General features: G+C 45.7%; 1 protein-coding gene across 1 annotated transcript; it reads right to left on the bottom strand.

Moving 5' to 3' along the window:
* Positions 1 to 10,035: 10,035 nt before the first annotated feature.
* Positions 10,036 to 34,801, bottom strand: LBH (LBH regulator of WNT signaling pathway). Its single transcript, XM_047782345.1, has 3 exons — positions 34,562 to 34,801; positions 31,881 to 31,983; positions 10,036 to 10,475 (listed from the first exon to the last, which is right to left on the bottom strand). Exons 1-3 carry the CDS (start codon positions 34,585 to 34,587, stop codon positions 10,287 to 10,289), a joined length of 318 nt encoding a protein of 105 aa, XP_047638301.1. The 5' UTR covers positions 34,588 to 34,801; the 3' UTR covers positions 10,036 to 10,286.
* Between the last annotated feature and the right edge of the window lie 37,288 nt (positions 34,802 to 72,089).

Consider the following 72,089-nt stretch of genomic DNA (forward strand, 5'->3'; position numbering starts at 1 on the left):
AATAAAATGTTCAAATCGCTTGATGGCCAGAAGCTGGGGACTCAGGCTAGCTTGAGAGCTAAAGCAGAAATCGGGTGGGTGGGGAGAGAGTACGAGCCAAAATGCGACCCAGAGAGACAGGTCCAGAGAGGGACAAAGTACAGATGGAACCAAGATGACCCAAATTCCAGGTGGTTGGATTAGTCCCAGGTAAAGAGTGAGGTTTGGCTTCCAAGTAGGGGGACCAGCTGTACTCGTTTGCCCACAGGACTCCCAGTCTTAGCACCAAAAATTGTGCATTCTGGGAAGTACCTCAGGCCAAGGCTGTGGGGACTGTTGATCACCCTGTTCCCAGGCCCTGGGCTGAGGCTGGCAGGGACATGAATCGGGTCCTGGAGAAGACCCCCCCCCCCCATCCAGAACCCCCAGGAGGGCTAGGTGGATGGGCTCTCTCCTCTTTGGCCAGAGGCAGCAATGACCACCAAGTCTGAAACGAGATAGTGGCCACCTACTTTGTGGCTGTCCTAGATATGGCTTCGGTCCAGTGTCTGCCTTCATGGCACCCAACAGGCTAGTCTGAAATTGTTTATTTGCTTTTGGGTATTTCTCTTGGCTTTGCACCCCCGCGGGGTGGGGGTTGGGTGAGGCTTCCTTGTCCCTGAAACCTCACTCCAGCTCTGCTCACAGACCCAGCACCGGGGCCTCAGGGGGCCCCTCATCTTTGGGGGCTGGAGACCCTTTTGGCGGCTTTTGGATCCTTTTGGAAGAAGTTTTAATCCTCTTCTCAGAATAATGCTTTCAATGCATAAAGTAAAATGCAAATGGGTGCAAAGACGCTCCCTGAAGCTGAGCTACTGCTATGCAAGTGTGATAAAGTCATAAATGTCCTTTATTAATGCTTTACCTAACAAAACCCAGCAGCAGGTGTGATTTGGAGGTCGCCATGGCTACAAATGGTCATTCATGATACCTGCCACAAGTGTACCGTGAAAATGAAAACACCTGTGATTCCTAGCGGCGACAGGCACAGGTGCTGCTGGCTCTACTGTGGTTTGTTGCCTACATTCTCAATAGCAGGACACGCTAAATTTCACTTTGTAGTTAATGCAAGTATGCATGTACTTTCTGTCCCATCCAAATTCACACGCACCCCTGAATTCTACCCACGTGCCCAGGTTAAAAAAAAAAAAGTGCTGCGTAAGTCAATGAAAGATCAGAAATGGGTATTGGAAACTGTAGAGTGCAGTCCCCAGGTACTATAGTTGTTGTCCGGGGCTTGTGTGTGCTTCTGGGATGGGCAGGGGAGGTTGAGAAGGCTAAGACCAGATTCTGAGCCGGCGAACTAGGAGGCAAGAAGCCAACAGAGGGGCCCAGTCTCTGTGTATCAGAGCTGGCTGCTGATCCTCCCAGGCTTTGTTATGGTAAAATAACCTTTGGCGTGACCCTCCTCTCCGCCTCCCTCCTTTCACCACTGGGTAGGGAGACTGCAGCCCGAGGGGAAGTCGGGGGGTGGGGGCAGGGGAGGGGAGGAGACTGTCTCTTCAGTCTGGAGAGAGGATTTAGGGGACTTTGGGCAAACAATGGGAGGTGCCTCAGGGTCAGACCCCACCCATAGCGAGGGCAAGAGCTGCAAGGAAGGCCTCTTCCTTATTCCGGAGAGCCGCTCCCCATCCCCCCCCCACCTTGACACAGGCCTCCTTGAAAGCCCTCCTGGGGCCCTTTAAGATGAAATCTACCTGGGAGAGGTGGTGCATTCAGATCTCAAGCTCTTAGCCTGAGCAATGTTTTATATCACAGTGTGTAAGAATACAGGGGAGCAGAGACCCTGGGGGCAAGGGGCCCCATTCCTGGCAGCAGCCCAAGTGACCTCTAGCTGGAAAAGTGCCCTCTCATTAGCCATCAGGAAATCAAGGCATAGCGCGCGCGCGGCACCAAGTAGCAGGACCCCAGCGGTAGCCTGATGACATTCCAGCCTGTTAGACAAGGCGCCCCCTGCCCTAGGCAGCAAGGCTGCAGACCCCACGGGTTATTTTTATCTAATGGCGCTACTGTCGGTTGTCTGGTGGCTGCGGTCGGTCGTGGGTTCCAGCAGCCGTGAGCTTGCAGCGAGAATTTCCTGTGCAGTTTCCTCCTCCTCCCTCAGGCGAGGGTCCCTCCCTCCAGTGCCCAGGAGGCAGTCTGAGGGCTGCCTGGAGCTTAACGTTGGCCTCGGAGGAGGCCAAGGGCATCACGACCCTCCCAACACCGGCCACCCCAGGCTCTGGCTTCCACCCTTCAGTGCCCCAGCCGGTTTCCTCTGCGAGGAAGGGTACAAAGCCTTTACTATAGCTGCCTCTCTCCCACCTCACAACTCTACAAGGTAAAAGCACTGCTTTCTAGAAAGCCAAGTTCACTTCGCTCTCAAACTGTTTTGACTGCAACTTAAGAGCAAAAAAAAATTTTCATGACCCAGTACACACATCCATACCTAAGTAGGAATGAAACAAATGTTTCAGGAAATAACACTTCATCTTCCCAGGTCTGTTGCACTGTGATTGTTCCTCCCCCTGTTCCATTCTCGTTTCGGGGTTTTTTGGTGTGTTTTTTGGGTTTTTTGTCTTTTCAAAAATTCTGATTGCAACCAGTTTCACAACTCAGTAATGATCCGTGATTCGGGTGGAAAAATACTGTTCCAGTGACATCTTTCTTGAGCTCGTTCTTTTTTCTGCATGAAGGAAGGGCACTTAAGATTTATAGAAGCCTCTGAACTAGGCACAGCCCTGATTTTAGAGCTCTATCCATTTTACAGAAAAGGAAGCTGAGAGGCAGGCAGGCTAAGTAGCTTTTCTACAAAATTGTCAGAATGGGAGCATTTACGCCATGGAAATTGGCAAAAGCCATAAATCACTTTTCCCCCCTTGAGACCCGAAGTCTACACACTTATGGGGACATCGCTGGCTCTCGCCCCCCTTTTTCTGATACCAGAGTCAGTATATTTTGAAGCCCTCTGACCTCAGCTTCCTCATCTCTAAAATGATATTAAAAATGTCTACTTCACAAGAAAAAAAATACACTTTTTGAGTACATTCTGGTAAGTATGAGGGACAATGACTGGAAAGAAACAAAAATGCAAATAATTGACTTGCCACTATGATGGCATTTGAAAGACAAGGTCCCCAAACTCCACCATCACTGCTAATTGTAGCTTGTACAGGGAAAAAAAAAAAAAAAACTATATGTAAAAAACCCATACTTTGCAAAACTACTGTAAGAATTAGAAGAAATGAGGACAAGCCTATCACCCAGTGCTCTATAAATGGTAGCCAGTACTAGAAAAGAGCAAATTCACATTTTTTCTGATTGGAAGTGGCCAAGGAAGGAGTGCAAAGGAATCCCATTTCAAAGAAGGCTCTTCCATGCAGGTAAACAGAGAGAAAGGACTATTCTAATGAATATTCGGGCACATAGACTATACTGACAAACATATGACACATCACTAATTTTCTCAAATTTCTAGAATAAGAGCTTTACCGTCTCAAATGTATCCAGTCCCAGCACAGTAGTGGTTCCTCCATCGGACAGAATCTCTACCTGGTGACACCCAGAGAAGACTCTGAGCCTTAGGACAGTGTGGGCTCCAGTGCTGGGCAGTTCTTGGCCTGCCTAGATCCCCCTCCTGTCCACTGTCACCCTGCTCTCTGAGGCCACGCAGGAAAAGTCTGTATCATCATCACCATAACAATGACTGTATTAGTTTCCTATGGTGGCCCTAACAAATCACCATCAATCTCGTGACTTCAAACAACACCAGTTTGTTATCTTACCGTTCTAGAAGTCAGAAGTCCAAAATGGATGTCCCTGGGCAATAATCAAGGTGTTGGCAGGGCTGTGTCCCTTCTGGAGGCTTCAGGGAGCACGGTTTCCTTGCCTTTTCCAGCCTGGAGAGGGACCTGCACTCCTCGACTGGTCACCCCTTCCTCCATCTCCAAAGCTCCCCGTGACCCCACACTCCCGCTTCTGCCTCCTCCTGCCCCACCCCCACCCCCCCCTTATAAGGACCCTGGAGATTAGATTGAGTTCACCTGAATAGTCCAGGCTCCCCCAAGCCAAGGTTAGCTGATTAGCAACCTTAATTCCACCTGCACCTTTATTTCCCCCTTGCCATGTAACCTAATGGAGCCACAGGTTCCTGAGATTAAGACATGAACAATTTTGAGGAGTGGGGGCTCTTATTCTGCCTACTATGACGGTTAACATTTCCAGCATTTAATATGCGCCGGGTACAGTTCTAAGTGTGCTACTTGCAACAGTGCATTTAAACCTCCCCACTACTCTGTGAGGTAGTTACTCATTTTACAGAGAAGGAAAGTGAGGCCCAGGGAGGAAAAGTAACTAGCCTAAGGTCACACAGCTGGTAAGAGACAGGGCCGAGCTACAGATCCACGGGCCTGACCTCAGAGCCCGTTCTCTTAGCCACAACCACTCATCAGTAATCAGAGGACAGAGGACAAAACAAATTCTACCTAATTTAATCCTCCTTTGACGATCCAGAAACCCCTTCAGGATGTGACAGTGCCTCAGGTCCATCAATACTGACTGCCATTTGCCGCTAGTCAGATAACTTTGGATGGGCTGACCTGTGGATTTTCAGGGCTTGGGATGCCTGATGAGCCTGCTTCCTTCACTAGAGGGCTTCTCACAATGGGCAATAGTGATTCTCAACTCAGCTCCGTAGCATTTGAGTTCAGCTACTTCTCTTTCCCTCTATTTAAGTCCCGCTGGCTTCCCAGATGTTCCTCAAAAATATCAAATCAGGAGTTCTCTCATGGCCCAGCGGGTTGAGGATCTGGCATTGTCACTGCAGCAGCTTGGGTTGCTGCTCTGGCCCATGTTCAGTTCCTGGCTTGGGAATTTCCACATGTTATGGGCATGACCAAAAAAAAAGGTCAGGTCAGTGTCTACCACAGAGCCTTTGCACTGGCTATCACTCACACCTGGAATCTTTCCTTTATGCAAAACTCAACCATCACTTCAAACAGGTCTCTGCTCAAGGATCCTCTCTTCTAAAAGGAACAAGATATCAGGCCTTGCTTAATGGGAGATGTCTCTCATTTCCCTCCAATATTTGGTGGATAGAAGGCATTAAATTTCCCTTCTTCTCCCTGCTTTCCCATCCCTCATGGTGATGAATGAAGGGGCCAGGCTAATGGAGGTGCATTTATGGGTAGGGAGGTATCTTCACCCTGAAGCTCTCTTTGACTATGCCATGCACATGGGGGATGCAGAGCAAAAAGCAGAGGTGAGAAGGCAGGAGTTAGTTCCTTACCAGACTTTCAAGAGCAAGAGAGAAAAAACCCTGACTTGTGGAGTGCCTACTGAGGGCTCAATCTTTACATCCTTATGCAAGAGCTGCTAGAAAGGAACACCAAGGATCCTGGACATTAAGAAATGGGCTCCAAATAACATATGGGGGGCAGAGCAGGACTTGAATACAAGTTAGCCTGAATAACAGAGCAAACTTCACCAGTTGCCATCAATGTTCCTCCTTTAGGGGACTGGGGAGGAGTGGAGACAGCATTGACGTGATTAGCCAACCATGAAAAAGGAATTTTTCCTAAATGAATAGTTGTTCTATTTAGAGAGTCATATGGAAACAATAGGAGACAGAGGTAAAGACCCACGTTTCCATACCTAGGGGATATTTACCTTTGGATGTACAATTCTTCTAGTACCATTTGTCAAAGACTCCTTTCTTCACTGAGTTGCCTTGCTTGGCACCTTTGTCAAAAATCAATTGACTGTATGTTTGGGACTATTTCTGGACTCTCTACTCTGTTCCATGGATCTTTGTCTATCTTGATGCCAGTACTAAACATTTTGATTACTGTAACTTTATAATAAAGTTTGAAATTAAGATTTGGGTTCTCTAACTTTGTTCTTTTTCAAAATTGTTTTGGCTATTCCAGGTCTTTTGCATTTCCATATGAATTTTAGAATCGGATTGTCAATTTCTGCCCAAAAAAGATTTACTAGGATTTTGATTGTGTGAATCTATAGATCATTTTAGAGAAAACTGACATCTTAATATCATGTCTTCAGATCCATGAACATGGTATACCTCTCTGATTATGCAGGTCTTATTTCATTTCTCTTAGTAGCATTTTGTAGATTGTATTGAACAGATTTTGTACATCTTTTGTCGGATTTATCCCTAGTTTATATATTTTTGTGATAATATAAGTGGTATTTTAAATTTTAATTTCCAATATATTACTAGCATATAGAAATATAGTCAGTTTTTGTATATTGGTCTTAGATCCTACAGCTGAACTCCCATATCAGCTCTAGTAGATTTTTTTTTTTGGTAGATTTCATAGGCTTTTTCTACATAAATGATGTCATCTATGAATAAAGATGGTTTTCAGTGAGCTGTATTCAAGGAGGATGTGTCCTAATAAACTCCACCCTCAGGCTTTTGGGGAACATAGAGGGACAATTCAGATGGTCAAGACCTGAATGTTATTGTCAGGGCATCAGATCCATAGATTGAATGGTCTCACTTAGGCTAATATTAAAATAGATTAATGAGGGGGACATTAATACTGGGGGACACCATTAATACCGGGGGACACCCTCCACGCAGATTACTTATCTATACTCTCCATGGTTAAAAACCCAGATATGGGCTGAGTGAAGGCAAAAACATCCGGTCTCAGATTCAAAAATGTCCAAAAACCCTTTCTATAAAGCACCGCCTTCTCTCACTCTGACCTCCATGAAGCGCCCCCTCACCCCCACCCCCCACCCCCGGTTGGTCTTTCATCTTGGTCTCTCCAATTCCATCTCCAGAGAGGCAGTGCCAAAATGTAAAGGATAGCATTCTAAGCCCTGCACTTATTTATTTTTTGGTCTTTTTGCCATTTCTATGGCCGCTCCTGCGGCATATGGTGGTTCCCAGGCTAGGGTCTAATTGGAGCTAATTGTGGCCTACACCAGGGCCACAGCAATGCCAGATCCTTAACCCACTGAACAAGGCCAGGGATCAAACCCACAACCTCATTGTTCCACAACGGGAACTCCTAAGCCCTGCACTTAGAATGAAATCCAAACTCTTCATCCAGCCCTCATTGCACTATGTCCTCCTCCCTATTCCCTCCAGTCAGGCTCATTCCAAGTCTGCTCTGCCAGAAGCACTCACTCCATGCACCTCACCCCCTTCTCTTGCTCCATGTTACTTTTTCAGATGCCCCTCCTGACCCTTCCGATAGACTCTCTCAGAGCACCTGCTTTTCCTGTCTTTCACTCACCACATCTGTCACTTAATTTTACACTAACGCAGTGCAGTGAGGGCAGGATCTGCTGCTACTTTGTTTACCCCAACCTCTTAACAGTGCTTGATAAGTCCAAGGTACTCAATCAATGGGTTTGAATGACTCTTGGAGCTCTCTGAGCTACATACACACCTATCCATTTATTCTTAGACTTTAAAAACTTTACAATATATCTTAAGGTGTTTCTCTTCCCTTAGAAAGGCCGTTTAAAAGCACAGCAGTGTGTTAAAATCTCCCCAGCTGATTCTGAAAAATGCTAATGCCCGGACCTCACCCCAACCCACTAAAATCCACAGGTATTTGCATTGTTTTAAAATTCCCCTGATGACTCTGAAGTGCATCCAGAGCTACTGTGAAGAAAAAGCTGCTTTCATTCAACCTGCTGATAAAAACTAAGGACAGGCTCGACCCACAAGGGCCAGCAGGTGAGATATGGAAGGACACTCCATGGGGCTCCTGCAAGGGTGGCTCCTGTGTCTTGTCCATTCCAATGGAGCAGGAAGAAAGGAAACCAGACCAGAGTGGAAAGCATTTTCAAACTTTATTTACAACTGTCACAGTGACAAAAAGTAGTTTGGAAAAAAAAAAAAAAATGCTAGTTTCTCCCTGAGCCTCAAAAAAGAACAGATAGAAGTTACAGGAGGTTCATCTTACAACAGGCATTTTTACTGAAATACTAAGGTTTTTTTTTTTTTTCCCCTCAATATGATCAGTTAGAAATACACACAAGTTACTTTAAAAAAAAAAAAAAAAGGAGGCCAGACAGGAGCTCAGCCACTTGTCCAAGAGCAGCTGGGTTCCCCCAACAGGCTCACTGCTGAGGGTCCTGACTTGAGCTGTCAGCCCCTGGTCTGCTCAGACTCCACGTGGTCGTACAAAGGGGTCTAGTGACCAGCAAAATAATAAACCACCCCCATAAACACACATATACACAAAGTCGATTTGTTATGCAGTTTACAAGCACATTCCCATCACATGGCAAGACTGGACGGATGATACTAGGGAATGGATGAGAGGGGACACAGAAACACGAGATTGTTTTCAAAGGCAAGACCCCATCCACAAAGGGAAGTGCGGGATGAGAACGGTGGCTGTGAAGGAATGAGAGGAACGAGGGAGGCTCTCTGCAGCCAAAGCAAGGGAGAGGGAGCGCGAGAGCCAGAGCAACCCCCTGGCTGTGCAGGCTGCAGGCCTCTCCCACTTGCTCAAGGAGCTGGAAGAAGTTATTGCCATCGGTGTGTGTGCGACACAAGCAGACAACACAGAGGGTGGGGGCAGGGAGGCGAGGGGCTGAGCGTCGGCTTCCCAGAGCTAAGTCCTGCTGCTGTGACAAAAGCACGCGCGCTGGTCCTCCTGCCCCAACGTTCTCCAGAGCCACACTAACCTTGAGGTATAAAACACAACTCCGCACGCAAGTCCCAACCGGGATCAACCTGGACCGACTGGAGCCCTGAGGGGAACACGGTGGGTGCCTCCGTTGGCCGAGTTCAGCCCCAGGGAGCATCCTGAGCTCACCTCTTGGCTGCACAGTCCTGCTCTGAGATAGAGATGGTTTGAAGAGTTTGTCCTGCAATCTCTGCAGCTCCAGATGGTTCTTCACCATGATAAGAAGCTCTAAGCACAAGCTAGCTTTCTCGTGCCACTGTGTCCTTGCAGGGGTCAGGTGAGAGGTGGGGAGGGGTGAGGCCCACCGCTCAATGCTCCCTCACCATGCCCTCCTCCCCCCACATCCGGGAACAAACCGAGGATCAGCTCGGAATCTCACGACACTCTTTAGTTTCAAATTCCATCCCCAGGCTGCTGCATGAGAGCCTCTCCCTGCCATCCAGTACCACCTGGGCTCTGCCAGCTCTCAGGACCTGCATTAAAGTTCATGTCCTCAACAAGAAATAGAAAAAGCCCCCTCTGCATGCCACTCAGCTCCCACCAGAAAAGCAGGCCAAGATCCCACGTGGGAGTGGGTGCTGCGGCGGGTCGGGCTGGCTGGATTCCGCAGCGGGGCTGGCAGCCACCCCGGCCTGACTGCTGTGGCCGGGACTGGGGAGGGTGGAGGTCAGGGGCAGGAAGGGCCAGCCTGGAAGAGGCTCGTGCCTCTGCTCAGAGGGAGAGCAAGTCCGGGGCGAGCAGGTGGGAAGGGATCTTGGTGTCCAAGCACCCACCTGGGTCTTCCAACACGGGCGGGAAGAGCTCTCGCTACTTCCAAAAGGGCTTGGGGGCAAACGGGATACATCAGGGGAGAACTGAAAAGTGCGGTCTCTTAAAAACCTCCAGATTACAGCGGGCACATACACCTGCCGGGGTCCGAGGGGAAGGTGATGGAAAAGGAAACAGGAGACCCTTTTCTTTCCCAGCATCACCTCCAGCTGGCTTTGCCGGCAGCCAGCGTCCACTGTTCTCCTTTATCTGCCTCCCCATTACAGCCCAACACACCTGAAATGAAAGCAAAAGCTGGCAGTGGGCAAAACTGGGGAGAGAGATGAAGACTTTGTCGTGTGAGGTCCCAGCCGCCAGAGTGCATGCATGCCGGGCAGGTACTTCCTGGCTGCGCTTCTCTGCTCAATGTTTTCTTTAAAACGCCTGTTTTCTCTTTCATCTGTTTGTTTTCTTACCCCAGTCGTCCCTTGTTAGCTTTGCACCTCCCCCATCCATCCCCCACCCCCCCAAGAGCCCCCCAGAATCCCACCGCCCCAACCTGCTGGAGTTCAGATAAAGATCTCCAAGGTGCCGCCTCCCCGCACCCCCCACCCCTGCTCTAAGCAGCTGCCTTTCTCAGAAGGCCTGGCACGGTGTCGCTGACGGCTCTGCTGCTCGACATCTCAAAAAAGGAAAAGAAAAGAAAAGAAAACCAACTCAGTGATTTGCAGGTGCAAAACGGAAGCCATCATCCGCTGTTTTCAGAACTGTTGTGGCTCACACGCTCCTTCCATCGTAGTGGGAAAGAATACAGTTCAGGTACAGATGCTGCCTGGGGTGACCCCATGGGAGCCGGCGCGGACTCTACTGCTCCTTGTTCTCCTTCGCTGTCTCTTCACAGTTGTCCTGCTCATCCTCCTGGACCAAGAACTCCTCGGGGGGCCACCGGAGCTCCCCACTCTCCACCTCCCCCTCTGTGGGCTCCACCACGATGGAGGGCAGACGATCCTTCAGTTTGCAGCAGCGGTCGAAGTCTGAGGGGTCGGGGAAAATCTGAAATAAAAGCAGAGAGAGAACCTGGTCACGTACGCGTGCAGGAAGGAGCCCCTGCTCTACACCAGGGACCATGCCGCAGCCTCAGGAGTGGGGCATCAGGCGGGAGCCAGGGAGCAAATTCTGGAGCAACAGAGGAAACCATCCCTCGGGAGACTAAGCCTGGAGCTGGAAGTTTTCGTGGCAGTGCTACTGAATGTGTGTTTGGATTTTTTGTTTTCAGATAAGAGAACTCAAAATCATGGCATCCACAGCCAGTCACATTTCCATTTGCAGCAAGCGGGTTACTCTAGCAGTCCAACGCAGGTAGCAGGTGCCAGGGCATTAAATGCCCCCTAGGATAATTATTGGTACCTGGTGCGACCCACCTACCAGGTGCTTTACATGAATAATTTGGACCCAACACAGTCATGCTGAAACATAGATGTTGCTAATACTACTTGAGAGAATTCTAGAAGATTCCTGGAGAAGGAGGTGGTCCACACCATTCAGCCTAGAAATGAGTCGTGGTGGGACGAGATTCAGACTCAGGTCTAGTTTGATTCCCAAGCCCATACCCATTACCACTGGCCTCCTAATGAGACGGGTTCTGACCTCACTGCAGCTGTAAAGTCAAGGTTAAATCAGGGTTGGGGACATGGGCCCAAACACCAGCACGCTGGGAATACAACCACAGGCTTCTTTTTCACTTGTGACCAATGCCCGGCTTCTTGACCATCCTATACCTAAAAGCTGACTTCTCTTTTCAGAGTCCCGTCCACGAGACTTTTTTTCTTTTTTCTTTTTAGGGCCTTGCCTGTGAAGTATGGAAGTTCCCAGGCGAGGGGTTGAATGAGAGCTACAGCTGCCGGCCTACACCACAGCAACGCCAGATCTGAGCAGCATCTGCGACCTAAGCGGCAGCTCACAGAAGTGCTGGACCCTTAGCCCACTAAGCAAGGCCAGGGGTCGAACCCGCATCCTCACGGACACTGTGTTGGATTCTTAACCCAATGAGCCACAATGGGAACTTCGAGACTTCTTTTTTTAAATGCCTGCTGTGGGTCCTGCCCAGAGCCGGGAGAAACCCCAAACCAGGCTATACAATTCAGGCTCTGCAGATTCCCTTTGGACATGCTGCCCTGTGACTACAGCTGACCCAATTCTTTGCCCAGCAGTTTAAGTACTTAATCCGATGGGCTGCTAGTCCCTCGTCAATCACAGCCCTCAGGGACACTCCCAAGTGCCAGAGAGAAGAGACACTGTTTGGGACACAGGGGCTCAAAGAATCACACGGCACCTTCAAGGCCATCTCTTCCAAACTCTCCATTTCATATATGAGGAGGTCAGGAAACTTGCTCAGGGTCATAACAGCTTGTTAATGAGAAAAAAGAAAGGAAAGCATAAACCTAGAGAAGGTAGAGACCCACATTTGAAGTGCTGGGGGTTCCGTATACCTGGCTCTGGCCCCCGGAGGAAGTAGAAGTATCCTCTACAAACTCAGGCCCCCCAGCTTCTAGGATGCTATGAGGGTGCCTGATCTTACGGCACCCAACCCTAAGCAGTTCTGCCCCAGTCAAGTCCCCTGCCCACGTCACAGGCCACGTGGGGCTGCTGGGAACCACGGGCCTCAACCCAACCTCCCCAATCCCTGCAGACCTGTGATTATTAACCATTTATCCAATAAAGCCCTATTGCTGGGGATTAAGTCTTAAGCCAGCTGCACAACCAGGCTTCATTAAAGACTTAACGAGGCTTATAAAAAGTATGGTAAGAGCAGCCAGGAGGAAAACAAGGCGGAGAGGGGCTAGGCTTGGGGTGAAGGGAGGCCTGTTGATGCCCCACTTTGGGCTTTCTCTTCCAGATGCAGCCAGCCCTGCACGGCTGCCCTGGCCTGTGCGGTGCACACAGACACGTGTGCTGAGTAGGGAGAGGGCCAAGTGGCTTCCTTGGGCCCCCCTCCATTCTCGTGTAGAGCTGGAGCCCCTCCTTGTGGGTGAGGACACAGGTGTCCTTCCAAGCATGGGCTCTGGGCATGAAAGGGGAACCCCACGATGGAAAGCACGCTTTCACACATGACTTCCCTTGGGCTTTATCAAACCCCTTAGGAGCAGAGAGACCCTGGGGACCTGGGGGTCACATGGGAGAGGCAGGATTCAAACCTAGATCTGCTGTTCATGGCACCTGTGCCTTTTGGAAAATGAATGGACACTCCTGGGTCAATAGAAAACCAACCAGGGAGGGCAGGCAAGATCCCAGGCCTTAAGAGCCCATCTGGCCGCTGGAGGCCCCCATGCAGGCCCCAGTTCAGACGACCATCTGGGCAGCCAGGTCCAGAAGATGAGCTTCCCCGTCTGCACAGTTGTTCCAGATCGTCAAGGACAGAGCTATGAAATTTCAAGGGGAGGTGGACACCTGGCCCAGGACAGGCCTGGGCCCCTGCCTCTACCCTCTGACCTCATGCCCAGGGCTGCGCCCACGCTGTGACTCCACAGCTGAGAGAGGTCGCAACTGGCTTCTAATTCGGATCACCCAAGCTGAGGAAGAGCCAAAGGGACAAGCAGCAGCAAGGCCAGCAGAGGGACAACAACAAGGGTGCAGAGCAAGTGATCTCCTTTTATGCTGGGAAAGGGTCTTTAACTAACTAAAAGCAGGGGGAAACATTAAAATAAGGAGGATGATGGCACATTTGCTGAGCAGAATCTCCGTCTCCACAGTAATCCTCTGAAGTAGTGTGATCACTACTGGCTGGATGAGGAAACTCAAGCACAGAGCAGGCAAGTGACTTACTCAAGGCCACAGAGCTAGGAAGTGGCCAGGTGGGGACCCAAACTCAGGCCCTCAAGATTTCAAAGGAGATGTTCATGTGTTAAGACAGTGTCAAGCCAGAGACCCTAATTTTCCACGAGACCCTAACAAAGCCCTCTCCGCCTCCAGGGCCTCTGTTATTCCTTTGATGACGTGAAGACATTGTCTGGTCTCACTGGATGGGTACAAATGCTTGGCAAATACAAAGACGATAAAATGCTTTGAAGACATATGCTAAATTCAAATTGGAATGTCCTCTTTTGGAGCAGTTTCAACAGGACTACGGTACGTACTCAATCCCTAAGCAAGAGGCAGCAATACTAACAAGTAATTAAAACAACTCCAAACAATGCTTTTCATACCAGAGCTGCACAATTAAGTCTTTTAAGTCCTTGGGGGACGTCTGAGCATTGAACTTCTGATACTGCTTAGTTGCCAGAGAACTTTGCTCCCTGAATTGCTCAAGCCAGGCGCCATTGAAAAAAAAAAAAAAATTTTTTTTTTTTTTACAAAGCCTGTTGATTACATTTCAAAAAATCACTATAATAATCCAACCCTCCCACCAGAGATTTTATTTTATTATCAGAGAATACAATTTATGCCTCTGAAAATTGTAGCTCTCTCCAAAGACAAACAAAACGCACCCAGAACCAAATAGCTTCTCATTTCCTCACACCCAGACAGAAAGCCTTGCAAAGCGTAGCCTAGTATTTTGCCAGTACAATCTTATCTCCAACAGCTGCCTAAGAGGCTGACCCCAAGGAGGTCAAGATTTTTCCACTAAGTCATGCTTTTTAATCATCTAGGCAGCAGAAAAATGAGAGGTTGCAACGGCAATTTGACGGGGAGGGGAAGGCAGTGGAAAAAAGGACTCAAGTCAGACTTGCCAAGCACATGACAGGTAGGGCTGGGGCAGCAGGCCAGCCCGGCATGCTGTTTGCCTGCAGGAACTGGCAGGGAATAAAGCACTGCCCCTGTTCCAAAAAGAAACTGCTTCTGGTTAAACCTCTCACCCCAAAACACCCCTTCTCCCCGGACTGGGGAAAGGCCAGGGAAATAAAATCCTTTTCTCTTTTCTCTGCAGGAAAGGCTCATTTCCAAGAGGCTCAGAAGGGAAGATGAGGAGGCTGAGAGGCATTTCCCATCCTCACCCCAAGCACAGGACAGATCTAGAAGCATCCATCCCAGCTGGGATTCTGTCAGCCCTGTCCCTTCCGCTGTCTGCCAACCCTGGACTCCTCATCCAGCTGTCACACTGGGCTGCCAGCCCAGATGGACAGCAAGCTCCCTGCTTTGCAAAGGGGGAATCGTCTTCAAATCACCTGCACCAGGAACATTTCGCATCTCCCTCTGGAGGAACAGCAGGCATTTAAACTTGGGCATGGCGAAATTTACAGAGGCCATCCTTTGCCAGGTGGCCTCCAATCCCAACAAGCCCTGACATTTTGGGAACTCCAATGAGTTCACTCAAAAGGTCAAAGGAGCTTGAGGACCTTCTAGGGAGAAACAGCGTGTGATGTCAACATACTGGAACTTCTGGCCGTGTAGATCAGAGCTGTCCTGGAGAACTTTCCACAATGATGGAAATGTTGGAGTTCCCATCGTGGTGCAGTGGCTAACGAATCCGACTAGGAACCATGAGGTTGTGGGTTCGATCCCTGGCCTTGCTCAGTGGGTTAAGGATCCAGCATTGCCGTGAGCTGTGGTGTAGGTTGCAGACGTGGCTCGGATCCCGCATTGCTGTGGCTCTGGCATAGGCCAGTGGCTACAGCTCCGATTCGACCCCTAGCCTGGGAACCTCCATATGCCGCAGGAGCAGCCCTAGAAAAGGCAGAAAGACAAAAAAAAGAAAAAAAAGGAAATGTTTTCTATCTGCACTGTCCAATGGTAAGCACCAGCTACAAGTGTCTATGAAGTACTTGAGACTAAACATTTTAATTTCCTTTTTATTAATAGACATTTAATAGTAATATGAAATTATGTGACATATATAACATTAATATAAATTTGAATAGCTACACAAGTAAATGGTTAAATACAAGACACAGTGAAAGCAGGCCTGTCCAGGAAGCTTAGGATGTTTGGCTGATGGACCAGCACAGGCAGTCTCAGAGCAGGGAAGTCTAGGTTCAGGAGTTCCCACTGTGGCTCAGCAGAAATGAATCTGACTGGTATCCATGAGGATGTGGGTTCAATCCCTGGCCTCGATCAGTGGGTTAAAGATCCGGTGTGGTCGTGAGCTGTGGTGTAGATCACAGACACGGCTCAGATCCTGCACTGCTGTGGCTGCGGTGTAGGCCAACAGCTACAGCTCCAATTCGACCCCTAGCCTGGGAACTACCATATGCGGAGGGTGTGGCCCTAAAAAGAAGAAAAAGAGAGAGAGAGGGAAGTCTGGGGTTGGGGTTGAAGGTGAGCTCCTGGAGATGAGGAATAAGTCAGCAGGCCTTTGTTCAAGCATAAAAGTTGCCAGCCAGTCAGCTCCCATTTCACCCATGGAGGGAAACTGAAAGGTAACACCAGGGCCCCAAAGCCCTGAAATTTGGGGGCCTAGGTATCAACTGTCTGCCTCTCAGCCAGGTGACTCAAACCTGGCTGCCCCAGGGGTGGGAGAGGAAAGAGATGTCTGGCACCTAGCATGGAAAATGTGAGCGGTTCTGGTTGGAGCAGCCCTCCCCCGTGTGCACACCTCCCTCCACTGTCCTCCCTGACAACTTGAGCTGGCCACCAAGAGGGCAGAGGGCTCGGCAAAGAGCTGAGAGATGCTAATAGGGAAAACGGACACCCCCCAGGTAGAGGAGATGAAAGGCAGCTATCTAGACATAAAGGGCTCATTACCAGTTCTGCAAGCTGAGACCCAGGGAGCTTGTGCATCCTGCTCCTCTTTGCTGGGGGAGAACAGAGGCAAGAGGCTTGCTGGGGTAGGGGGAGAGGGGAGGAGGGGCCGAGGGGCTGAGAGGAATAACCAGGTCCCTCTCCAAGGCCCTGGGAGTCTTCGTCTCAGCATTCAAAATCACGCAATGAGCCTCTCCCCTCTCTGGTTCCAGTCGGGGGCGGGGGAGGTGGGGAATCAACCCCAAACTTGGAATGGAAAATCGCCACTCCCACAGGTAGAGGAGGAGTCTGAAAGATATGGCTTTTCCTTTGTCCTCATGTCTTATTATCTCCATAGCCAGGGTTAAGTCTCTTTAACTTTTCTGAGTCTCGGTTGCCTCGAGTAAAACGAGGAAAGAGTTTCCACTCTACAGTATTGTTGGAAGGATTACATGATGCTTCAGGTTGAGGGCCAGTATAGTACCCAACAGGCTCAAAGGTGTGGTGGCCCATCCTCCTCTCCTCATTTATAAATTGGGATTAATGCTAATACCCATTTTATAGGGCTTTGGAAAGAAGCAGATGCAGGTACATACAAATATGTTCTGTAAACTTTAAATTCCTAATGATGGTTCTTATTAGGTAAATCTGGGGTTCCCAAGGCGCATTTAGAGTCTGCAGCTGTGGCTTAGGACAGGAGCAAATCAGCAGCATTCCTGGGCTTGCGCTCACAAATTCTAGGCCAGGCTCTTTGGAGAAATGGTTGTGACTTCATCACCTCCCCCTCAGTGCCTCTCTTTTCCCAGGGCATTGGTTAGGCCAGCTGGAAGGGGAGCCACTTGCCTTGGCCAGATCCTGGCCTTTCAGTAGAAGCCCCTGCAGTCTCCCGCTTCTGTACACTCCCCTCCCTCCCCCAGCCTATTCCAGGGGCCTGTGGCCCGGGTTTCTTATTTTTCCTGGAGAACAACAATGGACTGGCCTTGTGTATTTATTCCTTCCTAGGAGGGGCTGGTTTCTAACAATGGGCAGATCTCTACCAGCATCCTGCTCTGCCAAAGGCTGAATGAATGAGCAGCAGCTAATTCAACAGAAAATGTACACTCTGCTTCTTTGTCCCCTAACAATATGTGAAGGCAAGAAAAATGTTCTTTGAAAGACTTGCCTCCTCTATTTTGTCATCATCATCATTATTTGCATGGTACTGACTTTTCAAAGTGAAACATGGCTGGTAAGAACAGAAAGAATTACAGCAACGGGGCACAGGGGCTACCAACTGCATTCAGGGGAGTAGGGAGAACATTCTCCCACCTCCACCTGGATGCTAGTGACCTCATTCTCCATCCTTGAGACTCACCTCATTCAACTCTCCCCTGGCCTGGGTTATGGAATATCCACCTCACCCTCTCCTGCCTTCTCTGCTATCTCTGACCCTATAGGAGACTTGAGAAGAGATTTGGGGCTTAATAACAACTGTTGCATCTCCTTCCTTTGGATTAAAGATGCTTAAGCCTGCAGCCTTGAAGCTTAAAAGAAAAGGAAATCCTCTGGATAAACACCATCTTTCATAAACATCTCTCCAACACACACCCATCCTGCAAGTGAAGAGTTCCAAATTCCAAGTAATTAGAACTAATTGCTACTGATACCTCTGGGCCCAGCAAGCCAATGGGCTTTTGGAATGTTAAAGAATGTTTCTCAAAATTCTCCAGTGTGGCAAGAAAACACTGCAGCTGTCTGGCATAGATGATTTCAAGTACCCACATTCTACTGTCCATATCCTTATTGCCCTTTGAAAAGAACACATAAAAAAGAACAAAATAATGCCATTTGCAGCCACTTGGATGGACCTAGAGATTATCACACTAAGTGAAGTAGGTCAGATAAAGACAAATATCACATGATATTACTTATATGTGGAATCTAACTTTAAAATAATACAAAAGAACTTCGTTATAAAATGGAAACAAACTCACAGATTTTGAAATCAAACTTATGGCTACCAAAGGGGAAACCCTGGGGGGAGGAATAAATTGGGAGGATGGGCTTAACATAGACACACCACTGTATATAAAATAGATGAGTAACAAGGAGCTACGGTATAGCACACGGAGGGCTACTCAGTGTTCTGTAAAATCCTGTATGGGAAAAAGAATACATATGTGTATATGTATAACTGATTCACTTTGCTGTACACTGAAAATAATACAACATTGTAAATCAACTATACTCCAATCATTTAAAAAAAAAAGAAAAGAAAAAAAGAAAGAAAAGAAGGCATGCTTTCCAGTCTCTGGGCCTTGAGGGATGGGCTTTCTCTCTCTCTCTCCCCCACTGCTGCTACCTAGGGGTCCCACAGCCACAGCCCCCTCTTGCAGGAAGCTCAAACCGCCAAGGCTGCCATTTCCAACCATTCCTTCCTTCTTTGTTTTGGAGACAAAGATCTTGATTGTGTAGCCTGGTCCCATAGCCTCCCCATCCTTGTCTTGGGCTCTCCTATTACATGGCTTCCAAACTCATCCCAGGATGGAAGCAACTCTTTCAAGTTTCTAAGGACTTGCTTACGGGCCAGCCTCTCGGCTTGGCCTTCATTCACCACCACCCGTGCAGCACACTACCAGGCCAACCTGCGTCAGGACTTTGGCTCTCTCCTGATTCTCACGACCCTGCTCAGTTTCATCTGACCTGTCTAACCTCACCTTGCCTGTGCCCTCCCTGGACGCGGTGTCACCTAGGCTTTTCTCCTGGCTTCACCTGCCCATGTTAGGCTGAGGATTTCCCCCATCCACGCTGCACTTCCCTTTCCACCATCTGTGAAAATCTCCACTTGGATAACATCCAGCACCTCCACCTCAACTTTTCCCAAAGTGAGGTCATCAGCTAATTTATGTCTTTAAGTTAAAGACATCGCCCCCACCCCACCCCCACCAAACAGGAAGACCTGCTTAATGGTAGGTCCCGTAAAAAAAGGCCTGGAGATTTTAGTTGATCGTAACTGCCCTATTAACGCAAAACACTGAAGCAAACAGGGGTACCTTCCTAGAGGTCATTACACCAACAACGAGGCAATGCCCTGCTGTCCCCTGATCAGACACTTTCTGCTCAGTCCAGAGCAGTGGTTCTCAAAGCTCAATTCCCAAGGTCCTTTCAGGGAGAAAGTGTCTATGGAGTTAAAATGTTTTCTGAATAATACTGAGATGTCATTTGCCTTTCTTCCTGCGTTAATACTTGCACTAATGGTGTAAAAAGCAGTGGCGGGTGAAATTGCTGGCACTGAGCAAGAATTAATGACGGTGGCAGAAGCAACCTGTACTTGTAGTCATTGTATTCTTCTCTACCCCCCACTCACAATCAAAATAAAAAAACTTCATGTCCTTGATGAGCAGTAAAGATTAATTCTTATTAAATATGGACTCTTTTTTTTTGCTTTTTAGCCAGCACTCGCGGCATATGGAGGTTCCCAGGCCAGGGGTCAAATCGGAGCTACAGCTGCCAGCCTACACCACAGCTACAGCAACTCGGGATCCAAGCCGTGTCTGCAACCTACACCACGGCTCACAGCAATGCCGAATCTTTAACCCACTGAGTGGGGCCAGGGATTGAACCCGCAACCTCATGGTTTCTAGTCAGATTCGTTTCTGCTGCGCAGTGACGGGAACTCCTAAATATTGACTCTTAAGTACATGTTGTTTTACTATTCTGTGTGATGAAATGGTAAGTCAGCATAAAACACTTCTGGTGCATCTCAGCACAACGGTTGTCTTGCAGAAAAGCAGTTATGAGATGGAGTTGCAAGCTGCACTAGCCATTTTTTCCCACAGAACACCATTTCCAGTTGAAAGAAGGACTGACAACAAACCATGATTATTCACATTTGGGAATTTGGCAGATATAAGCCTCACATTTTAAAGAAAAGGACTGGTGGTATTTGCTACCAATGATAAAAACTGAGGTCTCAGGCAAAAATTAGAGCTTTGGAAAACTTCTATCAGCCACCGTAAGCTTGGCAGTTTCCTACTACTTGAAGAATTTCTGATGAGACCAGTGGAGATATTAGCTAATGTGACTTTTTGATATTATTAAACAAAACGTGTTAACATTTGGAAGATCTGCATAACTCAGTGAACCTATATTTTCCCAATGATCAGTGCAGCGCATTATGAAACCAAGCGTGGGTAAAAGATTCATTCGAAGTGCAAGAAAGGCTAATGAATTTTAATGTAAGGGTACAGAAGGTTCACTGATAAGGTTTCAGATTCCACATTACCGCTAACCTTTAAGAAACCACCACTTGCTGAGTTTTGCTGAAATATCAAAGTAAAATATATGAAAAGGCTCTTAAAACATTTCTTCCTTTTCTAACTACATACCTACTTCAGCCAGGTTTTCTTCATTTACATCAACCAACACAGTTCACGACAGACTGAAAGCAGAAGCAGATGTGAGATTCTAGCTCTCCTCTAATAAGCCAGATATCAAGCAGATTTGCAAAAATGTTAAACCTTTCTTCTCACAAAACTTTTATTTCTGTTTTGGAAAAATACATTTGTTTTTATTAAAAACCATCACTTGTATTAACTGGTAATGGTTTTATTGTTATTTTGAAGGAATTGACAAATAATTACAAAATTAAACACTCTATTTTAATACCACAAGATACAACTCACATAAATATCTCTGGCAGTTCTAAATAAGTATTAAGAACATAAAAAAGACCAATAATTTTTTTTAAAACTTGAGAACCAATGGCCTGGAGAAAAAACACCCTCATAAAGGTGCTTCTATAAGTCAAGGTTGAAGGATGATATGTTTTAAAACTGGAAAAGCTTTGAGGAGAAACTAAAAGGTGCCTTCGTATATGTGAAAGGCTGACATGAAGAGATTTTTTTTTTTTTTTTTAACTCCAGGGGGCCCGATCTAGGATCAGGATGGAGGATTTCACCTCATTGTACAACATTCTAGCAAAAAATGATAGAATCAACTTTCCCCGTTACAGATGCAGAAGGCAAGGTCTGAAGAGGTGACGTGAGCTGCATGAGATGACACAGGTAGTGGCAAAGCCAAGATTAGAAACCAGCTATCCAGATTCATGGTCCATAATCTCGCTGTGCTGAGAGGCTCTGGGCTCTGTCACCAGCAGTGTTCAAAGAGCACAGAGTGACCCAAGGCCATTCTGCTAGAGTGCATTCCCACATCTGTGAGAGACTGGCAGTCTTAAAAGTGCCCTCCCACCCTGAGAAGCCGTAGGACCACCATTGTGACCCCAAGGACAGAATCAATATCCATGATCTCCAAACTTTGTTTTTTTGTTGTTGTTTTTTACACTTTTTATGGTAGTTGATTTACAGCGTGCTGTCCATTTTTGCTGTACAGCAGAGTGACCCAGTTATACATTTATATACATTCTTTTTTTCACATTATCCTCCACCAGGTTTCATCCCAAGTGATTAGATAGAGTTCCCTGTACTACACAGCAGGATCTCGTTGCTTATCCACTCCAAATGCAACAGTTTGCATCTAGTAACCCCCAGACTCTCAGTCCATCCCACTCCTTCCCCATCCCCCTTGGCAACCACAAGTCTGTTTTCCATGTTCATGAGTTTGTTTCTTTTCTGTAGACAGGTTCATTTGTGCCGTGTATTAGATTCCAGATATAAGTGATATCATATGGTATTTGTCTTTCTCTTTCTGACTTCACTTAGTATGAGAGTACAATCACCAGACTCTGTATACTCCCTACAAGAATTTTGAAAAACCATGTCTCCTTCTATAGTGCTTAAAACTGACACCTAAAGCTTCTGATATATAATAAATGTCAGCATTTTAAATTAAAACATGTAAGCCATTGTTTTAAATGTATACGCAAAGGCTTATAAATACCATGGCAACCATCACCTACTTTAAAAAAAAAAAAAACTCATCGAAAAGCTCCTAGGTCAAATCTTAGCACTTCTTCTATTTGAAAACGCATTTCTACTCTACCTCCATGGAATTTTATCTTCATATACTTTCAAATATGACAGGTTTTAGTCATTAGCTTTCTTTTTACTTCTCTGCAATAAAAGATGTATTCATTGTACATAAATTGACTTTTAATGTTTTTATGTCCTGGGACCCTAAGCCTTTTTAGTAAAAAAGAAAAAAATTCTGGATTAGCTTATTGCAGCTATTGGTATGGAAATGATCAATAAACATACACAAATAATGATTAAATGCAAAGGTAATTTTTAAATTGATTTTGTATTGTGATAGGTGAAATTTATGAAACTTCTTAGAACCATTTTAAATGGTCCATTTGTTTGATGCCCCTAAGGTTTCTACACACTGGGGAAAGAAACCCTAAAAGATTCAAAGGGGGGCAAGAAGCAGGTCCTCCTATAAAGGAGGTAGAGGGTTGGATTTCCTGCGGTGGTGCTGTGGGTTAAGAATCCAACTGCAGCAGCTTGGGTTGTTGTGGAGGCAAGGGTTCAATCTCCAGCCTGAAACACTGGATTAAAGGATTCAGGGTTGCTGCAGCTGAGGCTCGGATTCGATCCCACGGCCCTGGCTTTTCCATAAGCTGCGGGTGTGACCCTTAAAAAAGAGAAGGTGGTGGAGGGCAATCTTGACAAGAAAGGTACAAAAAGAAAACTGGTGAGGCCTGTCTTTTAGGAAACACAATTTTGGAAAAGCAGCAGAAGGTAGCCAAAGATGTGGAAACTGATTTCCCGAAAATGCCCTCTGTTGTCACATCCCTTGGAAAGTTTCTGTGAACCCCAGAGGCAGCTATCCTCTGGTTTTAACATTTTGTTAAAACATGAAGAGGTGTATACATAGAACATTTTTAAGGAATGATTTGGCTTTAAATCCTCCAATATTAGGGTGCCAAGGAAAACAGCCAGAAAGTTTCCTGATGCTTCAACTGCCATATCCAAGGGGGCACATGACCAAAGAAATACAGAAATTATAATGTAGTACTAGCTGATCCTTAAGAATGCTTCTCTCTAAGAGAACACATTCAACTCTTGAAGAAGAAAAAAAAAATTCCTTCATGCTAACAGCAGTGACGCCAACCACACTTGTTATTCTGTCCTGTCCACGTATACACCATGGCTCAATTATATTTTTTCTTTACTCACTTGTTTAAAACATGTTTCTTTAAAAAAAAAAACAAAAAACAAAAAAAAAACTCTATCACTACATAAATGGGAAACTAGTATTACTTGTCATAAGCAGTAACCATAAGATGCACTAACATTTTCAAAGTTTATCTATGTAACTTGTAAATTAAATTTGTAAACAACCAGGCATATGTGGACCTTACTGGAATATTGGCCGAATGCTATTTACTTGTTGCAAAGAACCTAAAGCCTTGCAGAGCTGTTGGGTGGAAGGTCCTTGAACCCTGGCGCAAGACTTCCAATATGTTCAGATTTACTTCTAAGAGCCCAGCTTATCTTTGATTTCAAGGAAGTAATATTTCTAATATTTCTGGTTCTATGAGCCACACCTCGAACGCCAGGAAAACCAAGATGGTTCAGGGGACTAAATGTACATCTGTTCAATCTTCTGGGTCTCCAGGTCAAGGCAACTTCACTGGTCTTCCTCAAGGTCACACAATGTTCCAATGTCATTTATAGAACAAAGGAGATAAGAAGGGCACTCAGCAGCTCATCTACATTCATAATCCACAGGGCATGTCAGTATTCCCACTGTGGGACAAGATTATGATCACCCGCTATTTGGCAATGCTGGCTCAGTGTTGCCTAACATCTGAAATGTTACCGTCTGGGCTCAAAATAAGCAATTAACAAACTAGAGGAGATGTACAACGTCTCCCAAATACTTTAAAATAACCAAACACCCTTCTGACTCTGCACAAATCTCCTCCACTTTTTCCATCTCTACAGACTTTACACCCCTGAGATTCTATTTGCTAGAACAGAATCTATTTGCTAGAGCTTTCAATGCGGGGAGCTTGTATCATGATAAACTCTTTCATTTGTTTTCTGTTTTTAAGGTAATATATAATCAAGAGGCTTAATGATGTTGAAGCTCTTTGATTCAGTAATTCGACTTCCAGGAATTCATTCCAAGGAAACAAATCAGACTTGCACAGAGGTTTGTGTAAAATGATGCTCAAAGCCGGGTTCTCTATAAGAACAAAAGGTGCCACGACCTAAATATTCAGCAATAAGTGGTATGTAACAAAATGAAATACCATTTTATAAAGAAAACCAAATGACAGGAACATAGTCACGATAATATTACAGTAAGTGGAAAAAAGATTCACTCTAGCATAACTAGTATTACCTCAACTGTATTTTTAAATAAAAATCATAGAAAAATACTGGAAGTAAACATATAAAATGTTTCAGTGATAAGAATGTGGGTATTTTCTTCCTTCGTAGTTCTTTGTATTTTCCTGAATTTCTAAAAGGAATTGATATTACCTTTATATTTATAACAAACACACACGCATACACTTTTACACCTTTTTGACTCAGAAATTCTACTCCTAAGACTCCACTCTAAGGAAACAGTATAAACTATGGACGAAGATTTATATGTAAAATTACATATAAATTATCACATTATTTGTAAGAGAAAAATGTTTACAATCTAAAAAAAATTCAACAATTGGAGAATGGTGAAAAAAATCATGTTGTAATTTTATAACATTGTGCAGTTATTAAAATGCTGCCTTTAAGGCATGTTTAAGATAAGCTGTAATGATGTGACGCTGATGACTTACACACTGTAAAGTAAAAACGCAGGCCAAAACTCTGTGATCTTGGCCACATAAAAATTACAAGTGCCGTGGAAAAGAAGGAAAAAGATGCTAAAATGGTCACAGTTGCGATTTATGCGTGGTGAGATTACGGTGAGTGGATAAAAAAAGTTTAAAGAAGAAACTAAAAATTCCAACATGGCATATGTTACTTTAAAAATCTGAAAAGTAGGCATACGCATAATAAAATACATACGTTACCATTGAAAATTACTCAAAATGGGGGGGGGGGGGGGTAGGAAAAGAAAATTTTCCTACAATCACAGCACCGTGATCTAAAACAATCACTTTGAACATTCCACCGTCTGCCCTTTGGGTCATGAATAAGTGTTTGTGGGCATGAGCGTGTGTGGGTGTGGGTGTGCGTGCATCTCCCTGCAGGCGCCTCAGGCCCTGTCCACAGGGATCAGCGGCTGAGCTCAGTGCTGCTCAGGCACCTCGGGCTAATGCTCACCTGCGGATGAATCAGAGGTCACACGCAGAGCTGTGCCTAGAGAAAATGTTCAGGAATTTGGGAAAAACAAGGATGCTGCTCAGATCCAGGGTGGACAAGTGTTTCAAGCTCTACAAAGTAAAGGCCGAAGATGGGTTCAAGGCATACTATTAACTCTGCCTAGGAACCACTTCGTGTTCAAGTTAGAAGGAAGTCAGATCTAGAAACCAGCTACCTCTGGACTGAGGTTTGTGACTGCCCTCTTGGCCAGGCAGGTTCTACTTTGGGTGAGAGACCCAGAACCTTCCTTCCCGTTGGCTCCAGTAAAATTCCTGGCTGAGTTGCAAGGAATTGCTATCCCTTCAGCTAAATGCTTGGGTGCCTCTTCTATACAGTTTACCTAAAAGGAGCTTCTGACAGTGTAAGGCAATTAATTCTAGCAGAGAGAGGGCCAAGGGAGCACCCAAACTTTCCTTGAGGTCAAAATGCTAGCAGGACAATGGTCTGGAGAAACCGGTAGTGAATTTTATTTTTATTTTTATTTTTCTGAGACAGGTCTGCGCAATAAGGGGCCCTTCCTCAGTCGAGGAGTGAGAAGCAGGCACAGCATTTAATTCACTGATAAAGAATCCTCCTGAGCTGGGCTTGGAGACAAGTGGAGGACAGGTGGCCAGGTGAGAGGCAGCTGAGGGGGCACGGTGGCTATTTGATTGCAAAGGGGCGAAACCTCGGCAACTCTGAGCCCCGTGTGAATGAGGGCCTGTCTTCATTCTCCAAGGATTATTTCAGGACTCGAGCCTGAAGGATCATTTCGGGACGTTCACTAGACACCCAGGAATAGCTCTTGGCTCCAATCACAAGATTCGCCACCCAAACTCATCCTTTTCCCTAAGAGGACAATCCTTCTCTCCAGCCACTTGGGTCAGCGTAGAGAAAGTGCTGATGCTATGAAAATCCACGCCACAGGATGGCCCGGGTAGAGGGATGATCCTCAGTGTAGGAAAGAGAGAGAGGAAGGGGCTAATCAATCACAGAGCCTTTGCTAAGCGACTGTTCACAAGACCCCGTGCCTGGCATTGTGGGAGCAAAGGGCCACCCAAGACACAGACCCAGGGTCTGGAGAGTGATGAACGCACCAGGGCTTGAGAGGCCTCAGGCCTAACACAGGCCCTTTGAGAGCAGGCCGGGTTGTATGGCTCCAGTGTGTGACATGTTGGCTAGGGAAGTGAAGCGGGCTTGTTCTCCCCCTGGCCGTGCTACAGACTCACTGTTGTGACCACAGTGTGTGTGCTGGGCCAGGGCATCTCTGCAGGCCCGCACCCGGGGGCATTCCAGAACAGCGAATGCCATGCTGACGTCAAGGCTTCTTTCGGGCCCTGAAAGGAAGGTGCTGGCTCCCTCGTACTAAGGAGACGTGACTTGAAAAAGTGGGCACTGATTCAGAAAGAGGCAGCATGCGCCCACACAGGGCCCGTGCCACTCAGAGAAGAGGGCTCTCTGTGCTTCGGAGCCACGTGGTCCTAACCCCTCTTTTGTGTCCCCGTCTTGCGAGGTGTCCCGAGCAGGGAGCCGGGTGGACAGGCTAGGGATAGGAGAAAGAAACCTCGCCCGGTTTCCAGCAACATGTTCTGTCCATGACCGCACATCTCCTGCCAAGTGCTCTGGAATTTCAGCTTTATGTCTCTCCAGGGACAACTGAGGCTTTTTAAGTCTGATGTGAACGATGATTTCCTGGTGCCTGTGGGACTTCTGCGCGCCTGCTCAGGAGGGCCTCCAAAGTTCTTGAGAACATGTGGGTACCACAGCTGGGGGCAGGGGGGTACCCAAGAGCCAAGGGCACCAGGAGGAGGAGACAAAGGAAGGTGATGACTTAGGCCTGGAGTGGCCTCATGAGCAGGGGCTTGAGGGAGACGGAGCAGAGACACACGCAGGAACCCCGACCCATCACTCATTTCCACACCTGCATTTACACAGGTGGGAACAGGGAGAGCCAGGCTCGGGGGTCTCGTAACAAAAGCTTCAGTGGAGATGTGTGTGAAGAGAAAGCGTTTCTGAGCTATGGCCGGACTTTTGAGGTTCCACCGAGCCTGTTCTCTAAGAGAGGAGATGCTGCTTCTGATAGAGAGTGAGGAGGGGGAGATAAAGGAGCCGGCTATTGCTGGGTCTTGGCGACAGAAGAGGCAGAGCTCCTGTGTGGGGAGGGCCTGGTTCTCAGCCAGTGCAGCACACAGACCTGTCCTGATGCAGAGCTAAAACCGAGGCTCGGGGATGGCAAGAAGCTAACGACAGGGCTTGGCACGGCCCCTCCTCCCTGTCATAGGAAACACCAGGATTTTCCCTCCCTCCTGTCTTGAGAAGCACAGGGAAGAGGCAGGGAAGCTCTTAGGGCAGTGGATGGAAGGGAAGGCCCAGGACACGGGGCACTGTGATGCGTGTAGGATTAGCTCCTCTGGTTTATGGCACATCCGCCTGGCTTCCCCAAGGACAGCCCGCCACCCCTCTGACTGGTGGATGGACGTCAAATGGCAGGAGTGTGTGACCACAAAGAGTGGGAGGGATACAAGGGTTGCCGGTGAGGGACACGTGTGCCGATCAGAGAGGAATTCAAAGAGCCTAGGGAATGATAAAAGTTATCAGGCCGTGGCCCAGTTGCTTTATTTTTTTGTTGTTGTTTTTGTTTTGTTTTGTTTTGTTTTTAGGGCCGCACCCACGGCATATGGAAGTTCCCAGGCTAGGCTAGGGGTGGAATTGGAGCTACATCTGCCGGCCTACACCACAGCCCCAGCAACACCAGATCTGAGCCGCATCTGTGACCTACACCACAGCTCACAGATCCTTAACCCACTGAGCAAGGCCAGGGATCAAACCTGCATCCTTATGGGTACCAATCAGGTTCTTAACCCACTGAGCCACAACAGGAACCCCAGGGCAGTTGCTTTAGAAGGTACAATTTCAAATGAAAACCAAGGAGCCATATCTCATCTAGGACTTAACAAGGGAGATATCACTGCTGCAGCCTCAGCATGCTGTGCTGGGGAAAGTTAGACAGTAAGGCCAGAATGCAATGGCCCTTGACGTGTGGCAGCATCAGTGTCCACAGACAAAAGCCCAGAACCCTGCCCCATATAGGGCTCAGACCAACTCAGGCACAGCAGGAAGGGGATCCAGTCAGAGAGGCATTTCAGAATGCCACATTCTTAGAGCCCCTGGGTGGTGCTGGGGGGCCTGCAAGGCAGCCTGAATTAGGGAAAGTATAAAGGCATTAGGTGCAGACATTCCTGTCCTGTGGGCTGGAAAACAGGAGGCCCACAGATGCAGTATGAGGGAGGGAGCTGCAGCCAACAAGGACATAAATGTCCTCACAGAGGGCCCCCCACCCCCAACACACACTCAGCCCTGTGAGCTGGCGGCCACCCACACCCCTCCCAAAATGTACTCAAGACTTTCTAGTAAGCGTTTACTCACCCACCCGACGGGTGTCATCATTCATGCCAAGCGAGAGAGCAGACATGGATTTCACGTATTGAATAGACTCTCTAAATAAATGTTAAGACAAAACAAGGCACTGGCTCTGTCGATTTTTATACATGCTCATAAAACAGTACTAACTCCCTAAGCACAAGAGATAGGGCTTACCCCAATCTTTCAGGAGATACAGAGCTATCTATCTGAGCCTGGGGAGGCCCTTTAAAAATTCTAAGGCAGAAGTGAAGGTAGGCAGCTTTAGAATCAAAAGGGATTTCACTGAAACAATCACTGTCCGCCTTGCACCTGCTCTGTGAAGGCCCTGAGCCAGCAGGCACCTTGGGTTGGGAGGGGCCACTGAGGGGTTAGTGGCTGATGGCCACGAAGAGGGACTCAGTCATCGCCTGTCCTCAGAGATCTGGGCGGGGAGAAGGTCAGGCAGGACCACGGCAGCATCCTCTAAGCACAAATGTCACACACAGGTATCGGAGAAGAAAGAGGTCACATCTGGGGCAGAGAAATCAGGCAACTTTCATACTGGGTAGGTCTGGAGAGGGTGGGGAATGATTGACAAATTCCAGTGTGCCTATTTATTTTACGACCTTGTTTCAAGGTCAAACCACAAGTCTGAGATTTCTGTTTCATCTGCCAAGTCAGAATTGATGTCTCCTTCCCACTTTTAGTTCCTTGGAAAAGCAGGTCACAGTAAAAGCCACGTACTATTATTACTCTCAGGAGGAGTGCCAAGAACAGAGCTCAGAGATCTCTCGCCCCCAGGTCTGAGCCCAGCCGGAGCATCTACAGTGGACAGGATCTGGCCAGTCCCCAGAGGTCTGGTGGGAATGTGTTTAATTAGATGGCACTGGCTTTGAGTGGGCCCAGAGAATAGCAGTCCTATGACAATTGTCAGACCAGCTCGCTGATTTCCCGAGAGGCTGTGAAAACTGAGCCCTCAGTCTGGCACTGCAAGGAAGCTTTGGGGGGCCTTTTCTTACGCAGCAACAAGTGATCTCAGGTGCCCAGAGGTGATTTTATTTTCCTCCTGCCATGGCAGCCCCAGTTCAGCTGCCCTCACCCAGTGTTGCAGCCCCTTCCTCCCGCATCACCTCCTTTAACCCGCAGATCCAGCAGAATGACCTAAAGGTCAAGAAAACTGCCCTGTAGGACCTGGCCCTTTATCCTGGGACATATCCTAAAGGAGAATGTAAAATGTACATCCAAGTCATTTCTGTGTTTGGAGAGGTTCTGTGATGGAAATTGAAACCCTAGAACTGAAAAAAAACAAAAAACAAAACAAAAACCCCCCAAAACCTCATCTGTTACCACAAAGAGATTCGGTCTGATTCAGCAGCTTGGAAACTGGAATCCAAAAACACCCCAGCCCGTGGCTCAGGAAATTTCTACCCTCCCACAGGCTGTGGGGCCTTCAATTGTCTCTCTCAGAGCTACTTTGAAGGTGGAAGGTATAAAACCAACCAGGAAAGGGTATTCCCCTCTCCTTCTGAACCCCCTCAGGCCACCTGAGTACTTATTTCCAGCCAGCAAAAGGGACTTGACCATACTGACACACAACAAAGGGGCCTTCTTGAACCTCCCAGGCGTGTCTGAGGTGACTCGTGTTGTCACCTCTCGAGTCACCTTCCCCAGCCTTAGCTTTCATCTCAGCTCTCTTTGATCACCCTCCTTCCAACACGCCCACTCAGCTTTCAATTTCCTTCTTCCTTTACAAAACAAGCGCCCCTGGAATGCTTCGAAGGAATGACTAGCCAGAACAAGTCTAGATTATAGCCAACGCCAAGGCACAGACACATGATACAGCAGAAGGGCAGGGCTTTGGAGTTTGAGACCCAAGTCATCCTCTCAGTCTGAGCCTGTTTCCCCATCTGTGAAACAGAATAGTAATTCCCACCTCAGAGCTGTGGTCAAGAATGAATAACACTCGTAAAATGCATGGCCAAAGCTGGCATTCAATTAATATCTGCTGAATGAGCCCGTCACAGCCCATTCATCTTGACGGGCCAGTCATCCTACACAGTTTCCCAAGATCTCCCCTTAAAAACAGACTCTTTCTGGAATTCCCATTGTGGCGCAGTGGAAATGAATCCGACTAGGAACCATGAGGTTGCGGGTTTGATCCCTGGCCTCGCTCAGTGGGTTAAGGATCCAGGGTTGCCATGAGCTGTGGTGTAGGTCGCAGATGCGGCTCAGATCCAGTGTTGCTGTGGTTGTGGCATAGGCTGGCAGCTATACCTCTGATTAGACTCCTAGCCTGGGAACCTCCATATGCCCTAAAAGGACAAAAAGACTAAAAAAAAAAAAACAAAAACAGACTCTTTCCTCCCTTAGATGTAATCACCTAGACACTCTCCTTGGAAATCTGAAAACAGGTCACTGCCCTGGTGGTCTCTGTAGCCAGCTGAGGGCCGTGGAAAAGCATATGGCAGGCCGGAAACAGCACCATGTTGAGAATCTAAAGATGTTACTTTGGCCACTTTTTTGGTCCTTATGCATTTTGGATCCACCAGGTGGGATAATCTCTGAGCCGGATTCTGGCACTCGCCTCCCCGAGAGAGTTATCCTTCAGGGAACAGTCTCTTCAACTTGAAGTGGTTTGAACACTAACCTTGTTGGAATCAGTTGGTCAACCATCAACCAGAGGAAGAAAGCAGCACTTGATACAACAATTCCTCCATCAGACCACCCTTCCCCATAAGCTGCCCCTCACAGCAATGTTGCTACCATCAAGGCATGGCCAGGAAGGGAAGTTCTGGTCTGAAATGACTGTACAAATTACTTCCTCCTTTGCCACCATGAAAAGAACAGTCCATAGCAGCCAGGATGACTGGCTGCTATGGACATCAGCTCATGCTTGCTGAATCCTGACTGTGTCCCAGGTACTGTGAATGCCTTATCCATGCCATCACATTATGTTGAATCTTCACCACAAATCTATGAGGTAAGGACTACTATTGTCCCAATGTATGGATGAAGAAGCTGAGGCTTTACTGGCATTAGGGGACTTTCTCATGGGCACAGAGCTCTTACAAGTGGTGCTGGGATGCAGAACCAAGACTGCCTCCGGCCCCAGCAAAAGCCACTGGGCTCTAAGGAGCTAGAAGGAAGCCAGTACTGAACTCACCTGGTAGGAAAGGCCATCCTTTCGGGGGTTGAGGCCAATCTCCTCCATGGATGGGGTGTTCAGCATCACCTCAGTCATCTCGGCTGATCTCAGATAGTCAGGGCTGCCAAGAAACCCAGAACAAAAGTCAACAAACACAGCACTTGCACATTCCTCGTCTCGGTGCATTCTGCCATTAATTCAGGGCACTGTCTGGAAGCGGGATGAGAAGTGCTCAAAACAGAATTTGCAGAAAAACAAGCCCATGCCCCAAGGAAGCACCTTACAAGCCCAGAGCGTCAGGCTCTCAACCTCCACCAATAAAGCCCATTGTCTGAAAACTGCTCTGGCAAACCTCTTCCCTCCTCTCCGATACTAGTCCCCACTGGCACAGAGCAACTCTGGATTTTCTTGTGACGGAACTAGGAAAAAAAAAAAAAAAGACCCAAACAGTAGGTAGCTGAGGCTGTCTGTCTATAGAAAAGCCAATTCAACCTATGTCTAGAGGAATCAAATATTATTATTACATAATGATAATAGGTCAACCTCAGGGAAACCAAGTTCAATAATGCCGCCTTCCTAAATTTCTCTCTGTCTCTCTGGTGTTTTTTGTAAAATGTCCCGCTTAAAGCCCCAAGGGGTCAGCTTTCTGCAAGCTTCACATCTGCCATCCAATCCCCTTCTCTAGCCCCAGCCACAGCAGCTGCAAGCTCACAGCTTGAAAAACATCCCCTGGATTAAAAGCCTTAAGGATGCCTGAACTCTGATTGCAAAGGAAATTTCCAGAGGGGCCAAGCTGACCCACCAAAGGCTGACATGTGAAAATGTTTTGTACTCTCTAAGCAGGATACAAATGTTCCATTATCCTCACACAAGCCATGGGCACATACAGGGTCCCAAATCTGTAATGCCAAATGGCATATACCAAAGTCAATGTACTTGCTACACAATACCCAATGTTGTCACCATCATACCATTACACATGGTTAAAAAAAAAAAAAAAAAGGTAGAGTAAGCTTTAGAAAGATTATATCTAAGGAAATAGGGGTGCCAAACCCTTCTTCATTTTATGGCTACTACATAGAGTAGAAATGGCACCGAATTGGAAACAGAAGCAGTAAGTTCTGATCCAAGCTCTGCCACTCAAGTGGTGTGTGATCTTAAAAAAGTCATATAACCTTGCTGAGCTGCAGGTGCCCTGTTAGTCTGTTACCATGATGCTAATAATGCATATCTCACAGTTACCCTAAAGGAAAAATCTCTGGGGGAAAGAAAAGCATTACAAACTATGAAATGCTAATCAACTGTAAAGTAATCCCAAACCTTAATCTCTCTGGGGGCAATAACCTTGATGGGCCCTAACACCCACTTTGGCAGGTTTTGAGTGGTCAGGGGCACACAGCCTCCAATGGCCTTCCAAGTCTCCCCCATATGGTACCTGGCTGCTCACATACCATGCCTCAGGGATTAGGGCATTTTTACTTTGTTTTGTGAGTTCAGTTTCCTTTCTAAACAGAGCCGGGCGGGGATGGGGGAGGGGAAACTAAGAGAAGATGCTAGCCTTTTGGGCAAGTTTAAGGTCAGGGGCTAGGACTCCAAAGTCAGTTTCCTCCTCGGTTACGGAAAGGCTACCGCTGACCCCCAAAGAAATGGGACAGGAGAGCGCCCACCGGGCTCTCTCACGGCTCTTAGCTGGTGTCCAGGCGCACACTTCTCGCTCCAGGCTGTGACGCGGGCCTGAAAAGTTAAAGCAAGAACCATGAACTTTCCGGTTCCTGGGGTGAGCAGAACCGCACGGAGCTGGAGCCTCCGAGCCGCGTTTTTAGCGGCCGCACCTGAGAGTGCGCTCGTGGCCGCCGGCGCTCGGCCCCCGACCGCCCGAATACTCTTCCTCTTCCCCAGCGCAGGAAGGAAGCAGCGGCTGGCGCCCAAGTTCCAGAGGCTGGGGGCCTCGCTCCACAACAAGCGAGGGGAGCACCAGGGGCTCATCCCTCCCCGCCCGGATCCCAGGTCGGGTACAAAACCTCCGCCTCCCCCTGCCTGGCCTGGGCTCCTTCCAGCCGGGCCCGGTGCAGGCGGCTCCTCCCCAGCCCGGGCCCCCATAAAGACGCGTCTGATTTAAGGGCTAGGGAGAGGAAAGGGATCGAGAGGGTGGCACGAGGGCTTGTGCTGCTGCTTGCGGCTTCAGTAGGGTTACTGTGGGGAGAGCGTTCTCCCCACCCCTCGGAGCTCTGCAAACGCCGCTGCTGCATCAGCTCAGCCCCACTGCCGCCAGCCTGGACGCCGAGACTAGCATGCAAACAAAAAGGAAAAGGGGAGGGGCCCAAAAGAGCCCCTAGCGCCAGGGCCCTTGCAGGGCGCGCGCCTCCCGCAGCCCTCCGCACCCGGGGCTTTATTAGCGGAGTTCAGCCGTGACCCCTGGTTCTCCCCTACCCCATCACCACCGTACACACACTCTCCCAGCCGTCACTTAAGTGAGGGCTTCGAGTTCACTTCCTTTGTCTGGATGCTCTCAGCACCACTTCCCCCCACCCCCACCTTTGCAACCTTGATGTTGACTCCTACACCGGCTTGGGCTGCGGGTTAGTGCCCGGAGCCCTAGCCACCCGCTGCCCTTGCACCCGAGCCGGCACGAGCTGGCGTCCGAGCACCGGAGACGGATGCCTGGAGACGGATGCCCGCCGAGGGGGCAGGATACTCACCAGTGAATGGGGAAATATACAGACATGAAGTCCTAGGGGAGCCTGACCCACGCCCTTGTAATTTAAAAAGGGTCACTGCGTCCCAGGGAAGGATGTCACGGGAGCAGACAGGTGCGGCTAGCTGCGAATGCGGGCATGGGCGTTCGCCGGTCTGCTTCCCGGAGACAGCCCCACTGCCTGTGGCGTCGGAGCAGACGGAGCTCTAGGTTCTCCACCGAGCTCACGGCCCCACAAAGAGCCCGGGAAGCCGTATTTATAGGGGTAGGGGCGGGGCTCGGCTCTGGGAGGCCCCGCCCTCCCTCGCCCACTCGGGGAATAACGTCACCAAAATCATGAATGGCTTCAGCGCTCGCAGCTCAGGCGGGCGGCGGCTCGGGGGCGCGCTCTGCTCCGCTCCCCGAAGGCCGTTGTTTGCTGCAGCTTCTAGCCCGGCCCGCTCACCACGACTCACACACGCAGACACGAGAGGGGACATGAGCGCGCGCGCACACACGCACGCACGGGGATGGGGGTTCAGTGTCAACGCCAATTCGCGCCTACCACCCCTCCCGCGTCGGTGCCCCTCTCCCTGCACACACCCCCGGGGACTTGCGAGCAGAGGACTGCGGCGTGAGCAGGGCGCTGGGGCCTGCTCCGGACGTGACCGCTGGGCGGCCACCCTGCGCCGGGGGAGGGCGCCATCCCTCAACCAGCGCCCTCTTTTGCACCCACTGGCCATCCCCAGCCCACACCTCAGGACCCTCTATGGTGTTCATTCCCCCAACCTAGGCTTTTCCCTGGCATCTTAGCTCGCGGCACCTTTATCTCTGCGCCCGAGGCGCATCTCTCCTATCCCCCGGAGAAGCTAAGTGGAAATGAGAGCACAGCTAAAATAGAGGCGACGGGAAGGTGGGAGGGGACGCGGAGCTGGGGGATCGAGTGCCCGCGGGGGTCGTGTTAGCTTGAGAGGAGCTGATCTGCAGCCCTGAGAACGTGGAGCGTTTTATTTGCGTGAGAAAGGATGTGATGTCGTCGCAGGGTTTTTCCATCGGACACATACAGACCCGGCTCGCGGCCGGGGGACTCGGGCTGCAGCGGGACGCCGCGCAAGCACAACCCACCAACCTTGGCTCCCAGATCTGCTCCGAGGAGAAGAAACAAAGAGCTTCAGCCGAACCCCTCCCACATTGTTCAGGAATTGCATCGCCAGAGTCTTTCCCAGTGGTCAGGCTTCGCAGCCCCCAGAGCAGGATGGGAGTCTGCCCCTCTGTGGCTGGAGTGCGTTGCTTCACACCTCTGCCTCAAAGACTACTCCTGCAAAATGGCTTTATAACCCTGACTTAAGTGTGCACTGGGGACAGAGGAAGTGGGGGGGGGGTATCCAAAATTAGGCAAAATTAAGTGTGCCTTGAAATCAGCTTTTCCAAAGGTAGTGGATGTATTGAAACCATACATAATGTGCTTAAAAGTGAGAACATCAGGCGTATCTCAGGCAAAGGAGGATAGGATTCATGGTGAGGGTTTAACAGTGGCAGGGCCATGAGAAGGCTCTCATAATTTTGACCAGCTCAAAATGCAAGCCAACCCAAATGAAAATAATCTATAAGAATTGATGAGAATAATGAAATTAAAACTAACGTTGCTACTTTTAGTCATTCATATCTACAACCTGAATAAAAACAATGTACAGGAGTTCCCGTCGTGGCGCAGTGGTTAACGAATCCGACTAGGAACCATGAGGTTGAGGGTTCAGTCCCTGCCCTTGCTCAGTGGGTTAACGATCTGGCGTTGCCGTGAGCTGTGGTGTAGGTTGCAGACGCGGCTCGGATCCCGCGTTGCTGTGGCTCTGGTGTAGGCCGGTGGCTACAGCTCCTATTCAACCCCTAGCCTGGGAACCTCCATATGCCGCAGGAGCGGCCCAAGAAATAGCAACAACAACAACAACAACAACAACAAAAGACAAAAGACAAAAAAAAATGTACATCATATGAAAATGCAACTTCAAGACCAGCCCCCTAGTTGCTCCCTCCAACCAGAGAAATTCAGGAGCTCCTTGTCATCCCCACCTCTACTCCCTCCCTACAAGAGAAATCAGAAATTGCTATGTGCTGCCAAGTACCACCTCCATTCTCCTCTGGAGGCAGCGTCCTGACAGAGGGCACTGCTTCTATGGACAGGTGCTATGGAGGATGAGTTAGAGGGTGGGGGCAGTTTCCAGATGTGAGGTCCCTGCTGACAGGGGGCGCTGTGTGCAGGTTTAGGAAAACTCTCAAAGTCTGGGTGTGCCATGTTGTCATCTACTCTGTCAAGAGGGAAGCCGACGTTTAGAGAGCTGTTTTCCAAGCTGGAGTTTCTGGGGCACTTAGAGGAGAGCACCTGAGTTGGGGTCTGGCGAGCAGAACTGGTGCCTTCTGCCATCTCGCCCCTAGTAATCCCTGGCCACCCCTGGCCTGAAAAACCGTCTCACACTTTTATATACCATAGCCCTGCATTATAACTTTGTGATTTTTTTCTTGTGAAAATCCCAAAACTCAGAAAGCTACCCCACTACACACACACACACACACACACACACACCCCTCAGTGTCAAAATGGCCTCGTTTTGGAGAAGAGGATGGGAGGTAAGGCCTCCACCAGCACTATCCAGCCTCTGGAAAAATTCCCTACTTTGGAGAACACTGAGGTAATTAGTTCATGCTCCTCTTAGGGAAACTTTGTATTTAATGCCCATTTTAGCTAAATTTCACATCCTTTTAAAATGGAGTTGAACATTAGCCCTAGACCTAAATCTGCATTCTCTGGTTTCCCCTCTGGGTCCCCATGACATAGTCATTCATTTGAAAATATGGGAAGCATGGGACTAAACTTTGATACAACTGAAACAAGTTGTATTTCTCAATCGTAAGACTTCATAGAGTGCCTTACAGGTTTTCAAAGCATTTCCACAATCTCAACTTTCAAAAAAATGTAGAAAGATTACCCTAGCACAACTTTACAAATAGGCTAATAGGGGCTGAAATAAATGAAGGGACTTTCCAGGGATCACACCGCCACTCAGCTACACTGCCGTGGGTCACTGCATTAGTTTCATCTCTCTAAAGACACAGGTTATTTCAACCTGCAGAATGACCATTTCTTCCCCCTATCCCATGAGATACATTTCTATCCCTACCGCCTTTGAATAAAGGAAGAAACAGAAACAAACAAATGAAGCTACGTAGCACCCCAGAACCTTAGAGCCGAAAGAGACCGTCCGGTCTCTTCATTTTATAGGTGAGAAGACATCTAAGGTTAAGTGGCACGTCCAAGGTTGCCAGGCTATTAAGTGGTATCAATGGAACCTGAAAGCAGGCCTTCAGAAAGCTGGTCAAATGTTCTTTCCACAACCCCACGCCTTGCACTGAACTTGCCAGGACGTCAGCAGCAGAAGTCAAACACACCATCTGGTTTTTCGAAACCCCCTCAGTCCACCACCAATATTTACTGAGCGTTTATGATGTGCATACCAGGGAACTAAATACCTTTCTGTATGCCCTTCCTTTTGTCCCTAGGAACTAGAGAGTCAAATTGCAATTCTGCTTTAATAAAAATCCAAGTGTAATCAGAACTACCTTACTTTCCAACATTACATAAATCCAGTTTCTCAATTCCTTCTCTCTCTCAGCTAAAATAAGTATTTAAAAAAAGAATAAAGGTACTGAGCTTTACATTTTATTAGAGTTATCTCAGGCATCACTGTGCCATGTAGGCAGGACATGTAGCTAATTATTCATCAAATAAAAATGTCTGCATCTGCATTCATTTAGCAACATATTCGCACAATTAATCTCCCTTCTGCTTTTCCAAAAAGGCGGTGTTGCTTGTAATTTGCCTAGTAGTGGTGACGCTAGTCCTTGAGTTAGCTAGAAGGGACTTCACAAAGCAAGTAAAACTGATGTACACTCAGATCTGTTAGAATATTTATGCTTCACAAACAACTTTAAGACAGAAGTGCTACTGCCCCATTTTATAGCTGAAAAGAGAGGCTCTGAGAGGTTAAGTGACATGACTCTCTAACGGAGCAACTAAAACTTGACTCCGGGCTTGTTGGTTCTAAAAAACCAACGTGTCCCCCTGTCCCCAACACAACATTTATCGTGGCCTCTGTGGTTTTGTTTGTTTTAACAGCCAATCTATAAACTGAATACAAGTTTGATTCTAGTAGCAAAGATCGGGACTACTTTGTGTCCATCCAATGGTTTAGGACTGGCAGAATAAAAAAAAAACTTCCCACACTGGGAATCTGGGAACTTCTCAAAGGTATCAGTCAAAGGCTTGGGGTTCAAAAAAAAAATGAGTGGGAGAGGGGGAGTTTCTAGCCAATTTTTCAGTGAAACTGGTTTGAGTATGTAAGAAATCTGAAAGACAAGAATGCGTGTGGGCTGATGTGAGGATGAAATGAGATAATGTTATGAAAACACTTGGTGAGTTGGAAAGCACTGAGCAGACGCACGGCTTGTTTTTAAGGTGTGTGGGGGGAAAGGAGGGGTTCGGCAAACGTGATTGCATCTGCTTCAGTTTTTCACTTATTTCCACCACAGACTGTCCCATTTCCCCCCTGGAGCCCCTTGACTGGACTTTCCAACTCTGGGGGGCAGACCTCAGAGGCAAGTAGTGAAGCTCCGCCCGGTGGGCACCGCTGAGGTCACAGAGTCCAGGCAGCTCCCCTCCCTGCCATAAGTTCCTTCAGCCTTGGGGGCCTCCCAGCAAGGGTTCAGCTGGGTTCTGGACACACGATGCATGAGCAGGCTTGAGAGCATGGGCTCACGTTCCCACCTCAGCCATTAGGGAGTGAGCGATCCGCCACACAGAGCAACCCACACCCACCAGACAAAATCCTCCAGGCTTCCACTGACTTTGCTGTAAGCCCTCAGCGAGTTACGCGCCCTCTCTGTCTCAGACTCCTAAAGCAATAAAGCAGCCAATAGACATCTCTTTTTAGCTCTCCGAGCTCTAATAAGGCTGAGGGAAATCGCTTCTATAAACGCTCAAGAGCGAAGTGCTTTGCAACTATCCTCAGAGCTTTGCAGCCCAACGTAAAGCCCGGGGATGCCCTTGCTCTCTACCATCTCGCAAGGAGCCTCCATCGTTCTGCCCAGAACACTCTCACCCCCGACAAGAGCCTGGGATCCGACAGCCCATGAACTCTTGCCTTCCCAGGTATTAAAGAGATTCAGCCCTGGTTTATTTCTTATTTCTATCAAGGGGCCTTTGAACTAAAGAGATTTTTCAGAGAAAGAAAACGCTATGGAATCTTTAGGATCCAGGCTCTTAAAAGAAAACACTGAAACTGGAACCAGTTCAAGGCTCTCGTGTCCAATTAAGGAAATACTCACATTCCCTTCCTGGCTCCGGCCCTAGCGTGCCTTCTCTCTATCCACATCTACCCAGGAATGCACTTTAACAGCCAGAAAGGAGGTCACTATCACCAGGACACAGATCATATAGCAGAGGGCTCCCTGGGGTGGGCTCCAGCAGGCTGATGCCTTCCTCGAATTAGACAAAGAGCATGGACCACAGAGCAATCTCAATTCCCTTCATACCACCCCTCCACCTCCTCCCTCCACAATTTCACCCCCAACTCTGGACCAGAGAAACTCCACGGTACCTGTGGGGTTAGGCAAAAAGAGAAAAACACTTACAATAGTTTCTGGTGAAGAAAAGCACTTTCAGTTTTCTTTTCAAATATACAGGATGTCAGCTAGCTTCCTCCAGAGGCAGCTGCGTCGTCCCTGTTGATCTCACACCCACTGCTGCCCCTTGGATGAACAAGCCGTGAATTATACACGGGGAGCAGCTCCTCCTGAAGGAGTCTGCCAACCCCGAAACCCGAGCTAACACCAGCTTGCTGGAGTCCCTGGTGTACTTCACACCCACATGGTGCCCAGCCTTGGGATCAGATAGCTGGGTCCATATTACACCTTCCTGACCTTTCAACAACACTTCTCTCAAAAGGTCTTAAGCACCTACTACGTGCCAGGCAGTAGCGTTCTAAGCACTTACTCTAGGAGATCTTTAGTTCTCTCCCATCGCCATCCCTCGTGAAACCATCCCCAACAGACACACACACGCTACATGACAACAGGAGTCTCTCAAGCCAACACAGCTCTAAGACAAATCACTAAATTGCTTCAGTGATCCCCTAAATAATTAGAAAGCTGAATAAAAACAGCACATATGTCATTAAGGGCAGTTTGCACATAAGACCCCTAACCTCTGCACTTCCTACCAGGTTTTCTACCCCCAGATTCCTTTTATAGAGAAATTAGGAGCTGCCTGTCCTGTGGTGCTTGGCGTGGTGTCCGTCACTGGGGAGATTTGGGAGACCAGATGCCAGCTCTCTCTAGGACCATCTGCTAAAGGCTGTGATAGAGATGTGAGCCTGAGGGTGGTGTGTCATGATTGCTCTTTTCTTGAGGAAACGTGTGCTCACCACCAGCATGGATGCTCTGTAAGGATAAGTGTTGAGTCTGTTTCGTCCACTGTCCATATCTTTACCACCCGGCAGGGTGCCTGGCACATAGTAGGCACTCAAGAAATACGTGAATGAATGACTGAATGGTATTAAGAGAAGCTCAGGGGGAAGGATGCTACTGAGCTGGCCTCAAAAGATGGGTAAAAACAACAAGAACAGCATAAACGATGGCTCGGGGCTGAGAAAGTGCCAGGGTATGCTGGGAACCAGGAGTGAGCAGAAGACTCTCGATCTTGGGAGGGGACATTGGAGGCTCCTAGGACGCCAAGTCTGCAAAATAAGTAAGCAAAATGGTGTACTTATTTGCTAGGAAGGGGTCTTGCGCTCTGCAGAATGGACTGCACACTAAATTTCTGGCAGGAAAAACATCTGTCACTTCTATTAGCCAAACCAGTCCGGTTTTCCTGGCCTCGATATTAGTTGAGTTAATAGCAGCATTTCTCTTCCAGTTGGGTGGAGCTAAGCAGAAGTGTTAAGTAGGTCAGACTGAGTTTATGTGAATTGTGTCTTCTGAGACTTCCCCTTTCCATCTCCTCCTGTTTCACACCTCTCTTTGACCCACTCCAGGCACCCACTGATCTCAAGACACCCATGCTCCCTCCTTCATCAGCCTCTCAAACTCCAAAGCCATCCTTTTCTTTTTCACTGAAGCATCCATTCTTCAGCTCCCTAGTATCAGGCAGCTAGCTGCCAGGCAAGCGAACTTAATCTGCCAAATAATTCACACTATTGTGAGAATGACATGCTGGCAATACCTCCAGGGCCTCTGTCTAATAGTGCCATTTCAGGCAGGGTAAGTGGGGGAGAGGGAAGATCTCTGCGGTCCCAGAGGCTGGATGGTGGTTGCTGGTAGGAATCTGAGGGGAACCCATGCCCTGAGAAGACAGAAAAGGAGATGAACCCCTAAGAAAGGCTGGATGGGTGCAAACACGGGCACACAGAGAAAATGACTTCCAGAGTTAGTCACAGCCCTTCTGGAGGGATCTGGTTGGAATCCTTGACCTCATCTCTAACCTGACTACAGCACTGTAGCAGATTAACTCTGACGATCGGTGAGGAGGGATTTAAAAAAAAAAGAGTCTGGGCAGGCCATTTCTTTTTTCCCTTTTACTAAGAAGGGGTAATGCTTCAGACCAAGCGGACTGAAGGGGGGCTTCTCCAAGTGGACCCCACACACCCTGCAGTCCACACACCCTGCAGCCAAGCAGCCCGGGTGTGTACCAGGAGGCCTGACACCATTTCTGAAGTCCTGAGCCAGCCTGAGCAAAGCCAACGACAGGTCATGATGGTGGGAAAGGCCAAATGCCTTTTCACATGCTTGATGAGACCCCAGGGCGGCAGAGGCTTCCACAAAGGGTTTCGAAGCCTAGTGAGTGGACAGTGTGGCATATTCAGGCTCATACAGGGTTGGGGACACTACTGCTCACCAGCTACTGAGGACAGTGGGGCAGCCGGCCACTCACATCCCCTGCCCTGCCATCTGGAGCCTGAACGACTGCAGGAATCTCGCCTTGCAACCCCATCTGCCCGCTGAGTGAGCAGCTGGCCGCCCCGCTCCTCCTCACCCAGGCATCCTCTTAGGAAAGGAAAGCCAGAAAGAGGGAAGGAGATTCTCCCGAAAGGCTGTTTTCTCACTTCGCTCTTTAATGCCCCTGATGTTACAACCGAACAAAGCAAGAGCGTTAGGTATGTTTTATGTCTTTCTGGAGGCCGGGTACTGAGGGGGTGGGATGTTCCCCACCCCTAGCCACACGCTGTCTTTTGTTTGGGGGTGGCTGGAGAGCACACCAGGAAGGCCTTGACTTACTTCACTTCCTGTTCCTCACTGGGTGGGGGTGGGGGGGCACCTCCACACACACACACGCCCCGTGGGTATCCTCATGTTACTGCCTCCATCTCCAGGACCCCAAGCCTCCACAGTGCGTTCCTATTTCCCCATTTAAAAAGAAGGAAATATGAAGACAAATGAAGTACTCACCAGTTAGGATGTTATCTGACATTCTTAATAAGAGAACGAACAGGTCTCGGCTCTTGCCTCGCCTCAGTTTGCCCCTCCGTAAAATGGGTCGGATAGTCCCCACCCTCAGCTCATCACCCGTAAAGGTGCAGTCATGGCAAACGCTCAGCTTTCTTGGCAGAAACAGTCAGTGTTAAACTATCCTCTACTGAAGCTGCTTGAATATGAACAGTAAAAAGAAGGGAAAGTGAAACCCACATCAATTATTCCATTTTGTTGCTTGTTAACAGGAAAACATAGCAGAGGCAGCAGCCCTTTCTTGGGTTCTGAGAAAGAAAGGCCAGGCCAGTTCTCTTAGAAGAGAGTGATTCCCAGTATAATGGTTGCTAACCCATCTCTCTCTCTTCCTGGCACACTTTTTCTGGGAGTATGTGCACTGGGTCTCACACTTGCCAATACCTTGACTACAAGCACACACTGCTGCATTTCTGTGAAAGCCCAGGAGGCTCCAGCAGCTTCTGTTGGCAGGCAAGTGGTCTCCCACCTTCACAGCCCGCCCTTCTGCACATGGGGACACAGGCAGATGAAAGCTATTTGTTCAACAAGGAATATTAAGAAATGCCCTGGAAAGGAGCACCAGCGAGTCACTCGGCTCTTTTGTTCCTGGGACCTCCACATGTCCATACAAGCACATGCACTTAGGTGCCAGGGGCAACTCAGCAGTTGAACAAGTGCTCTGTTTTCTGGGCTGAAGGTAGGGAAATAATGCTGACCTCAATCCAAATAGAAAGAGAAAATGCTCATCCAATTCACATTGTTTTACCACCTTTGTTTGTGTTTGAGTATTTGTCACAAGCAGCAACAAATACCTCCCAGTGACTTCAGGGGAAACAGGTGTGAGGACTGGTGTGGTTCCAATACCTCTAGCCTTCTCTTCCTTCTATGGTGCCGAGACTGGGAGCAGCGGAGACCTTCATGGTGAGAGGAGCCCACATGGGGATAACCATCTGACAGCAAGAAAGGAGGGGCAGACTGGAGAAGGGGAGGTCGGAAAGGGAGCCGCTGTGATGGCCCAAGACGGAGGCTGTGTCCATGGGATGTTCAGACGATGAGGTGAGAGGCCACCCAAAGATGGAGGCTTCAGAATTCAGTAACTGGATGTGGGGCAGAAGGGGGAGGGATTGGAAAAGGCTTGGAGTTCTCGAGCTTGGGCAACTGGAAAATTGTCACCATCTGCTGGAAAAGCCAAGCCCAGAAAGGGCTGGTTTGGAGAGAAGAGGATCGTGTCCATTTTAGACGCGTGGGGCATCCATGCGATGAGATGAGTAGCAGCTGTGGCTACAGGTGCTGTCACACCATCTCTGCCAGTTGTCTCTCACTTTGGGGTCCATGGTGGCTAAGGCTTCTGTCCCAAAGGTCAAGGGCCTGGTGAGTCTCTGTGCTGTGGGTGCTTTGACCATGTTGTAGATTGGATTCTTCAGAGGCAGCTGCGGAGACAGGGTTTGGAACCAACTCCAATGAAAGGCAGAAGGAGAGAGCAGGCTTGGACCAAGAGAGAAAACAAATGGTGATGCAGCTTATGGGGTGCTTTGGAGCAAATATGACCCATCAGAGTGTCTCTCATTGGGATAAAATGCCTGGGCCTTTGTTCCGCTGCATCTGCAGGGCGAGAGATGCTCGGGAACACGTGACCATGGCAAAGAAGGCTCTTCAGCCGAGGCTGACCTTGAAGGAGCCAGCAGAGGCAGTCTGCTGACCCCACTCACTGTGACTGGGCAGCAGGTCCTCCCCTGAAAGGCACATTTCCATTTCTACCACAGACCCCAAAGCTTGCACCCCTGCTTTATTGCCTCTCTCCATTTTGTCAAGCATCGCAGAGGACTGCAGCTGGGGGAATCCTCAGAGAAGGGACAGAGTAGATGTCAGCCCATCTTCTCTGTTTTGCAGGTGACAGAACGAAGGCCCACAAAGAGGAGTTGCCTTTCCTCAGTTCTGACAGGCAGTGAGCATGACCTCAGGACCGGCACTTGATCCTCTGGCTCCTAGGCCTGTGCTTGCCAGGAAAAGAGAGTGCTCTGTGCCCAGCGAGTCACGCAGGAAGAGCCCTGCTCCCAGCTCAAGGAAGGGCCACATGCTGTGCCCCTTGTCTTAACTTTCATTGTCTGCAGATATGCTGGCCATTAAGGCAGCACTTAATGCCCCAAGGCATTAAGTGAGGCAGGCACGGGGGTCTGGAGAGCAGACTGGATTCAGCTTCTCAGAGAGGCAGGCCTGGGGGGTGTTTATAAATCAGACTTTCAGGTTCCCAAAGCAGTTCCTTACCTTGTTTTTATCTGGGATTAAGTCAGCTGGGGGGGGGGGTGTCATTCTGGAATCTTTCACAATTGCTCTCAATGCATTAGGCATTGGCACAGCCGTCAGCTGGCACTGGGCACATTATAGAAAACATCCCCATGAAACAACCTGTGGGACTTCTCATAGAGCTGGTGTTGAGGACAACCCGTGGCATTGTGCTGTGTCTTCTGATTCTCCCTCATGAAGCCCCAAGGGGAGCCCCAGCACCAGGAATAGCTGTGCTTCATTTTTCACAGCGTAGGTGCAGTGAGTGCTGTCTGTGCTTTTCTTGCACTTTTGCTTTGTAGGTTAGGAAGTCAGCTTGATCTAAGATACCTTAGGAATTCCTGCTGTGTCTCTGTGAGGACGTGGGTTCGATCCCTGGTCCCACTCTGTGCGTTTAGGAAACAATGTTTCCACAAGCTGTGACATGGGTCACAGTTGCAGCTCTGATTTGTCCCCTGGCCCCAGGAACTTCCATATGCCTCAGGTGTGGCCATAAAAAGAAGGAAAAAAGATGCTTTAGTCCAAGTACATGGGACCTTAGAGTATTTGATAGGATATTGACCATGCCAGGCTTAATCCTCTTCTACCTTTTATTTTCCCTCCTGCCCCACCCATATTCTCTCTTCTTAATTTTTTTAACTTTGCCCTTTTCTGTGTGGCTTCTATAAACTCCCTCAAATACTTTCTAGGATGATATAATATGTGAATAACAACATTAAATATGACTTCCTTGGAGGCCTTCCATTTGTCTTGGGACTTGCTGCTTTGAGTATTTTCTCCCATGTAGCATAACAGCTTCCCAGGAATGGAGTTGGGATGGCCTTCCAGGAGGGCCTGAACCTGGCCTGCCCACCTCTGCAGTACAAATCATGGTTACATCTTGGGTCCATTATGGACACTCCCAAATGTTAGTGGAGTCCTAGAGCCGTCCAGCTCCTAAGCAGTCACCAGAATTCAGGTCTTCCAAGAGTCCAGGGGAGAGTCTCATATTGTTCCCACTTTGCCCTGTGTGTGGCCAAGACCAGCCAGGCCGGCTGCCTTGCTTCTTGAGATGCAGATGTGATGCAAGTTCATACCTGGTAGCCATCTGGGTTTTGTAAGGGCACATCACAATTCTTGGAGGTATTTAAATATCTCTAGGTGGGTCAGTCAGTTACAACTGTCTTCACTCTGGTGTTTCCACAAGCTGGGGCATTTTTTTTTTCCCTCCTGCATTCCTGAATGGCCCTTAAGAGGCATTCTTTCCAAGCTGACACATCAAAGCATATTCTCCTGGTATTAAGAATTTCAAACTGCATGTCCTAGGGTTTGAACACAACAGTACCAGAGGGAGTTGAAAACCAGATGTGTCCACCTTTCTGAGCAACTGTCTGAGTAACTGTAAGAGGCCAGGGCTTACTGGGCCAAACATTCACCCCAGGATTCCTGCATTCCTGAGCTTGGCCCTGACGATTCTGTACAGAAGGAATTACTCATTCTTGAGCATCAGGAGGGCCTATCATCACAAGCAGACAACGCCCAGCCTTACCAAAGGGGTGTTAATTATCCTTTGTCTTTGGGTTATTTCAGATTGCTGGGAAGGGGAGGGAAGGTAGCAATGAAAGCTCTTGGAAATGATACTTCCATAGCAGGAATTAACCCTCTTAGCCTGAATTTCCTTGCCTGCAAGGAAGGGGCAGGGATAATAACACCTACCTTGAAGAGCTGGTATGAAGAGTAAAAGAGCTAAATGACAGAAAACACCTGGTACAGCACCTGTTACAGAGTCAGATGGAGCTCCTCACACGGTAATTATTTCGACTGCGGAAAGTGCACACAGTCATCTGAACCCTAAGGCTCTGCTAGCTCACAGGTGGTCCATAGACCAACACCATCAGCATCACCCGGCAGCTTGTTAGAAATGCAATTTCTCAGCCCTGCCCCAACCTGCTGGATCAGAAGCTGTGTCTTAATAAGACCCCCAGTGACGATATGCACATTAAAGTTTGCAAAACATCAGATTAAGGAACGTCTATTTTATCTTTGAATCTGGTGGATCTGGTGGCATGTCCATCAAATCCAGGCAATATTTACCTAACACAACCCGCTTGGAGCCAGACTGGCTCTGAAGTGGCTCTAGCCAGCCTGTGGCTTGCTCTCTCACCTGCCTGCCACAGTCACCTGCTCAGTGGCCAAGGCTCTAGGGAGATCGAGGGCTCCTTGTTTACTGGGCAAGCACAGATAAGGTTTCTCACAGCCCCACCTGAGCTCCTGTGCCAAGGTAAACTTGCTCTCCAGAATCGCTCCCTGACTGGAAAATGTGTCAGTCTATTTATTTCTCACTCCCACTGGAAAAAAGGTGGGGTGGGGGGGAGTGGTTGGTTATGATGTCATTCTTTCCACAGAACTTCTCAAAGGCATCAAGTTTCACGGTGACTTCCAGGCACTGCTTGTGTTTCGCTGCACGGTACAGAACAGAACTGGCCAGAAGCACAAGTTTCTCTTCCTTCTCCCAGCACTCTGCCCCCTTCCCCCACCTCTTTCTGGGGTTTGTACTCCCTGAGGGTTTTGCAGGCAGCCCTGAAAAGGAACCTGGGAGCCACAAGGTCTGGGAAAGTTTTCTTAGCATTTCTTACAGAGGTGACCTGCATCAGGGGAACCAGTTGCTTGTTGGTGGGGATGAAGGGCAGGTGTTCTCTAAGCGGGTAGGGGAGGGACTCCCTAGGGGCAAGACTAGCAATTTAAGACACATCAGAGAATTAGGAAAAAGGGGTGAAGTGATTTTTCCAAAACCATACAAAGATTCAGCAGCAGTTGGGACTATTGCATTCATCACAATTCTTGTTTACATTTCTCTGGAGAAGAGCTGAGACTTTCTAATTGAGTTTCTGGCTCCCATAAGCTGATGAGAGATGCCATTGGCTAGCAGATAGCACTGGAGGAAATCTGGACTCATGCTAGGAGTGCAAGCCCAGCATTCATTCCCTTTATCAAGATATCAAGATCTCCTGTCATTCAACATTGCTTCCATCACAAGTCTGAGGTATTTAGAAAATAAGAACTAATAAGAGAGAGGCCTTTCACAGACCAGTAAAGACAATGTCTCATGAACTGAGAAATATGATTAATCCAGTCGAATCTAAAACCTGTTTTTAAAATGTATTTGTAGTATTTCAACATGTAGATAAAATCATAGACTAACAAAGTGAAGCCCTGTGGACACACTTCCCAGTTGTATCAGCCAGGACAGAGTTGGTTGCACTGTGGTAACAAACATTCCCCAAATCTTGGTGGCTGAAAGCAGCAAAGGTTCATTTTTCACTCATCCACCTGTCCTCCACAGGTTACCTGGAGATGTCATGTCTGCTTAGGGCCTGAGGAAGACAAGTTTTTTCTCTGGGAAGCCACTTCCACTCCAGTTCATTGGCCAAAGTCTCCAGGCCACCCCTAACTTCAAAGTGAGTGGAAAATGTAATCCTTCTATGGGCCTGGAAGGCAGAGAGCCAGAAATATTTGGTGGGCAGCATTAATGATGGCCACATCAGCTTTAGCAAATATTAGCATATTGTCTTATTTGCTTCAGGTCTTTTCACTTCAAGAAAAGTAAATATTAGAGACACGACGAAGTTTCCCTCTATACTCTTCCCTATCCCATTCTCCTCCGTCATTTCCCAGCGCAAAGCAATGTTTTGCATTCAGTGTTAATCATCCTCGTGCACGTTTTTATATTTTTACTACATTATTGCATTTTTATGTATCTATAAACATTATAAAGTATGATTATACTGTGCCAACTTTTAAATTATATGCATGTGTATCCATAATAATAATCTTCTGCATTTGCATTTCTCCCATAGCATTACAATTATGAGATTTTTATCTATGCTGACACACATTGTATTATATTCCATTGTACAACTATAATACAATTTAGTCATCCATTCTCTTGTTGATGGAGATTTAGGTTGTCTCCAGGCTCAGCAAACATCTTAATACATGTCTCTTTGTGCACGCACGTAAGATTGCACGCCTGGCAGTGGAATTTCTGGACATGACCACCTACAACTTTACTAGTCACTGCCAAATTGCTCTCCAAACTATTTGTATCAATTTACGATCCCAGTAGCAGCCAATGAGCCTCCATGATTTCACAGATCTTTGCCAGCACTTGGCATTGGCCGACATAAATTTTTGCTGATCTGGTAGGTGTGTATGGTATACATTACTGTTTTAATTTGTATTTCATTAATAGGGAGAGCAAGCATCTTTCTGTGCTTTTATTGACCTTCTGGGTTTCTTCTTCTACAAATGGGTAATTTATATTCTTTGCCCATTCCCCCCCCCATGTGTTATCTTTTCCTAATTAATTTTAGAGTTTTCTTTACATGTTATATTCATTGCAAAAATCTTCTCCCAGGCTATGGCTTGTTTTTCACTTTGTTACAGTTGCCTTTTGTTGTATACAAGTTAATTTTAAAATAATCAAAGTTGTCCCTTTTTAAGGTTTCTATGCATGTGTGTTTTAAAGAAATCTTTCTCTTCTTTTTTTTTGTCTTTTTGCCTTTTCTAGGGCCACTTCCCACAGCATATGGAGGTTCCCAGGCTAGGGGTCTAATCGGAGCTGTAACCACCGGCCTGTGCCAGAGCCACAGTTACTCGGGATCCGAGCCGCGTCTGCAACCCACACCACAGGTCACAGCAACACCGGATCCTTAACCCACTGAGCAAGGCCAGGGATCGAACCTGCAGCCTCATGGTTCTTAGTCAGATTTGTTAACCACTGCGCCACAATGGGGACTCCAAAGAAATCTTTCTTTATCTGAAAGTCATGAAGAGTTTTTTCAATACTTTCATTTCATGTTTTAAAGTTTCGCCTTTTGTTTTTAGCTCTTTAATCTTCCTAGGGTTGATCTAGGGTAGAAGTCTAATTTTGCATTTTCCACGTGGATGATAATTGTCCCTTAGACCCATTTATTAAACAGATCCACACTGATCTGTAACATCATCTCTGCCTCCTATTGTTTCTAAGTATGGGTGGGCCAGCGGCTGGGTTCTCTATTCTGCTATATTGGTCTATCCTTTTGCCCAAATGATATTGTCTACATTACTAAATATTTGATAAAAAGTCTTGATATCTGGTAGGGCAAGTTCTTCTACCTTGTACTTTTTCAAAACTGCTTCTCAGGTATGCTTGGTCCTTTGCTCTTCCAAATCAATTTTAGGATCAGATGGTCTAGTTCCAAACAAAACAAAACATCCTCTTGGACTTTGATTAAAACTTCATAGATGAATCTGACATCTTCATAATCTTGAATGTTCCTATCTATTTCATTTTGTATGACGTGATCATGATTTCCAAGCCCTCCGTAAGACCCCTCATCTCCCCCTCTGCTCCCCTCTCCAACTCTTCTCGCTTTGACTCAAACATTGCCTACTTCCTATTTCTTATTGTAGCGTCAGTATTTCCACTTGTAGCACTGGTCTCTTTCAAAGATCCCCTAATTCTTCCAACTTTTCCCAGTGTGCGAAAGGTAAAACCCAGACAGTATTATATCGACAAGAGGGTGGAAGAAAGGATCCCAAAAGCCTCCTATGAGGAGATATGACAGCACAATTACATATAAGGGCATGCAAAAAATATTTTTTGAGCTTCAAGAGGTAGTATAGGCAGTGGTAAAGAGGCCACTCTGCTGAGTTTGAATCTCTGCTCTATCGTTTACCAACTTCAGTTTTGGGCCAATTACTTAACCTTACTATGCCTTAGCTTTCCCTTCTGTAACACACGGATGAAAATATTTTTTCATAGCATTATTGTGAGAAATAAATAAAGTAACTATGTAAAGTATTTGGGGTAGGGCCTGGTATATCATGTCTTATCTATTATTGTCATTACCAAGATAGGATTTCCATGGAACACTGGGAATGTGGCTAGTTTGAATATTCAGACTAGATAACGTCAGAGTAACTCACTAATCTTAACACCAGACAGTACTTACTGGCTAGTGTTCTATCTTCCCATTAAGTAGAAGGGCACCATCCACGTAGCATTGCAGGTTTAATCATTAGTGGTTCTCAATGGAGCTAGTTTAGTGTTAACTATGTTGCAAATTTCACAGAATCATTGAGTTCAGGGTGGGACAGTACCTAAGATAATCAAATCTAATTTCTTACCTCATGCTTGAAACCTCTTAAAATAAAGCTACGGAAAAGGAAGAGTTTTATGAAAGAAGATCTGAAAGGCAGTAATATTGAAAGGGCATCCGAATCTATTTAAAAAATAAAACCGAGAAGATGGTAGAAAATAGCATGAATGAGTAAAGTTCCAAAGGTTGCTGGGAGCGACCACTAAGAGAAGCTGAAAGGAAGGGGGTGCTTCTAGAGAGCTGATAGCCTAGGTCCAAAAGAGAGAATCTCATTCGTAGTAATATCTGTGCCTTGGAAACCAAGGGAGTACTTCTGAAGAGTACATGTTACTGCCTAAACCTCTCCCTTCTCCCTGCCACCAGGCTGCCAGGAGACCTGATATTTCTACCTTTGTGTTAAGACTTTGGGTACCCTATTGAAAGAAAGTGTATATAATTTATGAGGAGTAAGCCCATATCATCCAAGAGACCCTTAGGTTGAATTCCTTAGCTTAAGGTATAAGGTGTGTATAAGGTATATACATAACAAAGTTCCGCTAGGCAGAGTGAAGGGAAATGCCCAGGGTATGGGACCCTCTCACAAGCAGGGAAGGCAGGATGGAGACTCAAAGAAACCAGAGCAGGGGAAGGTGGAGGGACAGACTAGGGTAATACATTATAAGGGTATGAGTAAGGGTGGGAGAGGAGGGTAAAGAGTGGGTAGGATTACCCACCTGGAGTTGCTTCTCCATTGGCAGGAAGTTGGCTCTAGCTCCCAGAAGTTTCTTTCAGATGATCTGAAAAGCCACAGACCCCTGGGGAGTCTTGTTCCCCTCCAAGGAAGCAGTTAGATCAAGGACTGCATATCACCGTGTGGGATCTCCCTTCAGAATGCAGACTCCAGGGTCAGAGATTCTCACATGTACTGTGGTATGTCCCTGATGACAGAAGCATCCTGCTTACAACCACTTAAACACTTCTTTGGTTGCTCCTTAATCCCTCGGAAGCTGAATAGGACAGTAACATTATCCCCAAGTTATGGAAGAGAAAACTGAGGGTCAAAGAAGAGGCAACTTGCCATAGGTCCCACAGCTGGACAGAAAGAATCAGACCAGCCTCATAGGAGGATCCCCCACAGATATCAAAATGTAGCTTTGGAGCAAATGGAGAGCTAGTTGAAGATATGGCAGGCATGTACCCGAGGTCTTGTCTTAGAACATGACTGGGCTGGGCTGGCAGCCCCCAGGTGCTTCCTCCCACAGGGAGGGATCTGCTAAAGGGGCTGCCAGCCTGATAGAGGTCATGCACCTGGGTGTGAGCACACAATACTGTCATGAAGCTTGGTTGCTGCCCTGGCCCCACAGCACCTCCTGCTCCAGCCCTGTGGCCACTGTCACTCCTCCATTCTCTTAGTTTATTCATTCATTCATTCATTTAACACACAGTGAACACTGAGCACTAAGAATACAGAGGCAAAACAGGATCCTATCATTGCCTCCACAATGTGGTGGAGGAAGGCAGTGCCTAAACAGACAAGGGTAACAAATGTTGACTTACTTTCAGAGAGGGAGGATAGTACCGTGGTTAGGATTATAGACTTTGGAACCAGAATGGGAAAATGAATTAAGGAGAGAGGACATATTGATGATATAATAATTGAGAATTTTGTAGAAATAAAGAAAATTTAAAACTGCTGTTGAAAGGATTCAATGCTAAACAAAATAGATAACAGAATTCACATATAGAAATACTGGAGTGAAGTTTAAGAATTTTAACAACAGGAAAAATTTCAAATTGTCTATTAAGAAAAAGTAGATCAACTAAAAAGGAAAATGAATCAGAATGACATGAAACCTCAATAACAAAGATAGATATGAGTTCTCATGGTGGTGCAGCAGAAATGAATACGACGAGGAACCATGAGGTTGCAGGTTCCATCCCTGGCCTCACTCATTGGGTTAAGGATCCAGCATTGCTGTAAGCTGTGGTGTAGGTCACAGATACGGCTCAGATCTGACATTGCTGTGGCTGTGGTGTAGGCTGGCAGCTGTGGCTCTGATTCGACCCCTAGCCTGGGAACTTCCATATGCTGTGGGTGTGGCACTAAAAAGAAAAAAAAGCAATGACATAGTATTTGAAATGTTGACTGAAAAGAATTTCAAACCTTTAATTTTATATTCAGCCAAACTATTGTTTAAATTCAAGTAAAATAAAAAATAGTATCAAGTATAGAAGGCTTCACATAGCTTATCTCCAAACCCCTTTTGAAACATTCTTAGAGCTAATTTTTTTTTTGACTTTTTGCCTCTTCTAGGGCTGCTTCCCATGGCATATGGAGGTTCCCAGGCTAGGGGTCTAATCAGAGTTATAGACACAACTCGGGATCTGAGCCTGAGCCGTGTCTGTGACCTACACCACAGCTCATGGCAACGCCGGATCCTTAACCTGCTGAGCAAGGTCAGAGATCGAACCCACAGCCTCATCGTTCCCAGTCAGATTGGTTAACCACTGAGGCACATGGGAACTCCATTAGAACTAATTTTTTAATTAGCCTCAGAACAAGGAGAAGGAGGAAGGGAGGAAAGGAAAACATATACATAATATCAGAAATCAGGGAAATAGAGAGCAGAAACAATAGGATTAAACAAGCTGGTTTCTTGAAAAGGCTGTAAAATATACAAATAGTATATGAAAAAGTAGTGGAGGAAAAAGAGATGTAAACAAGTAGTTAATATTGAAAGAAATACAAACACGATAAAAAGTTTTAGACTAACAATACTTTGAAAAATTGTAATTTAGAGACATTAAAATTGATACAATTCTGGAAAAGTATGAAATTCCAAAGTTGCAACAATAATAAAGAGCAAACTGAAATTGTTGAGTATTTAATAAAGAATTATAATATAATCAAAGACCATCTCTCTTCCTGAAAAGACGTAGGCTTAGATGGTTTTACAGATAAGTTCCACCCACCTGTAAGGATGAGGTAATACCCTGACATACAAAAACTGTTCCAGAAAATATAAATCAGTTTCTCCTTTGTTATGAGACTGGTCTAACCTTGATTACAAAGTCAGATAAGGATGGTAAAAACAAACAAAAATCTATAAGGTTACTTCATGTTTGAATATAGATAAGAAATTCTAAATAAAATATTACCTAACTGTATCTGACAGTGTATTTAAAAAGTTATGACCAAGTAAAGCATATTTTCAAAATACAGTAAAATTTAATGTGAGAAAAACTATTAATGTACTTTTTACCATTTATGAACAAAAGAAGAAAAATTTCATGATTGTCTCAGGAAGTGTTTCTAAAAACATTTGAATATTTATATCAAAAAGCAATCTGAAAAGCATTTCTACCAAATAAGCACTTTTGAATTTTTTAAAAAAACTCTCACAGAACTGGAATGAATACATATTTTCTCAACTTGATGAAGGCTATATATTAAGTATCTGTAGTTTAGATTCATCCTCACGGTGAAGGGTTCCTGTTATCACTGCTATGGTTCAGCATAGTACTAGAGACTTAGCCAGATGAATAAAATCAGAAAATAAATAAGAGCCATAGGAAGGAAAGAGAGAGAACTATGACTGACCACAATGAAAACTCAACATAATCAACAAATTATTAAAGCTAATAAGAAAGCTCAGCAAGTTTGCTCAATAAAAATATCACAAATATTGCTTCCACAAATATTTCTTCCACATAACCAATAAAAAGTATGTTAAAATAGCAAATATATTAGAAGCATACTTTTTCTTTCAGAATAGCAAAACCAAAACAAAACAAACCATGCAGTATTTGAGTATCATTCTTACAAAGAAGCATGGTACCTTTAAGAAAAAAATTTAAACCAAAAAATCGGATCTACTGAACGGGAGAAAATATTTACAAATCATATATCTGATAAGGGGTTAGTAATCAAAAACTACAAAGAACTCTTACAACTCAATAGCAAAAAAGCAAACACTCTGACTTCTTTTAAAAGATATTTTTCTAGAGAAGACACACAAATGGTCAACAGGTGAAAAGGTGCTCAACATTACTAATTATCAGAGAAATTCAAACCAAAATCACGAGATATTACCTCACATCTATTAGAATGATTATCACCCAAAAGTCAAGAAATAAAAAGATCTGGCAAGGATGGAAAGAAAAGGCAACCATCTTGCACAAAAATGGGAATTTTTTTTGTCAGTTTGTTTTGGCACGCCTATGTCATGGAAGTTCCCTGACCAGGGATCAAACTTGTGCCATAGCAGTGACAATGCATGATCTTTAACCTGTTAGGTCACCAGGGAACTCCAATGGGAATGTTAACTGATATATCCACTATGGAAAACAGTATTGAAATTTCTCAAAAAATTAAAAATAGAACTTCCATATGATCCAGCAATCCCACTTCTAGGTATATATCCAAAGGAAATGGAAGCAGGATCTCAAAAAGAATTTGTACTCCCATATAACTTGCAGCATTTTATTCAGAATAGCTAAAATTGACAACAACCTCAGTGTTCATCAATGATAAAGAAGTGAGATTATAGATATAGGTATAATCTCATAATTTCTCTACCCATTAGTATGTGAGATATATGTGTGTGTGTGTGTGTGTGTGTGTGTGTGTATACAAATGTTATTCAGGTATGATAAAGAGGGACAGCCTGCCATTTGTGACAACATGGATGGAACTTGAGGGTGTTATGCTAGGTGAAACAAGCCAGACAGAGAAAGACAAATACTGTATATCACTTATAGGTGGAATATAAAAAGCTGAACTCATGGAAATAGACTACAATGGAGGTTACCAAGGGCTGGAGGATGGGGGAAATGGGGAAGTGTTGGTCAAAGAGTATAAACTTCTGGTAATATCAAATAGTTCTGGGAATCTAATATACAGTATGATGATTATATACTTGAAAATTGCCAAAGGAGAAGAACTTAAACATTCTCACCCCCCAAAAAAGAGATGTTAATTATGTGACATGATGCAGGTGTTAGCTAGTGCTATGGTGTAATCATTTTGCAATATACAAGTATATCAGATCAGCCATTGTACACCTTAAACTTACACAATGTTATATGTCAATTATATTTCAATAAATCTGGGGTGAAGGGCAGAATATTGAGTGAGCATAGACATCATATGATAACCTTGTTAAAATGCAGATTTAATTCAGTAGAACTCAATGTGCCTGAAAGTCTGCATTTCTAACAAACTCTCACCTTCCAGATGGCAATGCTTCTGGTCTGGGAACCACATTTTGGGTAAATTCAATTGATCTGTGCATGACAATAGGTAGCCACATGAAGCTATTTAAATTTTACTTTTAATTAATTAATATTAAACTTTAGTTCCTCAGTCACACAAGCCACTGTTCAAATAGCCAAATGTCATTACTGGGTACCATACTAGGCAACACAAAAGTATAGACTATTTCCATTATTGTGGATTATCATGGAAATTTCTACTGGACACCACTGCTCTAGAATTCAGAATATGTAAATGTAAGAGTATGTAAAACTTGTAAAAGGCTTAAGATCAAACAAGGGTTTGAGTGATTTACTGTCATCTTTATAAGGAGTTTACTCAGACTTTTAGGTGATGGTGGGGACAGACTAAAGTGGTTGATTGTGGCCATCACTGTCACCGACTTGGATGAAGCTCTCAGAAGCATGTAGAGTAAATAAACAGATAATACAAAATAAGCAGGGAAACCCCTCTGAGATGATTAAGTCCAGAATAATATAAAACAAAACAGAAGCCAATAACAACAAAACAAATTAGGTAGGCACGTGGCAGGTAATATACTTAGGGAAGGTAGGAGAAGGTGATGAGTAAAGTATATAAATCTAAATGGGAAATGACTAGGAATAAAGAGAAAAAGGACCCAAGGTTAGGGTCCATGAGTTATAAAAAAAAAACAGTTATAAAAAATGCTTATTAATAGCAGTATATAGAGGGATCAAGATGGCAGAGGAGGGAGTTCCCATCATGGTGCAACAGAAACGAATCTGACTAATATCCATTAGGACATAGTTTCAATCCCTGGCCTCACTCAGTTAAGGATCTGGCATTGCCATGAGCTGTGGTGTAGGTCACAGACGTGGCTTGGATCCCACATTGCTGTGGCTATGGCATAGGCCAGCAGCTACAGCTCTGATTCAACCCCTAGCCTGGGAACTTCCATATGCCATGTGTGTGGCCCTAAAAAGACAAAAAAAAAAAAGACGGAAAGAAAATATGTAAGCAAAATGAAGAAGCACAGGAACCATTCCCAGTTGAAAGAACAGGAGAATTCCCCTGAAAAAGCAATGAAATAGACCTCTGTGATCTAACAGACACAGAGTTCAAAAAAGAGGTGATGAAAATACTGAAGGAATTAAGAATGGATAGCAGGAGTTCCCGTCGTGGTGCAGTGGTTAACGAATCCGACTAGGAACCATGAGGTTGCGGGTTCGGTCCCTGCCCTTGCTCAGAGGGTTAACCATCCGACGTTGCCATGAGCTGTGGTGTAGGTTGCAGACGCGGCTCGGATCCCGAGTTGCTGTGGCTCTGGCGTAGGCCGGTGGGTACAGCTCCGATTCAACCCCTAGCCTGGGAACCTCCATATGCCTCGGGAGCGGCCCAAGAAATAGCAACTACAACAACAAGAAGACAAAAAAAAAAAGAATGGATAGCAACAGTTATGCATATTACTTTAGAAAGGAACTAGAAACTATAAGGAGGAGCCATGAAAAATTAGAAAATTCATTTTCAGAGACACAAACTGGGTTAAAGGCATTGAAGAGCAGAATGGATAATGCAGAGGAACAAATAAGTGACTTGGAAGATAGAATAATGGAAAGGAAGTTACCAAGCAGGACAGCAGACAGAAAGCCAAATGAAAAAGAAACAAAGAAACAAAGAAACAAAGCAATATAAGATATCTATGGGATACTATAAAGTGTGCCAATCTATACATAATAGGAATTCCAGAAGGAGAGAAAAAGAAAAGGGGATTGAAAAGCTATCTGAAGAAATTATGGCTGAAAACTTTCCAAATCTAAAGAAGGAAACAAATATCCAGATACAAGAAACACAGAGGGCCCCAAACAAGTTGAACTCAAAGAGACCTACACCAAGACATATTATAATAAAAATGGCAAAAGTTAAAGATAAGGAGAGGATTCTAAAGGCAGCAAGAGAAAAACAAAGAGTTAATTATAACAGAACCCCCATAAGGCTATCAGCTGATTTCTCTATAGAAAGCCACAGGCAAGAAGAGAGGGGCAAGATATATTCAAAGTTCTAAAAGAGAAAAATTTACAAATTAGAATACTCTACCCAGCAATATTATCATTTAAAATAGGAGAAATAATTCCTCAGACAAAAACGAAAAATAAAAGAAAGAGAAATACTAAAACCATTCTAAAAGAAATCTAAATAGGAAAGAAGTAAGAAGATATAGGATGGAAGAAATCACAAATGGAAAGTAATCACTTAAATAGGCCAGTATACATATCAATTTGTGAAAGTGATGATAACTACAAGGAACCCCAAAAGGGTAAACATAAAGATGTAAAAAAGGATATAAAAAATCGTATGTTGCCGTGAGCTGTGGTATAGGTTGCAGACGTGGCTCAGATCCCACGTTGCTGTGGCTCTGGTGTAGGCTGGTGTCTACAGCTCCTATTAGACCCCTAGCTTGAGAACCTCATATGCCATGAGCACGGCCATAGAAAAGACCAAAAAAAAAAATCATAAAACGTGGAGAAGGAGAGTAATAAAATCTAGATTCTTTTTTTAAGAATGTGTTTGAGGAGTTCCCGTCATGGTGCAGTGGTTAACGAATCCGACTAGGAACCACGAGGTTGCGGGTTCGGTCCCTGCCCTTGCTCAGAGGGTTAACGATCCGGCATTGCCGTGAGCTATGGTGTAGGTTGCAGACGCGGCTCGGATCCCGAGTTGCTGTGGCTCTGGTGTAGGCCGGTGGGTACAGCTCCGATTCAACCCCTAGCCTGGGAACCACCATATGCCTCGGGAGCAGCCCAAAAAATAGCAACAACAACAACAACAAAAAGAGACAAAAGACAAAAAAAAAAGAATGTGTTTGAGACTACATCAGTCCATCAGTCTAAAGCAAGCAGATATACGAAGGGGTTAACATATTTGAAAACCAGCGCAACTACAAATCAAACAATACATTCACAAAAACTAAAAAGAAAAGACCACAGCATAAGATAAAAGGAAATCATTCAACCAAAAAAAGAAAAAGAAAGGAACAAAGGAGAAACATACAATCAAATGGAAAACAAGGTTTAAAATGGCAACACATACATATTTATCAATAATTACCTTAATACAATTATAAATGTAATAAAATTCATGAATTAAAAAAGAAAATAAATAATAATAATAATAATTATCTTAAATGTCAATGGACTGAGTGCTTCAATCAAAAGACATAGAGTGGAAAAAAAAAAGACATGAGTGTCAGGCTAGATAAAATAACAAGAACCTACAATATGTTGCCTACAAGATACTCATCTTAGGGCAAAGGACACATAAAAATTGAAAGTGAGGGGATGGAAAAAGACATTTCATGTGAATGGAAATGAAAGGAAAGCAAGAGTCGCAATACTCATATCAGACAAAACAGACTTTAAAACAAAGGCCATAAAGAAGGATAAAGAAGGACACTATTTAACGATAAAATGTTCGATTCCAGAAGAGGATATTAAACTCATCAATATATATGCCCCTAATATAGAAGCATCCAAATACATACAATTACTAAAACACATAAAAGGAGAAATTAATGGGTATACAATAATAGTAGGATATTTTAACACACCACTCACATCAATGGACAGACCTTCCATACAGAAAACCAATAATGCAGTAGAGATCCTAAATGATACAATAGAACACTTAGACTTAATTGACATTTTCAGGGCATTACATCCAAAAAGACCAGAATACACATTCTTTTCAAGTGCACAGGGATATTCTCTAAGACTGACCACATACTGGGGCACAAAACTAACCTCAAAAAATTCAAGTATAGAAAGTATTTCAAGCATCTTTTTCTGATGATAATGTCATGAAACTAGAAATCAAAGACAGGAAAAGAAAAGAGAAAAAGCTGACTCCATGGAGACTAAACAACATGCTACTAAAAACCAATGGGTCAAAGAGGAACTCAAAAACGACATTAAAAAAAATACCTTAAGACAAATGGCAATAAAAATACAACCATAAAAAATCTATGAGATGCTCCAAAAGCAGTTCTTAGAAGGAAGTTCAGAGCAATACATATCTTCCTTAAAAAACAAGAAAAACCTCAAATAAACAATTTGGCCTATCATCTAAAAGAATTAGAAAAAGAATAAACAAAACCTAAAGTCAGCAGAAGGAAATCATAAGATCAGAGAGGAAATAAATAAAATAGAGATTAAAAGAAAAACAATAGAAAAAAGATCAATAAAACCAAGAGCTAGTTCTTTGAAAAAGCAAACAAAATGGAAGAACCTGACCAGACTCAATACGAAGAGAGTGAGAACCCAAACAAACAAAATGAAAAGGAGAACTCTCAACTGATAGTGAAGAAATAACAAAAAAAGTAAAAGAGGAGTTCCCGTCATGGCGCAGTGGTTAACGAATCCGACTAGGAACCATCAGGTTGTGGGTTCGGTCCCTGCCCTTGCTCAGTGGGTTAACGATCCGGCGTTGCCATGAGCTGTGGTGTAGGTTGCAGACACGGCTCGGATCCCGCGTTGCTGTGGCTCTGGCGTAGGCTGGTGGCTACAGCTCCGATTCAACCCCTAGCCTGGGAACCTCCATATGCCTTGGGAGCGGCCCAAGAAATAGCAACAACAACAAAAACAAAAAAAAAAGACAAAAAAAAATAAAAGAATACTATGAACAATTACATGCCAACAAATTTAACAACCTAGAAGCAATGGACAACTTTCTAGAAACACACAGCCCACCAAAACTGAATGAAGAAGAAATAGACAATTTGAACAGACCAATCACTAGAGATGAAATTGAACATATAAGAAAAAAAAAAAAACTCCCTGAAAACAAAATCCAGGACCAGATGGATTCACAGATGAATTCTACCAACTATACAAAGAATTTATACCAATCCTTCTTAAACTTTTCCAAAAGATTGAAGAAGAAACACTCCCAAAGACATTCTATGAAGCCATCACCTTAATACCAAAACCAAAGATACCACCAAAAAAGAAAATTATAGGCTAACATCTTTGATGAATATAGATGAAAAAATTCTCAACAAAATTTTAGTCAACTGAATCCAACAACACATAAAAAAGATCATACACCATGATCAAGTGAGGCTCATCTCAAATTTATAAGGATGGTTCTACATATGCAAATCAATCAATGCGATATACCACATTAACAACAGAAAAGTCAAAAACCACATGATCATCTCAATAGATGCAGAAAAAGCATTTGACAAAATTCAACATCCATTCATGATAAAAACTCTTACTAAAGTGGGTATAGAGGGGACATATCTCAACATAATAAAAGCCACTTAGGACATACCCACAGCCAATATGGCACTCAACAGAGAAAAGCTGAAAGCCTTCCCGCTAAAATCTGGAATAGGACAAGGATGCCCACTCTCATCACTTTTATTCACTGAAGTATTGGAAGTCCTAGCCACACCAATCAGACAAACAAAAGAAATAAAAGATATTCAAACTGGAAGAGAAGAGAAGAGGTAAAAGTGTCATTATATGCAGATGACATGATGATATATATAGAAAAGCCCAAGGACTCCACACAAAAACTACTCAAACTGATCAACAAATTCAGCAAAGTATCAGGATACAAGACTAATATTCAGAAATCAGTTTCACTTCTGTATACTAACACTGAAAAATTAGAAAAGGAATATAAAAAAAAAAATCACACCAAAAAAAAAAAAAAAAACCCACATAGGAATAAACCTGACCAAGAAGGTGAAAGACTTAGAAGCTGAGAACTATAAAACATTAATCAAGGAAACTAAAGAGGATTCAAAGAAATGGAAAGATAGCCTATGCCCTTGATTTAGAAGAATTAACATTGTTACAATGGCCATAAAACCCAAAGCAATCTACAGATTTAATGTGATCTGTATCAAATTACCAATGACATTTTCCACAGAATTAGACCAAATAATCCAAAAATTTATATGGAACCATAAAAGACCCAGAATTGACAAAGCAATCTGAGGAATAAAAACAAAGCAGGAGGCATAACTCTCCCAGATTTCAGACAATCTTATAAAACTACAGTAATCCAGACTGTGTGGTATTGGTACCAAAACCGACATACAGACCAAAGAGTCCAGAATAAACCTAGACACCTATGGTCCATCTTCAACAAAGGAGGCAAGAATATAAAATGGGAAAAAGACAGTCTCTTCAGCAAGTGATGCTGGCAAAACTGGACAACTGCAAGTGAACCAATGAAACTAGAACACACCCTCACACAGTGCACAAAATAAACTCAAAATAGCTTAAAGACTTAAACATAAGACGTGACACCATAAAACTCCTAGAAGAGAATATAGGCAAAACATTCTCTGACGTCAACCATACAAATGTTTTCTTAGGTCACTCTCCCAAGGCAACAGAAATAAAAACAAAAATAAACAAGGGGGAATTCCCGTTGTGGTGCAGTGGAAAAGAATATGACTAGGAACCATGAGGTTGTAGGTTTGATCCCTGGCCTCGCTCAGCGGGTTAAGGATCTGGCGTTGCTGTGAGCTGTGGTGTAAGTCACAGATGCAGCTCGGATCTGGCATTGCTGTGGCTCTGGCGTAGGCCAGCAGCTACAGCTCTGATTAGACCCCTAGCCTGGGAACCTCCATATGCCCTGGATGCAGCTCTAAAAAGGACAAAAGAAAAAAAAAAAAACCACAATGGGACATAATCAAATTTATAAGCTTTCACACAGCAAAGAAAACCATAAAAAAATGAAAAAACCTCAGGAATGGGAGAAAATAGTTGCAAACCATGCATGGGACAAGGGCTTAATCCCTAAAATACACAGACAATTCATACAAATTCAACAACAACAAAACCCAATTGAAAGATGGGCAGAAGACCTAAAGAGACATTTATCCAAAGAAGACCACTAGGCACATCAAAAAATGTTCAACATCACTGTTAGAGAAATGCAAATCAAAGGCACAAAGAATGGCCATCATTAATAAGTATACAAATAACAAATGCTGGAGAGGGTATGGGAAAAAGGGAACCCTCCTACACTGCTGGTGGAACTGTAAATTGGTAAAACCACTATGGAAAACAGTATGGAGGTTCCTCAGAAAACTAAATATAGAACTACAATATGATCAATCAATCCCACTCTAGATCATATATCCAGACAAAACTATAATTCAAAAAGATACATGTACCTATATGTTCATGGCAGCATTATTGACAATAGCCAAGACATGGAAACAACCTAAAAATGTCCAGTGACAGATTAAGGTTAAAACATTGTACATGTATACAATGGAATATTTACTCAGCCATAAAAAAAGAACAAAATAGTGCCATTTGCAGCAACATGGTTGCCACTAGAGATTCTCATACTAAGTGAAGTCAGAAAGAGAAAGACAAATACCGTATCACTTATATGTGGAATCTAAAATATGGCACAAATGAACCTATCTACAGAACAGAAACAGACTCACAGACATAGAGAAAAGACTTGTGATTGCCAAGGGGGAGGGGAAGAGAGTGGGATGGATTGGGAGTTTGGGGTTAGTAGACACAAACTATTACATTTAGAATGGATAAGCAATGAGGTCCTACTCTATAGCACAGAAACTATATCCAGTCTCTTGGGATAGAGCATGATGGAAGATAATATAAGAAATGGAAGGTGTGAGGGAGTTCCCTTCGTGGCTCAGCAGTTAACAAACCTGACTAGGATCTATGAGGTTGCAGGTTCGATCCCTGGCCTCGCTCAGTGGGTTAAGGATCCGGGGTTGCAGTGATCTGTGATGGTAGGTAACAGACGCGGCTTGGATCTCACGTTGCTATGGCTGTGGTGTAGGCCAGCAGTTGTAGCTCTGTTTCGACCCCTAGCCTGGGAACTTCCATATGCCGCAGGTGCAGCCCTAAGCAAAAAAAGAAAAGAAAAGAAAAGAAATGGAAGGTGTGTGTGTGAATATATATATATATATATATATATATATATATATATATATATATATATGACTGGTTCACTTTGCTCTACAGCAGAAATTGGCACAACACTGTAAATCAAGTATACTTCTTAAAAATAGCAGTATGAATATAATATTGGTCAGAAATGTATCTGGCTCAAGCCTACAAATGAATAAAGGGGGTGCCCTTTAGAGGGTAAGAAGAAGGGCTGAATGGGAATAGAAATTGTGGATGATGGGAAAATGAAATATAATTAAATCAAACAAAACAAGAGAAGGTCTTTGCAAAGCTTGACAATGGTAACGTACACAAGGCGAGAATGAGGAGCACACTCACCTATACACCTACGCTGGAAGTTTAAAGAGAGAACAGATGGAGAGAGATGGAAGGTAGGTCTCTCTTGATAGAAATACTTGTACGAAGTGGTGTCTTTAGGGCCAAAAGAGTTGCTTGGGGTTTTTTGTTTTTTAAGAACTGTGTGACTTCAGACAAATCCTTATGTTGGCTGAGAGTCTCTTCATCTTAAAAAATTGGAGTCTCTGTCCTACCTCCCTCTCAAGATTGCTGGCCTCATGAACAAAATTATGAATGAGACAAGAGGTTGAGCTTCTGGGAAGAAGCGTGAAGTGCTGTTACTGTGACAGGTGTCCAGTGTCGGCTTAGGAGTTGGCAGCTATGGAGTCCTCGGTTTCTCACACTCAGCCTCCCCAACAGCATTACAGTTCTGAGTTACCTGGCTGGGAGAGGACTCTGCCCACGCGATCCCTGTGGCTGAGGGAGCTGAGCCATATCACGGAACCTCAAGCCTCTCAGCTGCTGCCTGGGAGGTTCAGGGCTCCCCTCTGAGGACTAGGACCTCAGAGGACAGGCAGTCCCTTTGAGGCATGCCAGCTGGAATGGAGTGTCCTGAGGTCAGAGTGACCCCAACTGGAAAATGGGGGCAATGACATTCCCTCCTCCCTGGGCCTACCACCTCAGTGCCAGCCTCACCTCCACTCCTGGCCTCCCAGCTGAGGTGGCAACCTGGTCTATTGTCCCACAGCTCATGTGCTAGTGAGAGAAGCTAGAGGGAGCAGCCTTGGCACTCACCTCTGCTAATGATTTCAGTTTGCAAAGTGCTTTACCCTGATTATCCCAATATTCCTACAAGGCAGTTATTATCCTCTTTTCGTGGATGCAGAAGCAGGCTCACAGAGGGAAAATGACACAAGCTAGACACAGGTAGATTGAGGACCCAAATCTTGGATTGTCTTTATTCAGATCCTGTGCATGTCTTATGTTGCTATAGGCCTCTTGCCTTGTGGGTGCAGGAGATCCAGAGCTTTTCTTTCCATGCCCCTGCCTCCCAGAGGCACACCACCTGAAACCACAGCAGCCACACTGTGCTTTCCTGCTCTTTCTTCAAGTTCCCTCCATGAAAAATTCTTACTACACTTCCTCCTAAACCTCCATGGGCTTATAAAGGACTTACAAGCGTCTAAGGTGGAAGGCTTCTGCCCTCTCCTGGCAACTCATGAAATTGTCCTAAACTAACCCATCCATTCAATTCCACTAAATCCATTCCTTTTTTCAGATCATTTCCTTTCTTGAATAAATACTCTGATATTTTTCCAGCTCTTACTGTGTCTGAACAGAATAAAATCATAATATTTGTACTATGAACATCAGACTAAAAGTTAGGAAACCTGGGCTTGAACTGCCTGTCTTTTGTGGGATTCTGGTTAAATCAGCTTCCTTGAGCCTCAGTTTCCTTATTTGTAAAATGGGTGTAACATCTACCTCTTGGAGTGATTGTGAGGACTGAGTGATAGGAAATACTCAAGGGTCACAGAGCGGGGTTCGAGGAGAGTCCCAGCTAACATTTGTTCATACTCATTGCTTTGCAGGATTGTCACTGCTTCTCCACTTGCAGGAGACTTCCTGAATTCAGTCCAAATAATTTAAAGACTCTTAGAGCTGGAAGGCAGCTAAAGGCAGCCGCAAAGTGGCTATTAGAGGTTCCCTGCAAGGCACATTAAAAGTGGCTGACCCCCTATCCATTGTTCAAATAGTCCTGCCCCCAAACTTCACCCCATTATCCTCACAAAAGGTTTCTAATGAGGAAACTCAGCATCTTAAGAAGCAGCCCATTTCCTCTTTGCCCAGCTCTGCCTGGGGGCAAGTTCTCCCTCCCTGGAGGAGAGGACCCCACCTGACCATACTTGCTGAGGCCCAGAAGTGAGGTCAAAGGAAATGCTTGGGGTACCATGTTACTTTCTGCCAAAATCCATTCACTTTACTCTTCAATGGATTATTTTAAGTTGGGGGCTTTGTACTTATTAAAATATCTCATTCTTGAATTCCCCCACAGTGGAATGGCTTTTGAGAGAACAGACTCCTTATCTTACAAGCCAAGTGTTCTTGAAAGGGTCTTTTGGCTATTCATAGCTCATATGGAATCTGACCCAGCTCACTGATGCCTGCAGCACAGAAGTCAGAATTACCATTGGCAATGCCGGGACAGCTAAGCCCAGATGGGGTGAGGGACGTAGAGCAGTGAGGGGACCAGGCAAGGCCATCTGGGAAGAAGTGCACCCAAAGTTGGCAGTTAGGAGAGTGTTCAGAAAAGGAGATGGAGAAGGCAGCTTAAATTTCTCGACAGTTTTTGCAGAGGAGCCGCTGAAAACTATCTCATACTCTTTGCCATTTGTGAGCAGGTTTTGTACCCTCACATTAAGAAATCACCCAGACTGGAAGGCTACACACCTCAGCCTCCTAGAGCCCTGCTCATTCTCCCCAGAACTCACATCTGATTGCCAAGCATCTGCCCTACAGCTCATTATGTTCCTATTTAATCCGTCTTCTGTTTCCTCTGCAAGGAAAAGAGAAAGAAAGCAATGATGGTGGAGGAGATACATGCAGGTTTGCCCATTCCTTCCTCTCCTTTTATTTGTACATTACAGACAACATTTCCCTGTTTCACTATCTGTGGGTCCTCCAGATAAAATTAATTCTGTATGCTTTATCTCCCCTGTCAGACTGGGGGTGCCTTGAATATAAGAACCAGGACCAGTTTACTCATATATCTAAAGGCTCACATAGTGCCTGGCACACAACAGGTGAACAAAAATGTGTGTTGAATTTAAATGAACTGCAAGTCATCTGAACAGCTGAAAGTTGGAAGCTCGACATCATTTAGTCTAGTAGCTCTCAAACCTGGATGTGCATTAGAATCACTCTGGGAGCTTTAAAAAAAAATTAGAGCCCTAGTCTCTCCTCAGACCAATTAAATCAGAATCTGAGAGCAAGATTTTCATAGTTAAATGACCAGAAAGGAACTCATCACCTGAAGGCATGCTGCAACGAATCCTTTATGAAACTGAGATCACTTTCTAATGCGTGATGATTATCCATTGTATTATGTTTCAGTGATCATATAATGCATTTTCTTAAAGTTGAGCCTACGTGCACTAAATATGTAGAACATGGATTTTTTAATAAGTACCTAGCAAATACAGATGGAAAAGGATAATTTTCACTGCGTATTCAGAGACTTGCCCATTCAAGGAGTGGCTAAAGGTTCAACATATCACAGTGGTTGAGCTGAGTTTCATTAAAAAAAAAAAAAAAAAAAAAGCCCAAGGATGGAGAGGAGTGAGAGAAGGGAGACCTGGCTACTCCCACCCCTAATAAGAGTCTTTGTGTGACCCGTTGGGACAGATTCTGATCCAAAGACACCTTCTTTGGAAATGTGTATATGTCTGAATATCCTTCTGTTTTCACAGAGCAGAAGTGATCAGAACCTAGTGTGGGTTTTAATTATATTAAAGTATCTGTGGAGTTCCTGTTGTGGCACAGTGGTTGGCGAATCCGACTAGGAACCATGAGGTTGCGGGTTCGATCCCTGGCCTTGCTCAGTGGGTTGAGGATCCGGGGTTGCCGTGAGCTGTGGTGTAGGTTGCAGACATGGCTCGGATCCCGCGTTGTTGTGGCTCTGGCATAGGCCAGCGGCTATAGCTCCAATTCAACCCCTGGCCTGGGAACCTCCATATGCAGAGGAAGTGGCCCTAGAAAAGGTAAAAAGCCTAAATAAATAAATAAATAAATAAATAAAGTGTCTGCTAAGAGAAGCTCGCTTGGCCAGCGCTTGGCCAGCACTTGCCCAGACAGCCCCAGCTGCAAGAAAATGGCAGGGATGTTTTTATAGATCACAGCACTTCAGGACTGGAGCAAGGTAGAGACAGGCAGAATGTCACTGTCAAATTCTCTGAGTGTGGTCCTGAACTGGCAACATGGACCTCCCTCATCTAGGAGCGCCTCAGACCTACTGTATCTCAATCTGCATCATAACAGGATCCCTACATGGTGTTCCAACAGAGGAAAGGTTAAAAAACACTGCCTTTAAGAGAAAGACAAATACCGTAAGATGTCACTTTTATGTGGAATCTAAAGCATGACACAAATGGACTTACCTACAAAACAGAAAGAGACTCACAGACCTAGAGAAAATACTTGTGGTTGCCAAGGGGAAGATAGGGAGGTGGCGTTTGGGATTAGCAGGTACAAACTATTACATGTAGGATGGATAAACAACTGAGAACTATATTCATATCCTGTGATAAACCGTAATGGAAAAGAATATGTAAAAGAATATATATATATAAGAGTGTGAAAAATTACATATATATATACATATATCCAAATCACTTTGCTGTACAGCAGAAATTAACACAATATTGTAAATCTACTATACTTTGATAAAATAAATTTTTCAAAAACACTGCCTTTAAAGGTGCCCTTCTTACGATTGCCACTGACTTTACATGGAAAGGGCTAGCTAGATCTTCTCTTTCTCACCCCAGTAGCTAGTGTGTAATAGCTCTTACAACATTTTAACAAGCTTTTGGAGCCCTCATGACTTCTTTTTGTAGAGAAAAGAAAAAAATTAAAAAGAAGTAAAATAGCTGTCATCACTGATTTGAGGCCCAGAGGGAGAGAGGAGATCAAAAGTCAACATCTGTGATTCTGCAAATAGAAATGAAATGTTTCCCAGGCTGGCTGGGAAGTGGCCTTCGAGTGCTTGGCTGGTCCTTTGTGGTCCCACTGGAGGTGGCTGGGTTCAATCCAAAGCCTTTGAAGGGAACCCCAGGGCTGACCGTCATGGGAGGTGGTAGCGCTCAGCCAAACTCCCAGGGAAACTTCAAGTAGGTCTGCAAAGGCCTAGGCACCAGCAGTGTGGGCCACCAACAGCCCTTCTGCTCAGTGGAGACCCTTCAAAGGAGCAGGATAAACTATCACCTGGAAGTAGGCGTACAGGTAATGTTTAGTTACCTCCTCCTCCTGCCCAGCTCTGAGCCAGAGTCTTGTCCTTCCTCTGTCTAGAGACCAGATCTATGAGGGAAGCAGGGAAGTGATGTAGAGTCCTAAGCCTCCTTCATGGTGTTCTGATCAAGTTGTTTCTCTGAGAGAAAAGCCAGAATGTTGAAGAGTAATCAAGCAGCCAGTGCACTGGGCTACGGTCAAACACGATGGGGGCCAGTGGGATTGTTAGAGAGTGGGGGGATTTGTTCCAGAGATGTAGTTTCCAGAAATCCCTATGACCAATACCTGGATGGGCTTCTCCATCAGGGCTCCCAGAGGAGGTGACAGAAGCAAAAGTGGTAAATATTATAAATAGCTTTAGCGAGCTCCTTCTGTGGGCCAAGCATGATACTAGGTCCTTTGCAAGCATTATCTCTGTTACTCTCAACAGGAACCCTAAAGCAGGCAGTCCCCCATTTTACAGAATAGCAAAGCTGAAGCTCAGAGGGCAAGGGTGCCATGCCTATGTTCAAAGAGTTAATGCATGACAGACACTCAAGGTCTGTGGTCTTTTCCCTACTGTACCTGCCTCTGGAACCCGGGATTGATTGCAAAGCACCCAATTTTAGCCCTTTCATTAACTGGCCCCATAACTCTAAGCAAGGCCTATTGTCTCTCTTGGCCTTGGTGTGCTCATTTGTAAACACGGTAGTATTAATAGGCCTCCCTTGTGTTGTAAAGTGCCTGGCACGCAGCAAATCCCCAGTGGATACTAGTTTTCCTCCTTCTTCCTTTAAAATGAAGGGATAGCCTTGGAGTTCCCATCATGGCTCAGTGGTTAACGAACCCACCAGTATCCATGAGGATATAGGTTCAATCCCTGGCCTTGCTCAGTGGGTTAAGGATCCAGTGTTGCCATGAGCAATGAGGCTCAGATCCTGAGTTGCTGTGGCTGTGGTGCAGGCCAGCAGCACAGCTCTGATTCAATTCCTAGCCTGGGAACCTCCATATGCAGCAGGTTCAGCCCTAAAAAGACATAAAGACAAACAAACAAATAAATAAATAAATAAAATGAAGGGATGGCCTTGGCACTGAGGTGTAAGACTGTATGGCTGACCACCCGCAGGCAGGACTACCTGAGACAGAAGGGCTCCTCTGGCAGAGTTCCTGCGTGAATCAGGGCCCAGCATCTTTGCTTTCCTTCACCACCACACCTGGCTCGACGCTCTGCTTGCTCTTGTCCTCCACGTAGCCGAGAGGCCTCCAACCAAACAGGTTCACCTTGACCCAGACGCAGTTTCCTTTTCCCTGCTCTGCATTCTGGCCAAGAAGGAACCTCAGAACATTGATTTCTCAGCCCCCTGTGGGCACTCCCAGCCTGGAGGGCTTCTATGAGGGGGTGCTGGGGATCCAGGACCAGAACACCTCCAGCGCTCTGCAGCTCCTCTCCACATGTCAGTCAGTGATTCAGTGCCAAGGGGCCCTGAGCCAGAGTCCCCTGTCACCCCGAATTAAGAATCAGAGCTGGGTATCACTGAGCCACTCTTCATTTCTAATGAAGTACCAGACAGTCAAAACCAGCTGCATTTCTGCCTCGAGGGTCAAGAGTAGGAAGAGACTCTTTCTTTGGATATTTTCCCTTAGATGTTTGGTTTATGGTTTCTTTGAGGGATAAAGCTTTAGCCATTGGTGCTCTTTAACAATAACTCCATCTTCCTGAGGACATATTCAGGGATAGGAACTAAGATGTATATAGATGTATATATCTTGCCACTTGAGATAGTGAAATGTTGAAAACAGCACAGATGTTCAACAATAGGGAAATGGTTAAATGAATTACAATGCGGCTTTATGACAGACAATGATACCCATGAAAAGTGATGTGTCCCAAGAATTTTATTGACTGGGCACATATAAGAATCATGTTAAATACCAAAAAAATTATACACCATGACCAGGTTGGGTTCATCCCAGGTTCACAAGGATGGTTCAACATACGCAAATCAATCAGCATCATACACCACATTAACAAAAAAAAAAACTCAAAAAATCATATGATCATCTCAATAGACACAGAAAAAGCATTTGACAAAGTCCAACACCCATTCATGATCAAGACCCTCGCCAAAGTGGGTATAGAGGGAACATTCCTGAATATAATCAAAGCCA

This window comes from Phacochoerus africanus, chromosome 5 (genome assembly GCF_016906955.1).
Source record: "Phacochoerus africanus isolate WHEZ1 chromosome 5, ROS_Pafr_v1, whole genome shotgun sequence".
NCBI lineage: Eukaryota > Metazoa > Chordata > Mammalia > Artiodactyla > Suidae > Phacochoerus > Phacochoerus africanus.

Bases quoted from the DNA above. Each gene is read 5' to 3' on its own strand.
- LBH (XM_047782345.1), bottom strand. From the start codon at position 34,587: ATGTCTGTATATTTCCCCATTCACTG. The intron at 31,984-34,561 runs GTGAGTATCCTG...GTTTCTTGGCAG, and splicing joins GTATATTTCCCCATTCACTG to CCCTGACTATCTGAGATCAG. The intron at 10,476-31,880 runs GTGAGTTCAGTA...CTTTTATTTCAG, and splicing joins AGGATGGCCTTTCCTACCAG to ATTTTCCCCGACCCCTCAGA.